This window comes from Astatotilapia calliptera, chromosome 19 (genome assembly GCF_900246225.1).
Source record: "Astatotilapia calliptera chromosome 19, fAstCal1.2, whole genome shotgun sequence".
Lineage (NCBI taxonomy): Eukaryota > Metazoa > Chordata > Actinopteri > Cichliformes > Cichlidae > Astatotilapia > Astatotilapia calliptera.
The window spans coordinates 6,872,239-6,943,877 of NC_039320.1; the positions used below are offsets into that span (position 1 = coordinate 6,872,239).

The 71,639-nt window shown below is 40.3% G+C and overlaps 4 protein-coding genes, 1 long non-coding RNA gene and 2 pseudogenes across 7 annotated transcripts; 3 read left to right on the forward strand and 4 right to left on the reverse strand.

Moving 5' to 3' along the window:
* Positions 1-1,442: 1,442 nt before the first annotated feature.
* LOC113012338 (uncharacterized) lies at positions 1,443-3,268 on the reverse strand. Its single transcript, XR_003270682.1, has 3 exons — positions 2,302-3,268; positions 1,966-2,120; positions 1,443-1,719 (listed from the first exon to the last, which is right to left on the reverse strand). It is a non-coding gene; the product is annotated as an uncharacterized LOC113012338 (long non-coding RNA).
* Positions 3,269-8,775: 5,507 nt separating this feature from the next.
* Positions 8,776-9,740, forward strand: LOC113012366 (histone H1-like). Its single transcript, XM_026152509.1, has 2 exons — positions 8,776-9,410; positions 9,525-9,740. The coding sequence occupies exons 1-2, from the start codon at positions 8,967-8,969 to the stop codon at positions 9,585-9,587; spliced, it is 507 nt and encodes a 168-aa protein (XP_026008294.1). The 5' UTR covers positions 8,776-8,966; the 3' UTR covers positions 9,588-9,740.
* Positions 9,741-20,120: 10,380 nt separating this feature from the next.
* On the reverse strand, positions 20,121-23,516 carry LOC113012210 (interferon-inducible GTPase 5-like). Of its 2 annotated transcripts, XM_026152269.1 has the most exons (4): positions 23,350-23,516; positions 21,393-21,945; positions 20,497-20,853; positions 20,121-20,403 (listed from the first exon to the last, which is right to left on the reverse strand). In XM_026152269.1, the coding sequence occupies exons 1-4, from the start codon at positions 23,428-23,430 to the stop codon at positions 20,216-20,218; spliced, it is 1,179 nt and encodes a 392-aa protein (XP_026008054.1). In that variant the 5' UTR covers positions 23,431-23,516; the 3' UTR covers positions 20,121-20,215. The 2 variants fall into 2 exon arrangements, with proteins under 2 accessions (XP_026008054.1, XP_026008053.1); XM_026152268.1 differs by having other exon boundaries at positions 20,121-20,853.
* A 7,258-nt stretch (positions 23,517-30,774) lies between these two features.
* LOC113012636 (interferon-inducible GTPase 5-like) lies at positions 30,775-32,294 on the forward strand (annotated as a pseudogene).
* Positions 32,295-34,617: 2,323 nt separating this feature from the next.
* On the reverse strand, positions 34,618-48,195 carry LOC113012659 (uncharacterized). The gene is made up of 6 exons (XM_026152959.1): positions 48,168-48,195; positions 37,054-37,188; positions 36,820-36,897; positions 36,484-36,638; positions 36,190-36,237; positions 34,618-34,848 (listed from the first exon to the last, which is right to left on the reverse strand). The coding sequence occupies exons 1-6, from the start codon at positions 48,193-48,195 to the stop codon at positions 34,633-34,635; spliced, it is 660 nt and encodes a 219-aa protein (XP_026008744.1). The 3' UTR covers positions 34,618-34,632.
* Positions 48,196-48,656: 461 nt separating this feature from the next.
* LOC113012635 (interferon-inducible GTPase 5-like) lies at positions 48,657-52,806 on the reverse strand. 2 transcript variants are annotated; one of them, XM_026152930.1, is made up of 4 exons: positions 52,573-52,806; positions 50,539-50,672; positions 49,836-50,363; positions 48,657-49,731 (listed from the first exon to the last, which is right to left on the reverse strand). In XM_026152930.1, the coding sequence occupies exons 3-4, from the start codon at positions 50,311-50,313 to the stop codon at positions 49,103-49,105; spliced, it is 1,107 nt and encodes a 368-aa protein (XP_026008715.1). In that variant the 5' UTR covers positions 50,314-50,363; positions 50,539-50,672; positions 52,573-52,806; the 3' UTR covers positions 48,657-49,102. The 2 variants fall into 2 exon arrangements, with proteins under 2 accessions (XP_026008715.1, XP_026008716.1); XM_026152931.1 differs by lacking the exon at positions 50,539-50,672 and having other exon boundaries at positions 52,573-52,586.
* An 11,308-nt stretch (positions 52,807-64,114) lies between these two features.
* LOC113012660 (interferon-inducible GTPase 5-like) lies at positions 64,115-65,671 on the forward strand (annotated as a pseudogene).
* Positions 65,672-71,639: the final 5,968 nt, after the last annotated feature.

Here is a 71,639-nt window from a genome sequence, read left to right on the forward strand (position 1 = left end):
CAGGACGTGCAAGGCTACCTTTCGTATTACTATGACATACATCGGGCCATGACAAATTGTCGGTATGTGTCACGGGCACAGGAGGGACTCAGACGCAGATTAGAATCACAGAAATCAGTTTATTTTCTTCACACCGAGTGCCACTATGTACAGGTGAAGGAAGGGGATTTGGGGCCTCCAGGGGTCACGAGGGCAGTGAGGGGAAAACACATGCAGGTGATTCACACACAGGACTCCTCCTCCCGGGGATTCCTCTTCGTGCTCACACTGCACCAACACACCACACTCACAACAGATCAGCAGCAGGTCCTCGGGCGGGGCATGCAGAGTCTGGCATGAAAAGAGGAGATTGGTATTAGAATAGCGCTTCAAAGAGAAACTTGAAGAAAGCTGATGACTACAGAAAACACTGACGAGGGTTACACAATAATCCAGAAACGAGGCATTCCCAGCAGCTGCCTTAAGTAATGAGCCTGTGAGAGTGTTGATCAGATGATTGTTTGCAGGGGCGGGAGTCACAATGAACTCCACCCTGGTAGAGCACAGGGAGCAAGAAGGGACAAAATAAATAAAAACACTTGTAGTCAGCCGAACAGGCACAGGGACTGGTTCCTGTGCCTGTTGAGAACCTGATGAGAACACTCATGCGTAACTCCAATTAGTGTGGGCACATGTTGTCCCGGAATGAATCACAGAGCAGTTTTTGTGGCTCAGAAATGTCAAAGGAATTAAAATATGATATCAATGGAAAGGAGTCAGTCATTATAAAAGTTATCTTTATTGACATGTTGATAAAGAAAAGGCTGAGTCCAGGGAAACTGTCATATATCTAATCAAGGCCATAATCATAAAATTTGGTTTTGCTTTGTTTGCCTAAATGAACAGAGTTCTTCAGCTGTACATTTAGAGCTACATTAGACCTGCTTACTGATGATAAGGGAACCATTAAGATATAAAGTCATTAAGATTTCAAGAAGGACTAATAATAAGATCCAGATGTAAACCACACAGTAAATTCTGGTCTTTGGAATAAACTCTCTGGGAGTTCAGATTAATTACATTTGAGTGTACATGCGTGACCATCAAATGAACTCTAGTGCAGAGTTAGAGTAACTCTTTTCTGGGAGTTGATTTTTCAACTCTTTATAGGAGTTAAAACTAAACTCTCATTGAGTAAAATTTCTACTACCATATAGAGTAAAATTTAACTCATAACTAGAGTAAAGTTTGATATTAACTCTTTTATAGTGTTACTCATCAAATGAAAAAAGTTTTAGGTTTTAGGTGCAAATTACTACAAAAACAAAATACTGATTATTATGAATGTATGAATTTTATTTATCAAAAATAACATATTCAAATATGAATGCTGCATGGATTAACATGCATTCTGTGTAACAGTACTGTAATAGCATAACATCCACCATTATTGGCAGCTAAAGAGTTGAGGTCAGATAGGCCTAACATTGGGCGAAAAGGAAAAAAAACAGAATTAAAGGGAAAAAATGACTACAGAATAAGCACTTCTTGTAATGCAGTGTTAACGTGAGGAAGACTCTGTAAAGTCTCCATCAAGCCAACAAATTAAGTAATGCAACTCTCTCACAGAACATAAAATTGTGAATCACACCCATATGACATTTGGGCATCAAAACATTTGAAATGTCTTACTTTCTCCCTTTCTAGGACCAGTATCTTCTTAGAAATGGTTTCATTTACCTGAAAAGCAGGACACTGATCATGGAAACACATTTCATGGTTAACATACATAACAAAAACAGCTATATATTTGTAGAGAGAGAGAGAGAGAGAGCAAGTCTTATTACACACTACAGTTGCAGAGCAAACTACATGAAATACTATATTAAATTATTTTTCTCTAATCTGTTTTATCTTCGTGTTTAAGCTTTTTCAAGTAATGGCAACTAAAGAGTCAAGTATAAGTCAATTAAGTACTGTATCTACATTTCTTTCATGTATGCTGTCCAATAGAGGCTGAACCATTTGAAGTCCGGCATCACTTGTGTCACTGCTCTGACTGCTGGTGGTTGAGACAGACAATGTATCTGTTAGACTTGGAGAGGAGGGCTCTTCCACATGTTGCTTCAGGACAGTCAAATCTGAGGGTGACAAATAAAAATATTAGAATATAAGGTATCTACAATCAAAAACACAACACAACAAAGATACCATTTATGCACACAGGGCCAGTAAATTGCACACTTTGATTAAATTATACTTTCTCCCAGGAGAACAGATGGTTATTTTGTATTTTATTATGGTAATATACAATTTACATACCACAAGGTGTGAGTGTCACATAGTGTGTTAGGTCTGAGCAGTCACGCAGCTTCTTGGATGATTGTGTTTCCAGGATGTCTGAAATGCATGTGATAAATCCAACTTACTGTTGAGCCATGAAAGCAGCATTTTGTGATTGTTACCACAGGATATTAGACAAATTAAAAATGTTTATTTAAGAGTAACTGTACAAATCAAATCCTTCAAAATCTATCAGAGCATATATTTACTTACCTTCAGCTGTATAGATGACAGAACACACCTCTTTGACTGCTGCAAGTTCAGGAAAGACATCCTCATCCACCTCTATACCCTGCTCATCTGTGACTTTCAGTGCTGCATTTTCTGGTATGAGAAACTTCTGCTGCACTGAAGTAAAATCATCACTCAGTTACTAACAACATTATCATTTCCTCTTTAATGACTTAGTACAAACCATAACTTATCTGCTCTCACAAAATCTGTGAAGCTGACTTCTTCCAATTTTGCATATTTCTTTGTCTCTCTGTGTTTTACTTTTATCAACATCTTGGCCACCTATGGAAAAAAATACCTTTACTACTATGAAACACAACTCAAGAAGAAGAGGTTGTTTATGGTAATTTCATGTAAACTGTGTATAACTTAGTCAATGAACACTTTCTTACATTGAGTTAGCCTGTCCACACTAAATATTGCTTAAAATCTATTTAGCTAGGCTAGGTTTAGCAGACAATGTGACCGCATGTTTGCTGTGTCCTTGTCTTTACAGTTCTGGAGACAGGGTTGTGTGCACATTTCAGTGTGCAGCAGGACTAACTAACTGATGTCAATGGTACCTCAACATCTCATCAGTGCAGGCTGCACCTCTCTTTGGTTAAATACGGCCATTACCATGAGTCTAAAAAGAATATTACTGTAGTTAGCTAACGTTAAATTAAACGTTAGTGTTAAAATTAAGAAATAGAAATAAACGTTTTCATTGACAACATGAAATTCAATTCAATTCAATTCAATTTTATTTATATAGCGCCAAATCACAACATAAGTCGCCTCAAGGCGCTTCATAGATACAGAGAAAAACCCAACAATCATATGACCCCCTATGAGCAAGCACTTTGGCAACAGTGGGAAGGAAAAACTCCCTTTTAACAGGAAGAAACCTCCGGCAGAACCAGGCTCAGGGAGGGGCGGCCATCTGCTGCGACCGGTTGGGGTGAGAGAAGGAAGACAGGATAAAGACATGCTGTGGAAGAGAGACAGAGGTTAATAACAGATATGATTCAATGCAGAGAGGTCTGTTAATACATAGTGAGTGAGAAAGGTGACTGGAAAGGAAAAACTCGATGCATCATGGGAATCCCCCGGCAGCCTATGTCTATTGCAGCATAACTAAGGGAGGATTCAGGGTCACCTGGTCCAGCCCTAACTATATGCTTTAGCAAAAAGGAAAGTTTTAAGCCTAATCTTAAAAGTAGAGATAGTGTCTGTCTCCCAAATCCAAACTGGAAGCTGGTTCCACAGAAGAGGGGCCTGAAAACTGAAGGCTCTCCCTCCCATTCTACTTTTAAATACTCTAGGAACAACAAGTAGGCCTGCAGAGCGAGAGCGAAGTGCTCTAATAGGGTGATATGGTACTACAAGGTCATTAAGATAAGATGGGGCCTGATTATTTAAGACCTTGTATGTGAGGAGCAGGATCTTGAATTCAATTCTGGATTTAACAGGAAGCCAATGAAGGGAAGCCAAAACAGGAGAAATATGCTCTCTCTTTCTAGTCCCTGTCAGTACTCTTGCTGCAGCATTTTGGATCAGCTGAAGGCTTTTCAGTGAGTTTTTTGGACATCCTGATAATAATGAATTACAGTAGTCCAGCCTGGAAGTAATAAATGCATGAACTAGTTTTTCAGCGTCACTCTGAGACAGGATATTTCTAATTTTAGAGATGTTGCGCAAATGGAAGAACGCAGTCTTACATATTTGTTTAATATGTGCATTGAAGGACATATCCTGGTCAAAAATGACTCCAAGGTTCCTCACAGCGTTACTGGAGGCCAAGGTAATGCCATCTAGAGTAAGAATCTGGTTAGATACCATATTTCTAGGCTTTTCAGGGCCGAGTACAATAACCTCAGTTTTATCTGAATTAAGAAGCAGAAAGTTAGCGGCCATCCAGGTCTTTATGTCTTTAAGACATTCCTGCAGTTTAACTAATTGGTGTGTGTTATCTGGCTTCATGGACAGATAGAGCTGGGTGTCATCTGCATAGCAGTAAAAATGTATGCTCTGTCTTCTAATGATGCTGCCTAAGGGAAGCATGTATAAGCATCTACACTTGAAGTTTGCTGACGACACAGTGGTGTTGGGTGCCATCTCCAACAACGATGAGGCGGCCTACATGGATGAAGTGAAGAATCTGGCATCGTGGTGCCAGGACAACCACCTCCAGCTGAACGTCAGCAAGACCAAGGAGCTGGTGGTGGACTTCAGAAGGGGTCAGCACAGAGACTACAAGCCCATTATCATCAATGGAGCTCCAGTGGAGAGGGTGCAGTCCTTCAAGTATCTTGGTGTCCACATCTCCTCAGACCTGACATGGGCTGCCCACATTCAGGTCCAGACCAAAAAGGCTAGGCAGCGCCTGTATCACCTTCGACAACTGAGGAAGTTCAGGGTCTCTCCAAAGATCCTCAGGATTTTCTATACAGGCGCTGTGGAGAGCATCCTCACACAGAACATGACATCGTGGTTCGGGAACAGCTGTGTGAAGGACCAAAAAGCTCTCCAGAGAGTGATCCGTACAGCAGAACGCTGCTGCAGGATTGCTCTCCCCCCGCTTCAGGACACCTACACCAGGAGATGCCGGACTAGAGCAGCGCAGATACTGAAGGACCCGTCCCATCCTGGCAACAAACTGTTCCAACTTCTGCAATCTGGTAGAAGGTTCCGCATCTTCCGGGCAAGGACAGAGAGACTCAAGAGGAGCTTCTATCCCCAAGCCATCCGTGCCCTAAACACACACACCCGCCCTCTCACATCATCTATAATTGACTGAGACAGGACTCTCTTCCAGACACTAAACCAAGGCACAATGTACATTCCAAATTCCTTTAATTTTAAATATGTTTATATTGTCTATCCTGTAAAACAGTCAGATGTCTATTCATATTAATGTACAGAATTCACCTGCTTGCTGCTACTACTGCACATTCACCCAGTGTATATACTATATATATAAATTTATAATGTTCTTCCTCTACACCCCCCCCCAAATTTTTGCACATGTCGAGGAGCGCGTCAGGCCACATTTCACTGTGTGTTATACTTATATAACTATGCATGTGACAAATAAAGAACCTTGAACCTTGAACCTTGTATAATGTAAACAGAATTGGTCCTAGCACTGAACCCTGTGGAACTCCATAATTAACCTCAGTGTGTGAAGAGGACTCTCCATTTACATGCACAAACTGGAGTCTATTAGATAGATATGATACAAACCACTGCAGTGCAGTACCTGTAATACCTACAGCATGTTCTAATCGCTCTAATAGGATATTATGGTCGACAGTATCGAACGCTGCACTGAGGTCTAGCAGGACAAGCACAGAGATGAGTCCACTGTCAGAGGCAGAGGCGGAGCCAGACATTTGAAACACCCGGGGCTTAGCCCAAAAGGGTAGTATGCATGTGGGTTTTGTTAGAGTTTGTATTGTTGATTGTCATTTATGCTTAGAAATATTTAACCATAGATGCTTAGAGGTGTATAATCAATTGTGTAGTGATAAGTTGTGTGATCTTTAACAGGCTACAGAGGCTTGGTGTGCATTCCACACTAGAATGCACACCTACATCCTGGGAGCACGGGAAGAGGTCGCATCTTGTTTTAATTGTTTTATGGTAGGATTAACGTAGCTACGTCTGTTCTAGTCTAAGTGCTCTTTGTTTAGATGAACTGCAGGACTTCCTCACCGTGTTATCTAGGATGAACCATCTAGGGTGAGGGGGAGGTTACCCTCTTCCTGACCAAGGATGTTTAACCCTTTGATCAGCAACACACACACACACACACACACACACACACACACACACACACACACACACACACACACACACACAGGCAAGGTACTCTTTGTTTGTATGTAGACGTCGTATGTTAATGAACCTATGCATATTCATGTAACCTCAATAAAAGGACAGTGTATGGGAGAACGGACGAGACCAACTGGAGTCAAGCGGTTGTCCGGTTCTCTCCCGTGCACGAGTAACATGAAGAAGTTTGCCTACTTGCGTCTTGCTTGCAGTGTAATTATATTGTCTTAACGTTCCAGCGAATAGGTTTATGCTACAAACCTAACATTAATTGGTCCTTCGATGCCGGATCCCTGGAATCGCATTCACCGAGGGGAGGAGAGGCACGCTGAAAGCCTGACGTCAGCCAGGAAGTTCCTGTGGATTCGCGGTCTGTCTTTTCTCCTCGATGAATGACGGTCGGCGGGATTCGGGCTGATATTACACTCTAAGCAACGCCAAGTAAGTTTAAAGAGGCCGACTCTATAACCGTGTCGTTGTGCAGTCTCCGCCACTGTGTGAGGCGTTGAGAAGAGGCCGACTCTATAACCGTGTCGTTGTGCAGTCTCCGCCACTGTGTGAGGCGTTGAGAAGAGGCCGACTCTATAACCGTGTCGTTGTGCAGTCTCCGCCACTGTGTGAGGCGTTGAGAAGTTCGCTACTTTGTGTAGCGATACCCGGGTTCCTTGCTACTTTGTGGAGCAAGAGGTTCCTCGCTACTTTGTGTGGCTAGAGGTGAGTTCTCCGCCGCTTTGTGGGGCGTTGAGAAGTTCCGCGGGGTCCAGATTGTGCTGGACGATAGGCCTATTTTGTGTTGTTTTTGTTGTCGTCGTCGTCGTTGTTGTTGTTGTTGTGTGGGTGTGTGCGGAGCAGAACATGTGGTCTGTGACACCGACTGTTGTTGTTATCATGGGTTTCTAAGTAACCAAGAGTGAGTCGGAGGGAGACAGACGTTTGTGCTGGACTTTGCTCCTGGCAGCACAAAGTATTTATGTAAAAAAGAGAGGGAGCGACGGCTCCACAGCTGCGCGGGTTCACGCGAGCGCGGTCACGCGGGTTTCGCGCGGACCTGAGCCGTGCGGTTAATCGCAGGCTTAAAAATGGAAGAGATTAAAATGTTAGAAGTTTTCAGAAAACACACCAGCCTTGAAGAGCGTGTGGAGAAGGCCAGCCCACATCAGCAGCTATGCTCTGGTGGGTGGCTGTCCCCCCACCCCTTGCTGAGACAAAACGTTAACTCTTCAGCCTGTGTGCCAGACCATAGACGTAATTGAGGTGGATAGTTGTTAAAAGTCATCTACATTACGCTTGTGGTTGCTTAAATTCAGTACGATGACATGTGAGGTGAAGTGATATAGATAAATATTTAAACTAATGAAGTGCATAGAGGCACTTGACCTGTGTGGAAGACTGTCGTCTTATTATGAACCATTGTTGAGATGTAGAGCACACCTGTGAAAACAACTAATATGCTCAACCCTGTATGAAACATCTAAAAGTACATGATGGAGAAGCTGAGTTGAATATGAAAGTGTAAGACTTTGCCACTGTGGGCAGAGCAACTACTGTGTGATGTTGCGTTGCAGTTTTTTTTTTTTTCTTCTGAGCTGATGAGCAGGCTACACATTATCAGATCGAGAGCTGTCTGAGAACTACTCTAAGAGAGGGAAACAGCGCTATGATAACTGTGATAACTGGAGTGTGCAACGTTTCCATGAGCAGTTTTCCTGCATCTTGACTTGTGTGTAGAGTGTTCATAACATCAGCATCATGTTTTTGATTATTTGTTTGTTGGGTTGAAAAATAGTTAAATAAACTGGTGATCATATTTACGGATCACCATGGCACATATCATCAGCCATGTGATTTATTTTTGCAGATGACAAAGTGAGTGTGAATGTGTCTGACATCACAGTGTTTTTGTGCGCTGTGCAAGAGTAATTGCCTTTGATTGTGAGTGACAGCGGTGATTTTGCAGGTCACCAGCTATTGTAAATAAAAAAAATTTAAAAAAAAGAGTGAATAAGAGGGAGAATTTATATTGTAGGAAAAAATAATCATAGGAAAAAGGTTTTGTGTTGATCAACCAAAAAAAACAACTACAATTTCATTTTCTGCTTTTAAGAAAGGACTGTTCACAAAAACACAGAGCGAGAGAGAGAGAGAGATATGTGTTGATTAAGCAGTGATGATAATAATGAAATGTCTTAGTTTGTCACTTTCAGGTGAAAAGCAGACCTGAATCAATTTTCCACATGCAGCGGTCGGAAGAAAGTTATAGTTTAACATCATTGGAAACATGCAGGCCAAGTTTCTGGCTGACTTATTTACAGTGCCATGTGTTTCTCAACCTCACAAGCGAGCTCACTCCTCCCTGAAGATAAGGAATGCAGCTCCATGATAAAGAGACAGCAGCAAGTCCTGAGCACAAAAAGTCCCAGCAGCAGCAGCAGAAGAAAGCAAACCCATCTTCCTGTCTGATTGGATGAATTCCACGGAGGGGCGAGCAAGATGGCGGTGGCAGCATGTTGAAATGCTCAAAAAGGACTGAGTGACTCGGGCAAGCCACATGCAGCTAGCATGCTGGCTAGCGACATGAAAGAAATGGACCCTTCATGATGCGTTCAACGTGCCAGCGCTGTGGTGGGAAAGGCTCCATCATAAACACGCCCTGCGCCGAGGTTCAGGCCAAGAAGAAGAAGACGATGACTTCCAAGCCCAAGAAGGTCGGCCTCAGCGTGGGCGAGCTGATTGTGAAAGCCGTGGCCGCTCTCAAGAAGGCTCTGGCTGCCGGAGGCTACGATGTGGACAAGAACAAGGCCCGTGTCAAGACCGCCATCAAGAGTCTGGTGGCGAAGGGCACTCTGGTGCAGACCAAGGGCACCGGGGCCTCCGGATCCTTCAAGATGAACAGGGTTACTGAGACCAAAGCTAAGACGCCCGCTGCGGCCAAAGCCAAGAAACCGGCAGCAGCTGCTAAGAAGTCGCCCAGGAAGGCAGCAGCAGCAGCACTTCAGCCACTAGCACGAAGTCAACCGCATCAGAGGACAATAGTGAGAGTGGCTGTGACTTCACTGTGCATGTGAAGAAAACGTTTGAGGAGAACTGAACAGTTGGAGTTTGACATTTGCCACCTGTGGAGTAAAATGGCAAGAAGAGACAGTGGGACACAGGACAAAGCTGAAGGAGAACTGCCGGCTGTTGGACTGTTGAAGTGGGAGAGGACAACAGAGTGAGAAGACTAGGTGAGAACGCATAGGAATTATTTAATGTGGGAAATCAAAATTTGGGTTAGCAAACCTGGGGAAAAGAAAACTGACTGCTTAAGTTGGAAAATTGAGACGGAGTCTGAAACATTGCGAAAATAGAAACATATACAAAATCACACACACACACACAAGCAGAACATGCATTAACCCTACTAACAATTCCAAACACAAAATGACTCATGAAGACTCATAGCACATTAGTTAAGAAATGATTAAATAATAGCAGAGAAGTGTGTAGGAAAGGCAGCTTTAAGAACATGCTCTGCTGGAGATGCAGCTCCACAGACATGCATTAGACCTGCCTAATAACACAAACACATGTAATGAAAATTAGCTTGTTATCTTTCATCAGTGTTACAATAGTGTCAATTTAGCAGACACTTGTTATCAAATGCTGAATTTATCCTAAAGAAAAAAAATTGACTCTCCAAGTTGCAGGACAACAATTTAACTTTTGTGGGAAAAAAAAAAAAAAAAAAAAAAAATCCTGGTTTGATAAACCAGTGATCAGACAATAAATTTAGTTGTTAAAATGGTAAATTGGGAGAAGCTTCCTGCTTGATTGAGGCAGCATAAGTAATTTACTGTATGAGGGAAATTGTCTTTTGTGATACTATTTTGAACATGCTTTTCTGTCGTCCTGTCAACTTAGTGGGTTAATAGCTGATATGCAAATTAGTTGATTGGTTTTAGATTAATGAAAGGTGATTGAATTCTAGCACGAGTGAATGAGATGTGTTGGAGTTTGTTGTGTGTTGAGTAGAGACTCTAAAACACTGAGTTTCCTGCTTTGATGTGCGAGTGAATCCTGTATTTAGATACACAACTCTGAATACGTCAGAACAGACTGTTTTGTGAAGTGCATGACAGCATGTCACATGTTTTATGATGAAGGGAAAAGGAAAATTGAATAAAATAGATCTGTGGCCTAAATGAGTGAAGAGCACAGACCTGGTAATTAAACTCATAGCTAATATGACATTAGGGTTATGTTGTGTGTTGTGCAGTTGATGGTTGGTTTGGAGTGAATCTAGCTGATGATTCTTCTCCTGTTGTGAAGTTGATGAGGAGTTTGTGTCATGACTTAACAAGGCCTTTTTATTTTGATACTTTCACAGTGCACTGAAAGTTTTGTTTGATAATCTCTGTTCTTTAAGCAGATCTGCACGTCGGGAATTAAAAGCGCTACACGTCGTCGAGAAAATTGTGCCAAGTGAGTTCTCCACATTTAAATGGACTCTGGAGAAAGCCACTTATTTGGGACAATTATTAAATGACAGTCCCAGTCCAAAAGGATTCAGCGATGTAATCCAAACTAAAGTTCTTCTTTTTCTTTTTGAAATGACGTCATTTTGCTGAGAGTGGAAACTAAATGCGACGATAGGTTCCACTATCAGCAAAGAAAGAAAGAATGAATGCATGAATGAGTGAGTGAAAGGAAAACAAACTGACTGACTGGTAAAAGCTGACAAAAGCTGACAAGACTTTACTGATGTAACACGACTGTGTGAAGTTGACCCCCGCCTGGCAGGGGTGCAGATGAGTCTGTGTGTGCTTCCCTTTACAGGAGCAGAAAGATGACAGCAACACTCGAGGTTGTGTGATGATTTAACATTTTAAATGCCATTTTCTGTGTCTGTGAATTTACTATGTGTGCGTCATTCACTAGCTTGTGTGCTCACAGAGATATCTGTGACAAAGTATGCATACGCCTGCGCAAGCGCTAACATTTGCATTTTCGTTTTTACAGCATTACGGTTCTTCATGTGTTTGATCATGTGATTTATAGGAATACTGGCTAATGTTTCTCTACTACAAGATTTCTGGGTTTATGTGTGAAGAAAACTGTAGTTACAGGCATATGTTGATGGAGAAATTAATATAGTTTGAGACATACTGTGATGAGACCAGTGTTACTTTTTCCACAGCGAGTGTTAACTTTATGGTGTTTTATGGCACCTCTAGAATCCGTTGACCTGTGTCTGACCTCCGTCTGACCACAGTCAATGTGTATTGCTAATGTTTGTTTCTTTGAGAATGCTGTAGTAGATTCAGCTGAAGCGGACAAGTGACATGGGTAAAATAAATAAGAGATTACGGTAATTATGGAATAGTTTATTATGGGCTCATTTGCTGGCCACTTTTGAACCCATAATAATAATATATGAGTGGAGTGACTTTGCTTAAGAGAAGTCACTGATTACATTAATGTTAACAGAGTACATGGGATAATCCATGTCTGAGGTGAATTAGGGTAATAGTTGTAGTTACTGATTTGAGAAAACCTGCACATGACACTTGTCTTGCTGATGTTGAATGCTTATTACTCTTATGATACAATTGTTTACAGGTATGAAGTTTGGTTTCACTTCCAGATTTTGCTTTCCAGGCCGTGATGGTGTGTATGCAGGCTCCTGGGAGAGCCAGGTGTTAAGCAAACTTAATATGCAACACACGCTAACATCTTTTATTGCAGGGTTACGGAGCTACTCCAGAGGAGATGCCCTGATGTTGCCTGGGACATGATCTAGCTAATCTTTTTCTTTAAGACAGGGATCCAGGTTTGGTGAGTTGACGCATGGGAATGTCCATGTGTCAAGAGGAGGGGTCCAAGGATTAACATTAAACAATGTTTACTATTATTGTTGCAGTGATTTGTGTGATTAGCCGTTTTATTTACAAATATTAAACCTATGCAAGTGGTGCATCCATGTTCAGATGAGGCTTTGATGGCCTATAAGTGAAGTTCACTGAACTAAAGAATGTGGTTTGATGATTGTTGATATGCTCTCCAAATAGAAGTTTTTCTTCTTAGCAAGGAAATACAGGTGCAGCAGTAATCTCCTGAGAAATCTTCAGAGGCCCAGTGAGAAGCGTGAACCATTCCAGGCATAGCTGACAGCCAGGCAGTGGTTGAGGTCAAAGGTCAAGCTGGTTGGGGCCCATCATGAGATCAGACCTTGGAGCCACAGCAAGGACCATGAAACTGCCTGCAAAATAGAGGAGAGGATCGTCCACAAGATGGGAGCTGAGGCCAGGAGAGAGGCTTCAGGAGGATCAGAGATCATCTTCAGCACAGCAGACATCACACAGAGAGCTGTGCTACTGAGCTTCCAGGAGATTTTAAATAAAATGAAAGATTCAATATTGACGCTGAGGAAGACAACTAAGGTGTACGACGTGCTCTGCCTTAAACCTTCAGCAGCGTTGGAACATGAAAACTCGTGGGATGAGGGGAGCGTGCCAAGCTCCATCGACAGCGCAGAAGGAGTTCGAGGATGACATCATGATTCTGTGAAAGCACAGGAACCAGAAGCTATGGTGGTGATGACAGCAGTTTCCTATGAACATCACCTAATGCTGTGCCACTATACTGTGCATACGATGACACTCTGAAGGCTGCTGGGATCATAACAGCAGTAAGATGACGGAACCCAGCACCCTTTCCACAGAGAGCTTTTTCTGCAGAGCGTGGACAATTAAGGAGTCATAAATATCCCCCTCACAAGACGAAGGTCTGAAGTCAGGTGATGGGGGCTGGTAAGAGGCCATAAAACTAGAGTGCTGAGAGGTCTGCAGCTTTGGAAATAGCTGAGACCCATGTTGACAAACAACAAAACTAACTGGTATGTTTGAATGTTTATTCTACATACATTTGGACTCTGGTCCTATGGACAACGAAACAACTAGAAGAGACATTCATGACGCCCTGCAGAACTCAAACCACTCTGCAGAGAGACATGTGATTTGCACACCCGGAGGAAGCACCACCAAGCTGAGATGTTTTTGAAAATGTTACTTTCTTAGTTTCACTATTAAATTAACAATTTCTTTGGTTGCTCGTAAGATGCAGTTTGCCATGAGATGAGCTCAATGAATGGGGTAACTGCTAATACATTTATTAAACTGTGTAACTTTTACAGTAATTTAGGGTAATTTGACATATGCTGAGTAAAAAAAATGTTTACATTGAAACTGTCAGACATGAGGTATGCATAACTGGGAACTTTCTAGCATAAAGGTCAAAAACGGGGGAATGTTAGAGTTTGTATTGTTGATTGTCATTTATGCTTAGAAATATTTAACCATAGATGCTTAGAGGTGTATAATCAATTGTGTAGTGATAAGTTGTGTGATCTTTAACAGGCTACAGAGGCTTGGTGTGCATTCCACACTAGAATGCACACCTACATCCTGGGAGCACGGGAAGAGGTCGCATCTTGTTTTAATTGTTTTATGGTAGGATTAACGTAGCTACGTCTGTTCTAGTCTAAGTGCTCTTTGTTTAGATGAACTGCAGGACTTCCTCACCGTGTTATCTAGGATGAACCATCTAGGGTGAGGGGGAGGTTACCCTCTTCCTGACCAAGGATGTTTAACCCTTTGATCAGCAACACACACACACACACACACACACACACACACACACACACACACAGGCAAGGTACTCTTTGTTTGTATGTAGACGTCGTATGTTAATGAACCTATGCATATTCATGTAACCTCAATAAAAGGACAGTGTATGGGAGAACGGACGAGACCAACTGGAGTCAAGCGGTTGTCCGGTTCTCTCCCGTGCACGAGTAACATGAAGAAGTTTGCCTACTTGCGTCTTGCTTGCAGTGTAATTATATTGTCTTAACGTTCCAGCGAATAGGTTTATGCTACAAACCTAACAGGTTTTTTTTTTTTTTTTTTTTTTTTTGGGGGGGTAGAAATGACTGAAAGATTAATTGGCTCTGTTTTGAGTTTTGTTCAAAAAAGAATGACTTCATATAGGGAAAAATATATATCACATGTGCAGGACACCTTAAACTAGTTTTTTAATTAAGCAGCAAGGCAGAACAAAATCAGGGCTGTATCAAGACACGAGGACTAAACCCCAATTCAACCGGACCCAGAACTGATCCAGAATTAAAACAGGACTACAACAGTTCAAAATCAGGACTACTTGGGACTTAACCAAGACAGAACCAGAATCAGAACTAGATGATAGTAGCACTAAAAATCATCATAGACCTGCACTACACTTATTTTTTAATTCTACCAAAGTACAATATTTAGATTGAGAAAAGTTTATATAATTATTTAGCCTTGTTGTGCAAACAAGCCTGCATAACTTAATAAATATAGAATTTGAAAAATAACAAACCTAAAAAGAAACACTAGGTACGAGATACATGAGGACCTATGATACGGTGATACTTTTGATAAACAACCATTTGACTAACATGTCTGTCTCACCTGCTCTTGTTCATCTCTGTTCTGTCCTCATTCTCCTCTCTCTCCCTCTTTGTGCTGACAATCATCAAATATACAGATATTTACAAACTTCAGATAAAAACACAAATACTTTTTTAATTGTAACATCAAATCAGACTAAATGTTTATTTTTTTTTAGATTGATAAATATAAAAAACATATTTGTTAACTTTAAGAGTAAAGAGAGAAACTATCTGTATTTCTTAATTGCAAATGGCACCAAATTGTATTCAAAATTGAGCCACACTTATGGAGCTCCACAGTTCTTTTCCTGGTGTTTTGGTTGACATCTCTTGATTTTCCCATGTCAAAGAAACAGGCTCTGTGTTTTGCCTTATATGCATCCACAGGTGTGCCACCAATTTACTCACATGGACTCTACAAACCTATCAGAAGCTGCTTCAGCTCAGAATGGAATCGTCTGGAGTTTCTTATTAATTAACAATAAACTTAGTGTACATGTACTCCTAAATTTGATGAAAGTGATAAAAAACAGAAAGCTCTGTCTCTCTTTATTCTGACATTTAACTAATTCAAAATATATTTCAATATTTATCTAAAACAAAAGTTTACTCTAAATTGATGTTGTACAGTAAAAATGTTTTATGTTTTCTCCGGTTACAAATGTGAATATCCTGCTGTGTACTGAAATCCCTCTTGGGCTACGTCCACACGTACACGGGTATTTTTGAAAATGGAGATTTTCCGTTTTCGTTTTAAAAAATAATCCCGTCCACACGTAAAGGCAGAAATGAAGGAAAACGCTGCTAGGAACATGCCAAAGCAGCAGGTGGCGCTATATTCCTAACCGTGTAGAAATGTTGGCCAATCAGAAGTCTAGAAGCCTCGGTGGGAAAAAGTAAACAAAGCTGGGGCATAGAAGCAGAACCGAGTCGTATGTGTGGAGGGACAGTAACTGTGTGTGTATATGTAAGCATTTAAACACTGCAGAGAGTACAATTAACAGTAACAGTATTGTAGAAATTCATTTCACCGAAACAATAACGTGGCGCACAGTGTGACGTCAAAAAAGGCGCAAATCTTTGACGCTGCGTTTTCTGCGTTTTCTCTGTTTTTCTCGTCCACACATAAATGCAAAAACGGAGTTTTAGAAAATATCCACCCTGCCCGGAGTTTTTAAAAATCTCCGTTTTCAGTGACCAAAAACGCCGTTTACGTGTGGACGAAAGGTGCAAACGCATAGAAAAATCTGCGTTTTCAAAAATACCCGGGTACGTGTGGACATAGCCTTGTTTTGCATAGAAATATAGATTAGATTAGATAAAACTTTATTAATCCCTCGGGTGGGTTCCTCTGGGAAATTTGGTTTCCAAAAGCACAGCACCGACAGAAGTTACAGAGTTACAGAATATTATATATATATATATATATATATATATATATATATATATATATATATATATATATATATATACACACACACACACACACACACACACACACACATATAAATACAGAGACAAATATAAATAAAATATACGAAGGGGATAAATAGAATAAATAGGAATAAAAATAAAAATACAAGTGAATTGCACATTTCAAGTATTGAGTCTATTGCACCGTTGACTATTAACAAAAGTATTGCACAAAAGGTATTGCACAGTGAAGTGAAGAGGCACTACAGCTTAGTTGTTCCCCCCTCCTTTGTCCTCCTGTTTCCCCTCCCTCTCCCCTCCAGAGAGGAGTTAAACAGTCTGATGGCGTGTGGGACAAAGGAGTTTTTAAGTCTGTTAGTTCTTGTCTTGGGGAGAAGCAACCTGTCACTGAACAGACTCTTCTGGTTTTTAATGGCCGTGTGCAGAGGATGCCCAGCATTGTTCATAATGTCCATCAGTTTCTTTAATGTCCTTTTCTCTGCCACTGTCACCAGAGTGTCCAGCTTCATGCCGACCACAGAGCTAGCCTTCCTGATCAGTTTCTCCAGCCTGGATGAGTCCCTCTTTGCTGTGCTGCTCCCCCAGCACACCACAGCATAGAAAAGTACTCCAGCAACCACCGACTGGTAAAACATCCTCAGGAGCTTCCTGCAGATGTTAAAAGACCTCAGCCTCCTGAGGAAGTACAGTCGGCTTTGGGCTTTTTTATACAGGTGCTCTGTGTTGCATGACCAGTCCAGTTTATTGTCCACCCACAGCCCGAGGTACTTGTACTTGTTGACCACCTCCACCTCCTCCCCCTCTATATACTGAACAACATACAAAGCATAATATATAAAATAACATTTACCTGAGTTTTTTCTTTGAAAGAAGCCTCTAATGTCCATTCTTATATTTCAGTACATAACTGATTTAGTCGGGGAGGGTAAGAACTGAAAATATGAAATAAACACACATGTAAGCTAAGACTCTAAAAAAAAATAGCATTTGTTCGGCTTTTCATTTCGCCATTTGTTGATTCACTTGAAGAGCAAGTAACGTAATATGGGTCAAGTGATCAGTTTGATATCAATCTTTCGTGATGCACCGTCATATTTACATTATTTGTACAGTACGAATGATTTGCTTTGGTACCTGCTCAAACTTAAGCTCTCCTTAGTATGGCTGGCTCCGTTTCTCCAACAGTGCACTCACAGGCAGCAGCTGCCCCGCCCCCTCGCTCAGTCGCTTAGTGCCTGAGCTTGGATCATACCAATATCAGGGGGGATTCACGCACAGTCATAAATTCCCACAGTGTGCACTATGTGCTTCGAATATTGTGTGTACTTTTTGTTTTATACTGTTGTCAGCCAGGCATCTAACTATGAAAAAATTACACTCCAAAAGACCCCGGGCTTCTGACAAAACAACCCGGGCTTAAGCCCCGTAAGCCACCCCCACGCTCCGCCCCTGCTGAGGACTCACGCTTTAGCCTGAAACCGCTTCTTGGAGTGTCCGCTGAATCTGCAGCTCCCGATTGGTTGTCACAAAATGCAAAGCAACGTGTCCACTTAAGCCTGTAGCTCGCTGCAGGATGAGAAGCAACCGAGACCTGTAGCTTGCTGCAGGATGAGAAGCAACCGAGACCTGTAGCTTGCTGCAGGATGAGAAGAGCTTTGCACACCGAAGCCTGTAGCTTGCTGCAGGAGGAGAAGCGCGTTGCAAACCGAGACCTGTAGCTTGCTGCAGGATGAGAAGAGCTTTGCACACCGAAGCCTCCAGATGGATTGGGACACGTTTTCACTGTTTCTACTCTGGTCGAAAGAATCCACGCTTCGTACTGATGTCCACAATTCTTTTATTCCTCTCACAATCATGGAGCACCGTGAAAACTAGAAACAACTAAAATAATATCAATAGCACATATGATATTCATCTCAGCCACTTATTTCCTTTCACAAAGTGCACAAGTGTTAAACAAATAACAGCATAATGATTTTTACCGTGTACGCCTTGTAAAACCAGCAGTAGAAAAGTTGTACATTCCGAAAAGTCCGCCGTGTTACCGTTCTGTCTTGTCTCTCCCGCGCACAACTTCCGGTTCCCGCAACTCACAGGAAGTGACTACTTCACAATAATATTTTAACAGAAACATTTCTTATAAGAAGGATATATCACTGGATTCATAGATTATCTTCTTACTGCAAATGTACACAAGCATGAGAAGCAAATAAAGAAAACAAATAGAAAACAATAACGATCTCAGATTCACTTTGGTGTTGTCATTGCAACCCACACAAACATTTCAGCGTCAGCTACATAGATTGTTTGTCATTTTATTTATTTATTTATTTTTTTATTTATTTTGCATGTGTTCTGTTGCTGCCTGTGTTTAATTGTATAATTTTTGTAACCGTGCTGCTGCCTATCTTGACCAGATATCCCTTGAAAAAGAGGTTTCCAATATCAATGGGATCTTCCTGGTTAAATGAAAAAATAAAAAAACACTGAAGACTGGCTCTAAGAGTTTCACTGTTGACAGTTTCAGATCTATAGTGTGCCTTTTCTCTCCAACGATGTGAATAAAATCAGCATTAGCTCAGAGTAGGTTAGTTAAGTATAATTCAAGTTATTATAATCATTTTGCCTTATTATTATTTTTTATTCTGGTTTGCTAAATTGCTTTAATAAAATATCCTGCTATTAAGGTCTAAATTGTGAACATTCAGTCTTTGACTTAATAGTATTAGTTGTAGTGTAAATAGCTCTTAGACGTTACTCCAGCATTTTAAAATATAAGTCTCTTGGGGCCGACTGTCCAGGCCACTAAAATGAACCCTGTAATTAACTGCTAAACCGGTAAATTATCTAGAAGGGAACAGGTGTGGCAGACATAAACTGCACCTGCTCTCAGGACCACCATTTCCATATCAGAGGCAGGAAAGACACCTGGCTGGCCTTGCAGCAGTTTGAGCTGGGCGAGTCCTCTCACACACATTGGTTCCTGTATATGGGTGCTGGCTCTGCAGGTTGACAAATTTCTAACAGTGAAAAATGACTTAAATCATTTTCTGAACAAGCTCTTAAAGTCATTCAGTTTAGTTTTCAGTTGTTATAGATTTGTATTATCCACATGCATTCTGACAAATTGAGAAATTGGTGTGGGGACTTTTGTGTTTTACTTTTAACCCAATCATGATGAAGCTCAGTGTTTAGGTGCTCACCAGTGTTTCTAATATTTTGTCTACTACACATATACAGAGACTAGAATAACTCACCCGGTGTTATAATGTGTTGTTTAGTACATTGGAATCTGTTTTTTAAGGGTCATAAATAATGCTAATGCTGCACTTTATTAATAATAAGAGAATGATGGTGATAAACAGAGTTCATAACTGTATTATTATTGTTGTAGCTCCTCACTGCGACCACTGGAGGGCAGTGAACACAATATACAGTCAACACAAACACCACAGAGCAGTTTCTGTTCCACACACCTCTGCTTATCACATGACATCATACATTCTGCATAACTCAGTATTTATTATGGTGGAAGATACGGCATGGTGATATAATATAGCAAAACCAGTTTCATTATTTGATCTGATGTGCACAAAATGTTGACATTAAAAATTAACCAAATAATTAAAAAGCATAACAGCATCAATCCAGTAGCTCTTCTCCACGGTACACAGTTTATGAAAAATAAGATCACACTTGTTTCTGTATTAATGTGATGAGGGGAAAACAGTTACTATGTTGTTTCTGCTCTCAGAGGAAATGAGTCTTGCTGAGGCATCTGATACACAGATCAGCTGTACAAAGATGCTTACTGTTCACTGAAGTCAGTCAAATTGAAATCAGTGAATGATTCTGTAATTGTTTAAAAAAAATATCAAAGCTTGTTTGCACACTGCAGCTTAAAATGTAACTAGTAGCTACTTTATTTTATAGTAATCACACTGATATGTTCACACCCAGAGCTCTGTTAAACACCCTCTGAGCATCATCAGCAAGCTGGTTGAGGAAATAACTCAGAGTCAAGTAGGTTGTTGTAAAAGAGAGGCCCATTGATGCTGCAGTTACAATTATGGAAATCCTTCTGGATACTTTCTCTGCTGCCATTAATGCAGCTGTACCTGCAACTGAGATAAACATTTTCATGAAGAACTCTTTGGTTATTTTTTCTTTAGCCAGTTCTGACTTAATGACAGCACACAAATCATTGTATGACACACCTGAGCTGGCAGCAAGTTTCTCCAGAGACTGCTTATCAAGACCAAACCCAGTTACATAATCTGTGACAACTGAAGCCATCATGCTGAGATCAACATTGACAGAAAGCCCAGGAACTGGAACAGCTGCTACAGCTGCAGACAGAGTAGAGTAGTATTTTATTCTGGACTGAAAAGCTTCTTTCTTCTTGTTGATGATCTCCTGGTTGATGTTGGACATGACACGCAGCAGAGCATCTCTCTTATGTGCAGGAAGTTCTCTCTCTAAGGTCTGTTGTAATTTAGAGAATTCATACAGGTGAGAATCAAAGCTGGACACCAGGAAGACCTGTGGAGACTCAAAACCTTCTTTCTGAAGACCTGTGTTATAAAAGATAAAAAACAAAAAAGGCTCAGAGTTTAACTTTGCTAACTTAATAAACAAAGAATGATGTTCACACTTGTTTGCACTGAGGTATAAAGAAGAGAGAATGAAAAAAAAATTATTTAAACAAATACAAGGTAAGACAGAGTTCTGTGAAGGTTCTCAGTCATCCAGGTCATGGTACTCTAAGGAGCTTGGTAAGAAAAGGGTATGGACTTCTTTAGGTTTCTTGAAGATGTTTCATCTGAGAAGCTTTTTCAGGGCAAATTGATGGAGAGTCCCAGATTTTTATGCTTTATTGGAAATGTCCCTCAGAGGGTCGCTGACCCACTAATTTAGAGAATTCATAATAGTGAGGCTCAAAGCTGCACACCAGGAAAACATGTGAAGACTTGGTGTCTACATCTGAGTCCTGTTTTACAGAAAATACATGTTAACATGAGGAAAAAAAATCAAACTAAGTTGTGAATATTTTTAAATAGTAAATTCACAAAGTGATATTACTTTGGTAAAAATGATTAGATAAGAAACTCACCTTGAACAGAGTCGTCTCTGATTTTTCTAAGAGTCCCCTCTTTACTGAAGTCTTTCTTTCTTTCCTCATCACGTATGTTGTTGTCGATCTTTGAGCGAACAAAGTAGAATTTTTTCTTCATCTTCTGAATCTCCTTTGCAAGTTTCACGTCATTTTCTCTGAAGCGATCAGCTGAGATGATGATGAAGAAGTCAAACTTCTCAAATCCAACAAGCTCCAGGTACTTATCAGCCGGAAACTTGGTGGTGCCGATTCCAGGAAGATCCCATAAAGTAACATTGGGATAGTTTGGATGGAGGTACTCTGTGACCTCTGAGGTGGTTTCCACAACACCAGTGGGTGCAGCGCCCTCATCTTCATCTCCAATGCTCTTTATGCCTCTTAAGGCACTAACAAAGGTGGATTTACCAGATTTAGATTCTCCTGTGATGGCGATTTTTAGTGGAATATTATTTGGTTCTTTTGAATATCTTTGAATCTTTTCTACTGCTGCAGCAGTGTCATTGTTCATCAGATCATTTTTAACTGAAGCAAGTACAGCCTCCATGTGGACCTTTAAATAAAAGAAAAAGCAGTTAGAATCACTGCACTCTCATCTCTGAATACAGATGATATCATAAATCCTTCATCACCATATAATCTTGAAAGTTTCTTCATCTTTGTTTCCAGCTGCTCTGTCACATTTTCAGACTCGCAGGCAAAGAAAGTATCAAACAAATCAAACATGACACTGAATTTAAACAGCTGATCTTTGATTTCTTCCAGAAACTGATCAGTGGAGCAGAAACTCAGTCCTAACTCAGACTTTATATTTAAATGGAGACCAGAGAGCATGGGACCATGAATCTGTGCGTTTGACCTGATACATGTGGTTACCCCAGTGTGTATGGATTGCAAGGAGTGACAAAATTAATTAAATACGCCTTTATGTTTCATTAACATATTAAATTTGGAATTAATTCATTATTTAAATTTATTTAATGAATTAAATGCTCATTCATGTCATTTAAAACATTTAAATTATTTATTTCCAATGTTATTTAATGAATTTAATTATATACATTTAATTTTATAATGATTAATTATTGAAACATTTAATTATTTATTTTTTCACATTTTAATTAATTACTGACACATTTAATTAACTATTTAATTTAATACACCACTCCTGGCCCTCCATACAGGTGAGCCTCCTGATGTGATGGAAAGGTACTTTATGCGTACTGTGACCCCCCCCCCCCCCCCCCCCCCCAGGGAGCTGACCAGAAATCTGAAGATTTTCACTTGATTAATAAATAGTTTCAAGTTATTTCAAAATAAACAATGTTTGATATGACACTAGGGTTTCCAACTGTCCCGTCGTTTTAACCGGGACATCCTGTAAAATGAGCAAAACTGGTTCGTCATATATGTGACCAATTGTCACATATTGACCGTTACCTGCAATGTCACAGTGCATATTTACACTATGCTGAGCTGGTTGTGCATTGTGCTTCTGGTATGCCAGTGTGTCCCTTATTTAATAATTTAACAGTTGGAAATCCTATGTGTGCAGGGTCAGTCCAAGGACAATCAGTTAGTGCTTATTACTTGTGTTTCTCTACACATTTATAAACATTACTACAAACGCGCAAGATTTTGCTACAGTAATAAGAGCCCCATGGTTAGCGTCACTCTCATTGTTGTGTGAAAAGCTTCATATTCATCCTTCAGGTGCATCTAGATCCGTAACAGGTGTGCAGGTGTTTTCTTTGACCGATCGCGGAAGTCGTCCATGTAGAGTCGACTGCAGAGATTCACAGCTCACAAACTCAAAAACCAAAACAAAGAAACCCAACAAAAACTGTAGCACCGATGTGTTCAGATTAAGGAAAGGTGAAAAAAAAACACCACAGTCTGAAATTTGAGTGAATTTAATTTTGCAGACAGAAAGTTTGATACAGTGGTGGAGGTTTACCTGCGTGTGACGATGGTGGAGCGATGATGAGTGCAGAATGCAGCAGTAGTGCAGCCTTGTATTCGTGGTGGGCGGAGTCATCCAAACGTCGATCGTACCAGTGCCAACGCTCGTATTGGTATCGGATCGATAGTAACACGATAGGACTGTTTATCTCCTGGAAACTCACTTCTTTGCTCCCGGAAGCATGCCTGTGGAAACGCCTCCTCTCAAGCAGGACCGCAGTCAAGCCAGCCGCCTCTTTTCAGCCGCATTAAGTTTTTTGCGCTTCCACACCGCCCTTTACGGCAGCGCCTTTTCTCCTTATTTCCCGATCAAAAGCATAGACCCGCGCACAAGTACACGCGCGCGCGCACTCACACATGCACGCCCTCGCGTACAACGCTTTGGGACAGCCCAATACAGCCATCGGGAAAGTCTGGTTGCATATTCAAAAATTCATTAAAAATCAGTCTTGGTAGTTGATGTCCAACTTTCAACACAATCCTCCTCCTGGACACCTACTGTACCTCTGTGCCAAGTTTCATCTCAATCCGCTGCATCAATAATTGTTTAATATTAATGGATCAAAAATGCTGCTGAGAGAGTCATGACAGGGACTATAAAGAGACAGCATATTTCAACCATATTTTCTTGTCTTCACCAGGGGCGATTTTAGCCCATTTTGGGGGTGCTTTGAATCATTTTGGGGGTGCTGAAGCAAAAATCCTGTGTTTTCCTGGTTAAGAGTTTGTTCTTAGGTTTAGTTCAGTGTCTAGTCTGTGGTGGTTATACTTCCTGTTTTACTTTGAAGGTCCGTGTCTCATATTATTGTGTCCAGTGTTACTCTCCCCTGTGTTGTCATTATGTTTCATTTGAGTCAGCTGTGTCCTCATGTGTCGCCACTTCTCCTGATCACCTCGTGCGTATTTAAGTCCTCAGTCTTCCTGTGTTCAGCGTTGTGTCATCTGTGTTTCCTCCTTTCATGCATTCATAGTTATCATAGTTCCTCTGTATTGTCTCTGTTGGCTCACTTTTCTCAGTTTTTCCCAGTGTAGGTTTTCAGTTAGCTCTCTCCCATGTTTGCCTTCGTTTGAGTTGTATTTATGTTTCAGCCACAATAAAGGCTCGCTTTTGGTTTGCGACTCAAGTTCCGTCTCCTCGCCTCTGTCTGCTCCTGCGTCCACCTCCACTCGGTCTGCCCCACAGACCGTGACAGGGACAAGATAACATGCAACATGTTTTTAAAACTTTAAGCACTGTTAAGATTCATTATTGAGGAAGGGTACAAGAGGTGATCGAAGAATAACCACACCGATCCGGCCGGGTGAAGTCAAACGATGATTTTAATGAATACACGCGTGGGAAGACACTCTGTACGCAGACAGCCAGTAGTCTTCAACTTAATCAAAGCATGAACAGATATTTTATAGCATCAGGGTTTATTTACTGACGCCCCTTCATGCGTCACCGGGACATTTTATACATAGATCAGATCTACATCATCGTGACTTTTCACCCAGAAAATCATCTTCTATTTTCATGGCTTGGTACTTTCCGTTCTTATCTTAAAATGAATTGTTCCTCTTTCTTGTCGAGACAACAAGAAACGGTTCCTCTTTTACCGAGACACTTTTGCAGTTACAGCCAAACATAACTAACCTCTCCTCTAAATAAATCTAATTTAACGTGTGTGTGTGTGTGTATGTGTTGACCTCACATGCTCTTTGTGTCACCTCTTCACCTACTGTCTGTGTCTCGTCCTCAAATGCTCTTTCTCAATTCACCTGTTGCACTTCTGACCTTTTACCAGACCAGAAGCTCACTGAGACTATGTGTATGTCTTCTACTAAATAAATGTTTTAACCAAGAACCTCTACTAAAACCTTAATATAAAATGATCTGATATATAAGTGTTTTGTAAGCATGTATTGCAATTCCTTCTATGGCTCCAAGTCACTTGCACAATAGATTGTCCGAACATCGCGCCGAACAAAGCTTCCGACCCCCAATTAATTGACCGAGCTCCAACTCTTTAATAAGCACAGATATGCATTGTGTATAAAATAGTCATAGCTGCTTAAGGCCTTCTTAAAGCTATCTGTTACATTGTTAAAGCCTCGTCTTAGCCTGCGGCTCAAAATAACTTCCTGCTTCTTTCTGCATACAACTTCCTGTCAGCCTGCAACTCAGTCTTTCTGAAAGAGACACTGTTTAAACCTTGGAATGCAATATCCATGCTGCAGATTATATTATTAATGCAATGACAATTATTTAACAATAGCAGTAAAATAATTTCCCTCCTCGACAGCACTTATCTCCAAAAGTTGATTCTGGACGTAGCGTTTTGTGGGAGAAACGTTTCATCATCATCCAGGTGACGTCTTCAGTCTCAGCTGACTGCAGGTTTCAATCTTATAAACAGTACATTTGCATAATGACTGAAACCAGCCCACTGAAGGAACAATAGGCTGTGAGGTCAGTTCCTTAATCTTAATCCAATTTGATAGTTAAGATCATCCACTCAGCAAACAGATAATTTAAAATTCAGCCAATCTGCACAAATTTGCTTTTTGAACAGGTTTGTGCCTACCTTTAAATCTCTTTAGACCGGTCTTCTGTTCGCCTCATATCAGATCCAACCTTCGGCCACATTTGTTCTTTCTGTCACACGAAGAACCGGGCGGAAACACCAAATATTAACCCCGATTCTTTTGTCCCCATGATAGAACAGAGAAAACCGACTCATAGTGTGTTAAAACATTTATATTTCTTTTTATTCTATCATCTTCCGGAAGAGAGAGACCCCTGCACAGCTCAAATGCCAGTTGTAGATCTCTAGCATTAGAAGCCAAAATGTGTATCATATAGGTGTTATTTTGGTCCTTTACACAACTCCTCCTGACCTGACTTGGTGTGTGTGTGTGTGTGTGTGTGTGTGTGTGTGTCGTAGTTCTGCTTTTTCTGTCTGGTTTCCTGTTCTTAATATATTGCCTCTGCAGCTCTGCACTTCCTGTATATTAGTCTGGCTGAGCACTTGGTTTATGAGTCAAAGCTGGCCTTTCTTTATACAGGCCTTTATTATTAAAGTACATAAAACAATATAATCAGAAAATAAGCACTAAGAATATATATTTATTCTTTAACAGCTCCCCCTTTTTAACTCATAAAATTTTAAAATTTTATGAGTTAACCTAATTAACTGACTCCCTCATTAACCTTAACTTAGATCTACTGCTCCTAAAATGCCTCAGTCCACTGCAGACAGATGGTGATAAGGAACTGCAGGAGGAACTATCATGGAAGACCAGGCTCCAAAATGGATGGAAAATAGAAGAAGTGGCTAACGTCAAGTAAAAAGACAGCACAGATTTTCTGATCCACAGAGGCAGGAGTCTACCAAGGCACCAGGACCAAAGATGCAAAGGTGCCATGGAGACTATCCAGGACAAATAAACAGGATGTAAAATGCAAGCTAGGACAGCATACACTGAAAGGCACCACCAAGTGGCTGGGATAGTGTAGAAGAACATCTGTGTCACATATGGACTGGAAGCACCCAAGTCCTGATGGGAGACTCAACAAAGATGGATGAGGACAACAGGGCTGAGCACCTCTAGGGCTTCTAGTTCCATACAGACAAGCAGGTGCTGCAGAACCAACCAGACAAAAGGCAAATGCTAACAAACGGCAGTGGCTGTGAGTCCTAGAAACACAAGCAGGGAAATCAAAGCAGGGATGAAGCTCAAAAAGGCTGAAACTCATTATATCCTAATAGTAAATACAAACAGAACTGTAGAGGCCTGCAAAGTCCTTAAAATGAGGATGCTGTAATTATTTTCACCTGCTGAAACAGATTTTCTAATTGTGTTTTCTTTGGGTATCTGTTAGTGTCCAATAATACTGTAATATAGTGTCTGAGAAGATGTGCCTGCAGCAAACACTCACATATTCATTCATTATATCAGTGAGATAAGCCATGGAAATGTGAGCCTGAAGCTCTCTCAACACCCAGACTTAGAACTCTAATGTTAAAGGTTATTTAACTGCTGTTTCAGTCGAATCATTTCATTTTTCATATCATCTAATGACTACGATCATTTCAAATCCAGCTGATAAAAGTAATAAATCTGTGAGAAGAATTAAAGAATCAATGGACAGAAGCCATATGGAAGAAGACGTTCATGGTTATAGAATAATTAGGCTAAAACCTGGAAAAGTCGCTAGTACTCCTACTGGGACTGGAAGGCTTTAGTTTCAATTTGAGTAGACGTGCACTTCAGCAGATCGCCACTGCTGTGCGCACACAGTTATGAAATGCTTTTGACCTGTTTGTCACATCGTTGTTTATGAAGACAGATTCTGAGCAGATGCTGTGGATGATCTGTTAAGTCCGGAGTTATTTAAACGAGCAGCCGAAGGATTGTCTATGAAGCAGGAAAAAACACATTCAATCACTCTTCAGCATTTGCGGCATGTTTCTAGGACAGAAACTACGGTGCTGTGGGAAAGTAAGAACGGTTTGTCGTGACAACTTTTTAATTGACAGGAAAATGAAATCACAAGCTTGGCGCTGTGAACAGAGTTTTTCTTGTAAAAGTATATGGGAGGCCCGTTACCTTAGAGGAATCCCCGCGATCAGCCTGGAACTACCTTCATGCAAGAGCCTATTGTTGAGTTCCCTCATCAGCTCAAGAGCGATTACTATCTAACTATGCAGGATCTGAGCGATGCCAGAAAGGGAAGCGAGACGCTGGACACTACCACTGCACTCTTTCCAGTCTAATCAAGACTGTAAGCTCACCAGAGCAGACGAAACCAAAGACATCTGCCGAGACCCGGCTGTGGACCCTCAGTCACATCACTGCTGAACTAGCCAATGCCAGAACTAGCGTTGGGTAACGGTGAACACATGCAGAGGGGTGTGTTTTCATACGTAGGTGAAGTAAACATGACAGTGGATCCAGACCATGAGTGATGAATGGAAGAGACTGCCATCTGCAGCTCCGTGCCGCCTGTTTATAATGCGACCAGAGCTCAAGGCTCAATCTGTAATGCTCTGGCTGTCACTGAAAGCACTACTTTAGCACTACCACACGATAAGCAACAGGTTTCTCATGTCTGTTTATTATTGCAGTTTTCATCCAGCGAATAACCATAAAGTGTCCAAAGGTGGGCAGACATTAATTTCAGTATTCGTAGCTTAATTACAACCACAAACCCACAGATGTCATGAAAGCGGTGTGTACGTGCTTTCTCTCTGACAGCAGACTGAAATCTGCGGCATTAATGACACATAAACACAAGAACGACCCTCTAAACCAATCAAGAGCAGGGACACATACCTGTACGTGTCCTGTAGCTGTGAGTGGTTAAGAAATGGTCACTGCTCCAAAGACGAGTGCACAGGGCACTACGAGCAGGATTCTGCAGAGACTTGAAACTCAAAGTGACTTGTGAGGTTTGAATTTTGTAGGGTCCTGGAGTCTGTGAACTGCCAGGCTGGGAAATACTCCTCTGTGTTTGTGCATAATGCCCTTGAACCCACTGACATCAGTTATGTAATTTCTGGTTTTACAGCTAGCTGCATGAGTACAATGTAGAGTCTTATCATAGTTTCGATGACAGGGCGGTAACCATTCAGTCTGGGTTACAGTGATATCTTCACTGACAAACTGCACCATGTACAGCAGATGAACCCAGACTCACTGCACTCTGTGACATAATGACATTTACATATACTCCAATTTTATTTATACAGCACCAACTCACGAAAAGCTCAGTGAGATTTATATTAAAAGGTAAAGGACTCTACAATGCTACAGAGAACACCTCAACAATCTGATGATGAGGAGCACTTTGGTACAATGGGGAGGAAGAACTCCCTTTTAACAGGAAGAGACCTCCAGCAGAACTAGAAGCAGGGAGGATGAACTCTCTCCTGTGATTGGATGGATAGATATACACTGTTTCTTTCTTTTATTTAACGTTAAGGCACAAACAATGTTTCCATTGTGTCTAGCTAACCTTCACACCACGTGCCCCTCTGGACCTACTACTCTTTCCTTGCCAGACCGCCATTACAATGTGGAACTTTTAAATGTTCTACACAAAATTAATGTAACCAAATTATTATCAAAAAATTATTTCTCAAAGATTTTGGTTCATCATCAGTTACCTATATGATTAGTTTTAATATGTTGAACTGCAACATTTATTCCCCTTACTGTAAAAATGAGGCTGCTGATTTACTGGGCAGTCTACACCTCTACCCCCACCTATCTGAACTTTTGATCTTTTTTTTTTTTAAAAAGATCTATTTCTTCATTTAAAAGCTCTGAATATGCTACCTGACATTTAGATCTGCACTCCCTTCTGGTTTGTGGAGCTTACTGCGGCCTCCAGCCTTTGCCCCACACACCTGCAAGCAATCACTCACTTGTGGCTCGTTATCCTGCTTCTCATGGCCACTATTTAAGACAGTGGCTCAGAGCTTCTTGTTGCTGGCTCGTTGTATGACTAACGTTCCCTGGGCCCCTGTGCGTGCGTGCGCATTGTGTGGCGAGAGCGGAGCGTGTGTACGGTTCAAGCTGATCGTTGTGTGTGGATCGACAATCGAGTGTGGTGTCCCTCTCCTGTCAGTGCGCCCCAGGGCAGCTGTGGCTACAATGTAGCTTGCCATTGCCAGTGTGTGAATGGGTGGATGACTGAATGTAGTGTAAAGCACTTTGGGGTCCTTGGGGACTGAGTAAAGCGTTATACAAATGCAGGCCATTTACCATTTTATCTCCTTCCCGTGGAAGAAATCACTTATGAGCACGTGATTTCTTGTAAATCAGCAGTTTTACGGATATTGCCATGGTCCATAAAATGTATCTTTCATATTCTGTTAACAAGCAACATGTTTTTCTTTTTCAACATTAAAGTAATTCAAACATAACAGCATGACTGAATTGTTTTTATTGCCCCTAATCAGCCCTGATCTCACTCACACACTCAGCGTTTTGCAGTTTCACTTTTAATTCTTTGAGGGGATGGGACTAAAGGACAAATATTAGTTGGGTCACAGAGTCGGAAACAGCAGCAGAAGCTACAAGACTCTACTGTGTGCGGACCAACCTCCAACCTGTCATCACTCCATCACAGCACGCAGATAAACTCCATCATTTGGTGAGTCTTTTCAGTTTCTGTCTCTGTGCAAAAATTACATTTCCTCCAATTCAATTTGATTCATTTAATTATATATATATTTTTCCAAAATGTGGACGCAAGAAAACGATCACTAATGAAGAAACTAATGAAGAAACGTGTGTGTGTGTGTGTGTGTGTGTGTGTGTGTGTGTGTATATATGTGTATATATACACACACACTCAAGGATCATATACACACTGTAGTTGCAGAGAATGCAGTGATTTTTATACTCTTTCTTTTTGTATTTAAAGATGAGCATGGAGGATCGAAATGATTCATTTCCAGAGGAAGTTGCTGCAGTTAAAGATGACCTGAAGACCAACGACACTGCTGCAGCAGCTGCAAAGATTCAAGAATATTTAGACAAGCAAAATAATGTTCCACTAAATATCGCCATCACAGGGGCGTCTGGAGCTGGTAAATCCACCTTTATTAATGCCCTCAGAGGGCTGTCCGATGACGATGAGAGAGCTGCTCCTACTGGTGTTACAGAAATCACCGTGGAGGTTAAAGAATACTCCCATCCAAACTATCCCAATGTTAGATTCTGGGATCTCCCTGGAGTTGGTACCCCAAATTTTCCATCTGACACGCGCAAGGATTGACAACGATAAAAATGCAGAGAAAAGAAAGAAAGACTGCAGTGAAGAAAAGACTCTTGAAAAAATCAGACAAGACTGTATTGGAGCTTAGTGTCCTATAAAATCCTTTATCACTAAGTGAGAGGAATTTGTTTGTCCATCATCCAACTCAGGTAACAATCATGTGAGTTTCCCTTGTTAATCATTTCTGTGGTAAAAAAAGAAAGTGTAGCTATTTCTCACAAGCAAAAGCTCTTTTTAAAGTTTGTTTTCAGTATTAACACTGAACAACACCCAACAGATTACAATATTAAACTAAAAATCAAATTAACCAACTGAATTCAGTCTTGTTTGCAGCCTTTCTAAATTCTGAACTTTGTAATTGGGTTCTTGTTTCACTGAAGCCACAGTGAGGTGTGCAGGATCATTTGTTTAATGTTTAATTTTGCAAACTGAATATTAAAATTACATTGTACATGTTCTTGCTCTTTTTTTTCCCTCCACATGGTTTATGTAAATACCATTTTACTGATCTTACTGATACTCAATCATAAACTCTGAATCTTGTTGTATCTCTTTAATAACTCAGGTCTTCAGAGACAAGGCATCAAGTCTCCACAGGTCTTCCTGGTGTCCAGCTTCGAGCTCCACCTGTACGATTTCTCTCTCTTACATGAGACCTTAGAGAGAGACCTTCCTGCACACAAGAGAGATGCTCTGCTGTTTGCCATGCCCAACATCAACCTGGAGATCATCAACAAGAAGAAAGAAGCTTTTCAGTCTAAAATAAAATACTGGGCTGGTCTGTCTGCGGCTGTATGGACTTAACCATGATGGTTGATTTAGTCATAGATTATGTAGCTGGATTTGGGCTTGATAAGCCATCACTGCAGAGATTCTCTGCCAGCTCGGGTGTGCCCTACACTGAGCTGCTTAATGTCCTCAAGTCACCACTGGCTGCAGTAAAAATAACCAAAGATCTCCTCCTGAAGGTGTTGTCCCAACTGACCAGCACAGGTGCACTCATGGCACTAGAGGAAGGATCCAGGTGGATTCCATTAATAGGAATCCCTCTGGCTATGAGCCTCTCCTTCACCACAACCTACAGAGCTCTGAATTATTTCCTCACTGAGCTCGCTGATGATGCTCAGAGGGTGTTTAAAAAGGCTCTGGGTCTGAACACCTCAGTGTGATATTATAAATGGCAACTTCTGTAATGATTCTAGGAAAAGCAAAAAAAAAAAAAGAGGTTTTGATCTTTTTCAAAGTAGACTGAATTAAATTCTCCTGAAATCAATTGCTTAAATTATAACAGAGGCTTGTAGTATAGAGTAGTTCCTCTGATCAGAGCAGAAACAACAGACTAACTTCTCCCAGCTTCTCACACTCAAACTTTCCATCACATCAGCACAGGAACTAATGTGATCTTATTATTCAGATATGAATTGTGTATAGAGCTTCTCGGATGAGAGGTGAAACGTCTTCAAGAAATTTAAGTCCAGACGCTTTTCTTTATGAGCTCCTTTGACTACGATGACCTGGATGACTGAGAACCTTCACAGACATCTTATTCCATACAGTTCTCATTATTCCATACACACACTTTTGCACAGTACATCGGGATGGGGAGATGTGCATGAAGAGGGTCACAGCTAAACATCCACATTCTTTCTTTCTCAGTGAGCCTAAGTTATGACCTTGGCTTCCTGTGCAGTATGTTCTGTTCTTTTCTAATCAGACAAATAAGGCCACGATTCTCTGAAAACAATATTTCTTATAACACAGCAGTCTCATGTATCATAAAACAATATCATTCATTCACAATAAATCAGCAGTCTAATAAATGTAATAGTTATCACCTTCTTCTAAGTACAGGAGAATAATGCAAACTAAAACTACATAATACTTTCACCATCTTTAATTAGGGGTATAACGTGGCATAAGATAATATAATAATCTCTCAAACAGAAACTGCTCTGTGGTGTTTGTGTTTGAGTGTTGAGTGTTGAGTTTCTACTGCCCTCCAGCGGTCACAGTGAGGAACTACAGCGGAAAAATAATACAGCATGTTCATCAACGTTATTCCTGCTTGCTTATAATAAAATGTTATTGATAAAGATATTAACATTAATTGTTATTAGAAGTAGTAGTATTTGATTTTGATGAAACAATAGATTCCACTGCACCACACAATACATTGTAATGAGTTCTTATCTTGGGTGGACAGAATATTAGAAACACTGGTTTGACACTGACCGTTCTTACCTACAAAAGACTTGAGCTTTTTCTGTCCTAATGTAGCTAAATAAAACATGTTTGAAAGTCTGCTGCTGCAATTAATTATTTTCTTTCAAAGCTAATTGGTTTTTAGATATTTGGTCTATAGACAAATTAAGAAGCAGTGGAAGAATCTCTGGTTTTCTCTCATTAAATTGCAGAAGAATTTGTCCATAGGGTCATCAATAAATGCACTCATACTTTCACCCAACACGTTCTCATCACAACACTTAACAAACCGACACTATGTGAAAAATCGTTGGTATGTTACACGTCCAGAGGCATGAGAGCAGGTTGGAATGAATCTATAAATGTAAGGTCAGGGGCAGATGTAGAAGGGTGGCATGTTACTCCCTAAAATGATCTCTTGCCTCCTTTAGTTCCACCCTAGTTTGGCATATAACTGTGTTGTTTATTAAAATAAGGTAGCATTTACACTTTGAGTGCAGCTACAGTTAACACTGAATATAAATTCTAAAACTGAATATATTGCATACTGTTTTTGTTCATGACAGCTTAGATTTCTGGCATTTAGTGTAAATTTAAGCAACAATTAGATTTTTTTCTAACAAAAAAGTGTCAAACTTAAGTTAGACTTTGCTTGTAGCTAAACCTGTCACGATCTTGGGTCTTATGACCCACCGTTTTGAGTTTTAGTTTATTTTGATGTTTATAGTGTATGTTTAAGCTCATTAAGTTATGAGTTCATTTGTTTATTTTATTCCACTTGTGTTTTAAACCCCTGCTAAGTCTCCCTTGCCCTTCATGTGTTTCATGTCTGTGTGTCTTATGTTGTCAAGTTCATGTTGTCATCTGTGTCTCATTATGTTTCCTGTTTTATTTTGAAAGAGGTCGCGGTTCATTGTGTTTAGTTTTATGTTTCCCCTGTGATGTGGTTAGGTTCATGTGTGTCAGCTGTTTGATTTTGCCACCCCACATGATTTCCATGCCACCCTAAGAACATTTCAGCCCCTTACCTAACCCTAATGCCGAACACTTACCTTAACTGGACCATAACATAGGGTTCAGGTTGTGGTTAAGGTTCAGCATAGTTAAGGTTAGGGCTGCAATAGAAAGCCACGAAGCGAATAAAACGTGAAGCACATAGAAAGCTTCAATTAAGAATCCGGAGCGTCTCATCAGGACGTGCAAGGCTACCTTTCGTATTACTATGACATACATCGGGCCATGACAAATTGTCGGTATGTGTCACGGGCACAGGAGGGACTCAGACGCAGATTAGAATCACAGAAATCAGTTTATTTTCTTCACACCGAGTGCCACTATGTACAGGTGAAGGAAGGGGATTTGGGGCCTCCAGGGGTCACGAGGGCAGTGAGGGGAAAACACATGCAGGTGATTCACACACAGGACTCCTCCTCCCGGGGATTCCTCTTCGTGCTCACACTGCACCAACACACCACACTCACAACAGATCAGCAGCAGGTCCTCGGGCGGGGCATGCAGAGTCTGGCATGAAAAGAGGAGATTGGTATTAGAATAGCGCTTCAAAGAGAAACTTGAAGAAAGCTGATGACTACAGAAAACACTGACGAGGGTTACACAATAATCCAGAAACGAGGCATTCCCAGCAGCTGCCTTAAGTAATGAGCCTGTGAGAGTGTTGATCAGATGATTGTTTGCAGGGGCGGGAGTCACAATGAACTCCACCCTGGTAGAGCACAGGGAGCAAGAAGGGACAAAATAAATAAAAACACTTGTAGTCAGCCGAACAGGCACAGGAACCAGTCCCTGTGCCTGTTGAGAACCTGATGAGAACACTCATGCGTAACTCCAATTAGTGTGGGCACATGTTGTCCCGGAATGAATCACAGAGCAGTTTTTGTGGCTCAGAAATGTCAAAGGAATTAAAATATGATATCAATGGAAAGGAGTCAGTCATTATAAAAGTTATCTTTATTGACATGTTGATAAAGAAAAGGCTGAGTCCAGGGAAACTGTCATATATCTAATCAAGGCCATAATCATAAAATTTGGTTTTGCTTTGTTTGCCTAAATGAACAGAGTTCTTCAGCTGTACATTTAGAGCTACATTAGACCTGCTTACTGATGATAAGGGAACCATTAAGATATAAAGTCATTAAGATTTCAAGAAGGACTAATAATAAGATCCTGATGTAAACCACACAGTAAATTCTGGTCTTTGGAATAAACTCTCTGGGAGTTCAGATTAATTACATTTGAGTGTACATGCGTGACCATCAAATGAACTCTAGTGCAGAGTTAGAGTAACTCTTTTCTGGGAGTTGATTTTTCAACTCTTTATAGGAGTTAAAACTAAACTCTCATTGAGTAAAATTTCTACTACCATATAGAGTAAAATTTAACTCATAACTAGAGTAAAGTTTGATATTAACTCTTTTATAGTGTTACTCATCAAATGAAAAAAGTTTTAGGTTTTAGGTGCAAATTACTACAAAAACAAAATACTGATTATTATGAATGTATGAATTTTATTTATCAAAAATAACATATTCAAATATGAATGCTGCATGGATTAACATGCATTCTGTGTAACAGTACTGTAATAGCATAACATCCACCATTATTGGCAGCTAAAGAGTTGAGGTCAGATAGGCCTAACATTGGGCGAAAAGAAAAAAAAACAGAATTAAAGGGAAAAAATGACTACAGAATAAGCACTTCTTGTAATGCAGTGTTAACGTGAGGAAGACTCTGTAAAGTCTCCATCAAGCCAACAAATTAAGTAATGCAACTCTCTCACAGAACATAAAATTGTGAATCACACCCATATGACATTTGGGCATCAAAACATTTGAAATGTCTTACTTTCTCCCTTTCTAGGACCAGTATCTTCTTAGAAATGGTTTCATTTACCTGAAAAGCAGGACACTGATCATGGAAACACATTTCATGGTTAACATACATAACAAAAACAGCTATATATTTGTAGAGAGAGAGAGAGAGAGAGCAAGTCTTATTACACACTACAGTTGCAGAGCAAACTACATGAAATACTATATTAAATTATTTTTCTCTAATCTGTTTTATCTTCGTGTTTAAGCTTTTTCAAGTAATGGCAACTAAAGAGTCAAGTATAAGTCAATTAAGTACTGTATCTACATTTCTTTCATGTATGCTGTCCAATAGAGGCTGAACCATTTGAAGTCCGGCATCACTTGTGTCACTGCTCTGACTGCTGGTGGTTGAGACAGACAATGTATCTGTTAGACTTGGAGAGGAGGGCTCTTCCACATGTTGCTTCAGGACAGTCAAATCTGAGGGTGACAAATAAAAATATTAGAATATAAGGTATCTACAATCAAAAACACAACACAACAAAGATACCATTTATGCACACAGGGCCAGTAAATTGCACACTTTGATTAAATTATACTTTCTCCCAGGAGAACAGATGGTTATTTTGTATTTTATTATGGTAATATACAATTTACATACCACAAGGTGTGAGTGTCACATAGTGTGTTAGGTCTGAGCAGTCACGCAGCTTCTTGGATGATTGTGTTTCCAGGATGTCTGAAATGCATGTGATAAATCCAACTTACTGTTGAGCCATGAAAGCAGCATTTTGTGATTGTTACCACAGGATATTAGACAAATTAAAAATGTTTATTTAAGAGTAACTGTACAAATCAAATCCTTCAAAATCTATCAGAGCATATATTTACTTACCTTCAGCTGTATAGATGACAGAACACACCTCTTTGACTGCTGCAAGTTCAGGAAAGACATCCTCATCCACCTCTGTACCCTGCTCATCTGTGACTTTCAGTGCTCCATTTTCTGGTATGAGAAACTTCTGCTGCACTGAAGTAAAATCATCACTCAGTTACTAACAACATTATCATTTCCTCTTTAATGACTTAGTACAAACCATAACTTATCTGCTCTCACAAAATCTGTGAAGCTGACTTCTTCCAATTTTGCATATTTCTTTGTCTCTCTGTGTTTTACTTTTATCAACATCTTGGCCACCTATGGAAAAAAATACCTTTACTACTATGAAACACAACTCAAGAAGAAGAGGTTGTTTATGGTAATTTCATGTAAACTGTGTATAACTTAGTCAATGAACACTTTCTTACATTGAGTTAGCCTGTCCACACTAAATATTGCTTAAAATCTATTTAGCTAGGCTAGGTTTAGCAGACAATGTGACCGCATGTTTGCTGTGTCCTTGTCTTTACAGTTCTGGAGACAGGGTTGTGTGCACATCTCAGTGTGCAGCAGGACTAACTAACTGATGTCAATGGTACCTCAACATCTCATCAGTGCAGGCTGCACCTCTCTTTGGTTAAATACGGCCATTACCATGAGTCTAAAAAGAATATTACTGTAGTTAGCTAACGTTAAATTAAACGTTAGTGTTAAAATTAAGAAATAGAAATAAACGTTTTCATTGACAACATGAAATTCAATTCAATTCAATTCAATTTTATTTATATAGCGCCAAATCACAACATAAGTCGCCTCAAGGCGCTTCATAGATACAGAGAAAAACCCAACAATCATATGACCCCCTATGAGCAAGCACTTTGGCAACAGTGGGAAGGAAAAACTCCCTTTTAACAGGAAGAAACCTCCGGCAGAACCAGGCTCAGGGAGGGGCGGGGCCATCTGCTGCGACCGGTTGGGGTGAGAGAAGGAAGACAGGATAAAGACATGCTGTGGAAGAGAGACAGAGGTTAATAACAGATATGATTCAATGCAGAGAGGTCTGTTAATACATAGTGAGTGAGAAAGGTGACTGGAAAGGAAAAACTCGATGCATCATGGGAATCCCCCGGCAGCCTATGTCTATTGCAGCATAACTAAGGGAGGATTCAGGGTCACCTGGTCCAGCCCTAACTATATGCTTTAGCAAAAAGGAAAGTTTTAAGCCTAATCTTAAAAGTAGAGATAGTGTCTGTCTCCCGAATCCAAACTGGAAGCTGGTTCCACAGAAGAGGGGCCTGAAAACTGAAGGCTCTCCCTCCCATTCTACTTTTAAATACTCTAGGAACAACAAGTAGGCCTGCAGAGCGAGAGCGAAGTGCTCTAATAGGGTGATATGGTACTACAAGGTCATTAAGATAAGATGGGGCCTGATTATTTAAGACCTTGTATGTGAGGAGCAGGATCTTGAATTCAATTCTGGATTTAACAGGAAGCCAATGAAGGGAAGCCAAAACAGGAGAAATATGCTCTCTCTTTCTAGTCCCTGTCAGCACTCTTGCTGCAGCATTTTGGATTAGCTGAAGGCTTTTCAGTGAGTTTTTTGGACATCCTGATAATAATGAATTACAGTAGTCCAGCCTGGAAGTAATAAATGCATGAACTAGTTTTTCAGCGTCACTCTGAGACAGGATAATTCTAATTTTAGAGATGTTGCGCAAATGGAAGAACGCAGTCTTACATATTTGTTTAATATGTGCATTGAAGGACATGTCCTGGTCAAAAATGACTCCAAGGTTCCTCACAGCGTTACTGGAGGCCAAGGTAATGCCATCCAGGGTAAGAATCTGGTTAGATACCATATTTCTAGGCTTTTCAGGGCCGAGTACAATAACCTCAGTTTTATCTGAATTAAGAAGCAGAAAGTTAGCGGCCATCCAGGTCTTTATGTCTTTAAGACATTCCTGCAGTTTAACTAATTGGTGTGTGTTATCTGGCTTCATGGACAGATAGAGCTGGGTGTCATCTGCATAGCAGTGAAAACGTATGCTATGTCTTCTAATGATGCTGCCTAAGGGAAGCATGTATAAGCATCTACACTTGAAGTTTGCTGACGACACAGTGGTGTTGGGTGCCATCTCCAACAACGATGAGGCGGCCTACATGGATGAAGTGAAGAATCTGGCATCGTGGTGCCAGGACAACCACCTCCAGCTGAACGTCAGCAAGACCAAGGAGCTGGTGGTGGACTTCAGAAGGGGTCAGCACAGAGACTACAAGCCCATTATCATCAATGGAGCTCCAGTGGAGAGGGTGCAGTCCTTCAAGTATCTTGGTGTCCACATCTCCTCAGACCTGACATGGGCTGCCCACATTCAGGTCCAGACCAAAAAGGCTAGGCAGCGCCTGTATCACCTTCGACAACTGAGGAAGTTCAGGGTCTCTCCAAAGATCCTCAGGATTTTCTATACAGGCGCTGTGGAGAGCATCCTCACACAGAACATGACATTGTGGTTTGGGAACAGCTGTGTGAAGGACCAAAAAGCTCTCCAGAGAGTGATCCGTACAGCAGAACGCTGCTGCAGGATTGCTCTCCCCCCGCTTCAGGACACCTACACCAGGAGATGCCGGACTAGAGCAGCGCAGATACTGAAGGACCCGTCCCATCCTGGCAACAAACTGTTCCAACTTCTGCAATCTGGTAGAAGGTTCCGCATCTTCCGGGCAAGGACAGAGAGACTCAAGAGGAGCTTCTATCCCCAAGCCATCCGTGCCCTAAACACACACACCCGCCCTCTCACATCATCTATAATTGACTGAGACAGGACTCTCTTCCAGACACTAAACCAAGGCACAATGTACATTCCAAATTCCTTTAATTTTAAATATGTTTATATTGTCTATCCTGTAAAATAGTCAGATGTCTATTCATATTAATGTACAGAATTCACCTGCTTGCTGCTACTACTGCACATTCACCCAGTGTATATACTATATATATATATATTTATAATGTTCTTCCTCTACACCCCCCCAAATTTTTGCACATGTCGAGGAGCGCGTCAGGCCACATTTCACTGTGTGTTATACTTGTATAACTATGCATGTGACAAATAAAGAACCTTGAACCTTGAACCTTGTATAATGTAAACAGAATTGGTCCTAGCACTGAACCCTGTGGAACTCCATAATTAACCTCAGTGTGTGAAGAGGACTCTCCATTTACATGCACAAACTGGAGTCTATTAGATAGATATGATACAAACCACTGCAGTGCAGTACCTGTAATACCTACAGCATGTTCTAATCGCTCTAATAGGATATTATGGTCGACAGTATCGAACGCTGCACTGAGGTCTAGCAGGACAAGCACAGAGATGAGTCCACTGTCAGAGGCCATAAGAAGATCATTTGTAACCTTCACTAAAGCTGTTTCTGTGCTGTGATGAGCTCTGAAACCTGACTGAAACTCTTCAAATAAACCATTCCTCTGCAGATGATCTGTTAGCTGTTTGACAACTACTCTTTCAAGGATTTTTGATATGAAAGGAAGGTTGGAGATTGGCCTATAATTAGCTAAGACTGCTGGGTCTAGAGATGGCTTTTTGAGTAAAGGTTTCACTACAGCCAGCTTGAAGGCCTGTGGTACATAGCTGATTATTAGAGAGGTTGATCATATTTAAGATCGAAGAATTAATTAATGGCAGGACTTCTTTGAGCAGTTTTGTAGGAATGGGGTCTAAAAGACACGTTGATGGTTTGGAGGAAGTAATTATTGAAGTTAACTCAGAAAGATCAATTAGAGAAAAAGAGTCTAAAATATCAGCAGTTATCAAATTTGGGATTTTTTTTCAGTAATGGTTACATTTTATTTGTAAAGAAGTTCATGAAATCATTACTAGTCAAAGCAGGGGTGGGGAACTCCAGGTACCAGGTACCAAGGCCCGACGTGCTGCAGGTTTTAGATCTCACCCTGGGTCAACACACCTGAATCAAATGATGAGTTCATTAGCAGGCCTCTGGAGAACTTTAAGACATGTTGAGGAGGTAATATTATCCATTTAAATCAGCTGTGTTGGATCTAAAACCTTCGGGACCTGAGGCCTGGAGTTCCCCCACCTCTGTGTTAAAGGGACGGTTGTCTGACTGTTTGTCAGCCTGGCTACAGTGCTGAAGAGAAACCTGGGGTTGTTCTTGTTTTCTTCAATCAGTGATGAATAGTAAGATGTTCTGGCTTTGCGGAGGGCTTTCTTATAAAGCAACAAACTATTTCTCCAGGCTAAATGATGATCCTCTAAATTTGTGACACGTCATTTCCTCTCCAGCTTACGAGTCGTCTGCTTTAGGCTACGTGTTTGAGAATTATACCACGGAGTCAGGTACTTCTGATTAGAGACCTTAGTTTTCACTGGAGCTACAGTATCCAGAGTCGTACGTAGTGAGGAGGTAAAATTATTAACAAGATAATCGACCTCTGTTGGAGCAGCGTTCAGATAGCTGCTCTGCTCTATGTTGGTACAGGGCATTGAAGATGATAACAGTGGGTGGATTATATTCTTAAACTTAGTTACAGCGCTTTCAGAAAGACATCTACTGTGATAGTCTACTCTCCACCACTGTGTAATCAATTATTGTAAATGTAATGTGTATGTGTTAATCCCCATAGGGAAATAGTTCCTCTGCATTTAACCCATTCACCCAGTGAAGCAGTGGGCAGCCACCAATGCAGCGCCCGGGGAGCAGTGTGTAGGGACGGTACCTTCCTCAGGGGTACCTCAGCGTAGCTCTTCAGTGGAGTCGAACCCCCGACCTTCCGATCATGGGGCCACCACTCTACCTACTGAGCTATCCCTGCCCTAATGTAAATGTTATCAGGAAATGATCAGACAGGAGAGGGTTTTCAGGAAACACTGTTAAATGTTCAGTTTCTATGCCATATGTTAAAACAAGATCTAGAGTGTGATTAAAGTGGTGGGTGGGTTCTTTTACATTTTGAGAGAACATGAATTCAACCTGGCTCAAGCTCCACCTGGGAGCCTCTCTGACAGCCAATGTTGCCTCTAAGCTGCGCGCGTGCGCAATTACGCACTGCTGGCACGGTCTCTGCACACAGTAAATGTGTGTTGTGCACAAAAAAAAAAATCTAACTTGAATTGAAATTAAAATAAATACCTTAACAATTCTGTTTTGCAGAGCTACAGACTCTCTCCCAGACCAGAGACTCATACTCATAATACAAGTCAGAGCTTTATTTTTAAAAACAAGAAAGTTGTGTTTTCAAAATTGGAGTTCAAGTTATTTTTCCTTCCAATAGTGGTAACATACTGCAGGTCATGAACAAGATTTTTTTTAAATTTTCATTGTAAGTGGGCTAAAGCAGTTAATTAAAAGTAGTCTAACATAAATGCTGTAGTTTGATTATTTTTATGAACCATGTAAGTTGGATGGATTGGATGCTGGCGTGACCACAGTGCACACGTCTGCTGTTGCTCACAGTGGTCCAAGGGACGCTCAGGGAGTTTGTGTGTTCGCTCAGACACATGAAACATTAGAGGGAACATTGCTGCCAGCCTACACTGCCAAACGTAGTGCACTGGCCTATATAGCAGGCGGACTGGGCACACCTGAGGACGCTCCTGGGCTACCTTAATTGCCCAAAGGCAGGGAAAACCCTTCCTTAGTGGATATAGTACTCCTGGCTCCAAAGCCGGGAAAGTTGTCAGGAGGATTGATTGTTATTACCCTGCAGTTGGCTTGATATCTGCGATTTTGCGGGCTTTTGGACTCACTTTGGCCAAAAACTGTCAAAGGGAGTCCATTAAAAATGATGGACGACAGCGTGTGAGAACAGCGCCCAGAAAGTCCTGGAGTAGTGCCAGAATGTTATGTAACCTGAGCGACGGAGATTAAAAAAGGTACAAAGCAGAGGTGTGGACTCGAGTCACATGACTTGGACTCGAGTCAGACTCGAGTCATTAATTTTATGACTTTAGACTTGACTTGAAAAAATGTTCTAAGACTTGTGACTTGACTTGGACTTTTACACCAATGACTTGGGACTTGAATTGGACTTGAACCGGTTTACTTGAAAAGACTTGATATTTTACCCCAAATATAAAATTTAACATGCATATTATATAGAGATTGAAAATGTGACGTCATTCACGGGTAGAACCGCAAAGGATTCTGGGAACTCATGGCAAGCGGTACTAGCGCACGCAGGCTTTCAATTAAAATCAGTTATACAGCGATAAAAAGAAACACAAAAATGTCAAGAAGCTGTTGTATTATTAACTGCAATAGCCGGTCGCATGACAGCCACGGGAAGCCGACGGGTAAAGAGATCGGTTGTTATCGGATTACTTCATTGAAGAGAAATTGTTCAAGCCATGTTTCTGAAGTAACAAAGACGCGACGGATGGCCTGGATTGCAGCCATTCAAAGATCAAATATAACGTCCCAGAACCCTCCAGCTCACAGGTTAGTCTGCTCCAAGCATTTACACGAAGGTCAGTCTGCTGTTGTAGTTAATGCGTCATTTTCATAACATAATTGGTGATATAGGTTACAAGCAAGTCTGGCGCTGAACAGAAATTGTCGCGCTATGCTCCTTTGTTTATTGTGCATAAATAGTGAATTGTCCTGACACAATATTGTGTTTCGCTTCTGTTATTATGGTACATTGACAAAAACATATACTTTTATTCACAGGATAAAACAGGTTTTTTGTATCACTAATTGCCCAGTACGATTACAGCATACAGTATTATTGTCACTGCTACATTTCTGTGATGGGTACCAGAAATTATTTCCACTACTAATTAATTACCGTTGAGCTCAAAGGTTATATTAATAAACGGTTAACGAATGTGTATTTATGACGACAATTTGTGAGACTGGTAAACTTATGATACGTACGATGGTCTTTCGTTCTACACGGTGCATTTCAAGGTCCTGCACCCATCCGTCGGTAAACTGTACCTGGGCTTGTTGCAGTGACCGGAAGTTACTAAACTTCATGAGTGTATGCACTCACTCCAAGAACCATATGATTATAAATATGCATATAAATATGCTAAGATGAGATAGCTGACTTCATCTAACTAGCAAATGTTGTCCAGGCTACGTTGGTGATGCCGTTTTTTTTAATGTGTATGATATTTTTGTCATGCGATTTTAAAGCTGGTCCTACAACCGCATCCAAGAATAACATGCAGCTTATCTCAGAACTGTCGGTGAAAATTATTCTTGGAGCTAGGTTTAATTGAGCTGCATTTTAAAGAGGTGCAATTTCACAATTTGTGTATATTTTCTAAGTTCACTATTTTGTCATGTGTTGAGAAAAACACAGATTTTAAAATTACATGGTCTAATATTTACATTTAGCATAACTGCAACATTATTTTTTCGTTTTTTTTTTTTTTAAAGACTCGAAAGGACTTGAAATTCAAAGTTTCAGACTTGTGACTTGACTCGGACTTTTACACCAGTGACTTGAGACTCGACTCTGACTTGCCTGACATTACTTGAGACTTGACTTGAGACTTGAGGATAAAGACTTGAGACTTACTTGAGACTTGCAAAACAATGACTTGGTCCCACCTCTGGTACAAAGTGCAAGTAGGATAACTGATTAGGACAAAGTACTGACAAACGTTTTACATTGATAAAGGGAGTGATATTGAGATTTGTAAAGTTAAGGGAAAACTTGAAAGTTTGAATTTAAGACGGACAGGGAATGGAAAACTATCAAGCAGGAGGAGGAGGAGGAGGAGGAGGGGTCACTGACCCGATAAAAAGATGGGTCAGATGCGCCCTGGGTAGCTTTTTGGTTGCTGTTCGTCTGTTTGTTTTTGATCTAAATGTTCTTACGGCGAACACCCCGGGGGAGCTTTTTGCTTCTTCTGATCTTTTGCTGAATTTGATCTTTCAATAAACACAGAACTCTGCTCTTCGCTGTGATCATTTTGTTTTTGATTTTTAATTGGAATGTGGACACAGAAATCAACTCCTTCTAACCTGAGCGGTGCTTGGTCTCTAAAATTTGTGACTCGACAATTAGGTTGATTCTGCCAGTTAGGTTTGGATTGTTTTCTCCTTCTGAGAGAGGGACAGTGTTTTTCATACTTGGGACATGTCTGGAACTGGGCCTAATATTTTTGTAACAGTGCACTTAGAGAAAAGCTGTCAGGGGTCATCCCTCCGGTGATGGTATTTTCTGTGTTGATGATTTAATAATTAGCTCTCTTTTAAGCAGGCCTCCATACAGACATGAGTGAAAATAAAGTAGGATGTGCAGTGATCGCAGGAAACCTTAGTGTTGAGCTCAGAGTGAAAACAAGTGAGTGACTTACTTAAAGAACAATCACCGTTTACAGTAGTTGTGAAAAAACACATGGGATGATCTATGATTTGGGAAATTATGGCAACTGTAGAGTTCTAATGATCTGGGGAAATAAACTGCACATCGCACACTTGTGTCTTTAGTGCTGGATGCCTTATTAATCTTGTGACCTTCAGTTGTTTTCAAATGTGAAGTTTATATTAACTCAGATTTTGTTTCCATGCAGCTGTGGTGTGGATGCAGGCTCCAAGTGGAGGCTGGAGTTAAACAGATTCAACATGAAAACCATACTGATTTCATTTCCACACAGGTTTACAGACCTGGAGCGAAGCTACTACAGAGGAGAACTCAGTTATCTGGGAGACAATGTCGCTAACCTTGTCATTTTTTTATTCTCCTAGTTTTGGTGAGTTGATGCAAGGAAGAGACCATGTGTCAAAAAGAGGGATCAGTGAGGGAATACAGATAACACCTGATTAAAGTCAGGCAGGTTTTCCTGAAAATGTTCACTGTTTTAAGTTAAGGTGGTCGTTGGTGTGACGTTTCTAATCATTTTACAAATGATACACGCGCAAGACTCTCCAAACATCACAAACTCTTTTTAGAGTCCTGGGCCTGATTAAAAGTGACTGTAGTAATTATAGTATGCAAGGTTTACAACTACAGTTACTTGTATACATTTTGTAGGTAGCTAGACTGCTTTTCTAGCATCTCAGTTCCTGATGTAAGTGCATTAGATCCTCATTGTCTGAGTAAACATAGTAACAACAGCTGTGAGTTCCTTTGACATGTGTACTGGACTCTGAAACCTTGTTTGAAACCCTGAATAGGATTTTTGGTTCATCACATTTCATTGATTTTGCTAGGCCACAATTGTGCTGGAAGTACCTAGAGAATGAGGTTGTTTTTTTTCCCCCCCCCCAGAGCTAAAATGTGTGGAATGTTCTTTGCTTGAGAGTGTCTGTGCCTGTATATAAGATGTGAAGACATGGTCAGAGACTGCTTGGGTGTTTGACCAGTCTCTCCATATTGCAATATGTTATTACACTCACTTCAAATCATGCTCATCGAGGCTTTTGCAGGTTGTTGTTAAAATTTCCATAACAGTCGTTTGGGCGCTTAGATCATTGAAAAAAGACTGACTGAAACTCAACACTAAGTTCTACACTCCTTGAGAGTTAACAGGAGGCATCAACATGGCTTTAAATAAGGAACAATGTCAAAGATGGCAGGAGTTCCCTTTGTCATCCTAACTCAAACCCAGAAAACTCAAAGATCAGGAAAGGAGTAAAGGAATAAAGGTCAGACACAAATACTTTTAATCACCTTTCTTCACTGTGAGTACTGAAAACTGTTCCAGTCATTCTGTGAGATGTACTTTAATACTATACTGTAAGTACTTGTTCTTTTGTGTTTAACAAGCCATCGGTTGACAACTGATATTTTAAAGAGGATGTTAGTTCATGCAACATGATCTGTTCTGCTTTTTCAGGCAGCAACGCCCACTGTTCTATGAAAACACCTGTGCTTCAGTACATCTTCTTTGCAAACAATGTAGGAACTGTGTGCTCTCCCACACAACACAGAGACCAAAGACCAGGAAACACAACACGCAAATAAGATGAGTGAGAAAAAACTGGTTCCACATCTCTGAGGCTGTTTGTTTAGCTGGGTTTGGTTTTCTATCTGTCTGGGTTCAGATTCAGACCTGCATGGTCAGAGGACTGGAATGGACAGATTTTAACTGGGAAATATGAAAAGAGTTGTGGGTATTTGTGTGCCTGGGTAGCCTTAGGTTGACAGTCACATAGCTGATTATTGTTTCGATTTCAAATGGACCAGTAGAGTTCGGAGACGTGTTGACGCATGCTCAATCTTAATGCTTAGCAATTGGCAGAAAGCAGATGCTGTTCATCTGCACATTGAGTGTTTCTTCCTCAGTCACTATGTGTCATAGACCTCTCTGAACTAAATATTTGTTATAAATCTCTGGCTCTCATCCACAGCATGTCTTTTATCCCCTCTTCTTTCCCTCATCAACCGGTCGCAGCACATTCAATTCAATTCAATCCAAATTTATTTATACAGCGCCAAATCACAACATACAGAGAAAAACCCAACAATCATATGACCCCCTATGAGCAAGCACTTTGGCGACAGTGGGAAGGAAAAACTCCCTTTTAACAGGAAGAAACCTCCAGCAGAACCAGGCTCAGGGAGGGGTGGGGCCATCAGGATGTACAAACCGGAGCCATCCGATCTGTTTTGATTTCTTTGAGGCCAGCCACATCAGCTGTGATGAAGACAGGAAGGATCATTTTCATGTGTTATTCTTTCTCAAATATTTGGTTTACATCACATCAAAAATCAGCAGCACAATCTTTTATATTTTTCATCCATTTAACATTTTTCCCTAATAATTTCAAGCTGCAGACCTGACACTGTGTCACCAAAGTGTCTCTCTTTGCATCTGGCTAAATCACCATAGTAATAATGTTACATACCTGGTTGGGAGCCAGCTAACACAAAGGACGTGTGGCTGTGTTGAACTTCTTAGTCGCACCCTTCAGGACTCCTTGTGTCCAACAATCTCAGACCAAACTGAAAACATGATATTTAATGCAAACCTGCTCTGTGAGCGAGTTCAATAAAGCCAGGATCTCTTTAAATAATCTGGATTCACTCAACATCGACTATCAGGATAAGCTGTCACCAAAACGGCTCATCAACTGGCCAAGGTCAGATGTCATACCTGTTGAGCTCTAATCTGGAACCTAATCTGCTCCACCTTGCCCTCCAGGTGTGCTGCTCTCCATGTTGGAACCATTCCAGAGAGTGCCACACCTGGCCTGTAACTACTGATCATGTGACAGTGAAACGAGGAAGTTGGTCATGTCTGTTGTCTAGATATTGGCAGTTAATCATGTCACATCCTGCTAACAAGCCTTTTAATTCAGCCATTGTGCATGTGCAGAACTAATATTAAGCCATAAGAAATGATGGGGAACATTTTTTCACAGAATACTTATTTGTACTTTTGACACTTTATGTCCAGTTTTCCAGTAATACAGTTTTGTGTGTATGGAGGTGTTTTCATGGTTTTACTGCTTCTGTTCCTGAATGGTTTGTAAATTCACTCCACCACCATTGGTTGTTTAATTATTCTCACACATTTATTACCTTTATCAGTTTACTGGATTTGAAATGATCATAGTCAGTAGATGACATTAAAAATTAAATGATTAAACAGAAACAGCAGTTAAATAACCTTTTACATTAGAGTTTTATTAGAGTCTAAATTACAGTATTTTGGACACTAACAGAAACCACAAGAAAACTTCTCACACAAGTAGCTTCACTCACTGTAGCAGGTTTTCTAATTACAGCATCGTCATTTTAAGGAGAAAGAAAGAGAAAGTAAAGGAAGGATCCACAGGGTGGAACGTGTCTACAATTCCTTTAGTTTGGATTTCCATTTTGATTTCTTTACAATTCTGATATAGTGGGCTGGAACTAGAGGTCTTATATATAACCCTGTTGTCCTCAACCACCCATCTGTGTCTCCCTTCGGGTACTTGGGGGTTTTCATTCCCTCTGTGGCACAGATGAGGAGGAATGTTTGAGAGCATGAAGCTGTGAAGAATTACTCTGTTCTTGTTGCTTTGACCAGAGAAAATGAGATCTGCTGTAGACTGAACACAGGATCACATTATCATTTACTTACTAGTTCAGACCCAGAGCCTTTTCAAAAACCCTCTGAGCATCATCAGCAAGTGTGTCGAGGAAAGAATTCAGAGCTTTGTAGATTACAAGAAAAGACAGACCAGCTGATGCTACAAGTCCGACTACTGGAATCCATCTAAAACTTTCTTCTGCTGTCATAAATGCAGCTACGCATGCTAGTTGGGTCAACACCCTCGTGAGGAGCTCTGGAGTTATTTCTACTCCAGCCAGTGGTGACCTGACAACAGCGCAAAGATCAGCATGCTGCACATTTGTTCTCTCAGCAAGTTTTTCCAGTGATGACTTATCAATACTGAAATCAGTTACATAACTTTTAACAACACTAACCATCAACCCAATATCAACAGCAACAGAAAGGCCAGGAACTGGAACAGCTGCTACAGTTCCAGACAAACCAGCCCAGTATTTTATTCTGGACTGAAAAGCTTTTTTCTTCTTGATGATGATCTCTGGGTTGATGTTGGGCATGATGAACAGCAGAGTGTCCCTCTTGTTTTTAGGAAGGTCTCTGTCTAAGGTCTGCTGTAAGAGAGAGAAGTCGTAAAGGTTTGGCTCAAAGCTGGACACCAGGAAGACCTGTGGAGACACGATGCCTTGGTCTCGAAGACCTGTGTGATAAAGAAATATAAAGAAACCATATCTTTCACAGTTAAAGTAAATAAGTCCCAACTTTGGGATAATAAAGTGTTTACTTAACAAAACAGAAACTCACCTTGAACACAGTTTTTCCTCATTTCTCTAAGACTCCTCTCTGCACTGAAGTCTTCATTTCTTCTCTCATCACGCATAAAGTTGTCAATCTTTGAGCGAACAAAGTAGCACTTTTTTTTCATCTTCTGAATCTCCTGAGCGAGTTTCACATCATTTTCTCTGCAACCAGTGTCTGAGACGATGATGAAGAAGTCAAACCTGTCAAATTTAACAAGTTCCAAGTATTTATGAGCCGGATACTTCATGGTGCCAACACCAGGAAGATCCCATAAAGTGACATTGGGATAGTCTGGATGGAAGTATGGTATAGGTTCCTTTGAGCGTTCTACAGCACCAGTAGGAGCGGCCCCTTCATCTCCATTACGTAGTCCTCTGACAGCGTTAACAAATGTCGATTTACCAGAACCAGATTCTCCTGTGATGGCAATATGTAGTGAAATATCACATGTTTCTTCTCGCTGCTGCTGCAGAAGTACCATTGTTCATCAGATCCTTTCTAACTGAAGCAGATAAAGGCTCTATGTGGACTCTTAAATAAAAGGAAAAGTTGTTATATTCACTGCACTCTCATCTCTGAATACAGACTATAAAAATCCAGCATCATCACATAATCTTGAAAGTTTCACTTACTTGGTTCTGTCGAGATTAAGAACAAATAAGAAGAAACAGGTCATAGATCATTTCACCAAACGATGGAAGTTTACCTGCGTGTTGGTCCTGGAAAGATGATGAATACTTTATTCAGCAGTAATTCTGATGACGCGGTCTGCACGGACTGGATCCTTGTGCTGGCTCAAACTTTCTTTCTTTACCTGTTTGTTGTCTTTAGCCCCTCCCCCTGAACACAGCAAGTGAAACTGTTTAAACTGGTGACATAAAACTAACAGACTGGCGTTCTGCCTAGGGGTGGGTTTTTATAATTGATTTATCGATTAAAATCGATTCTGGCTTGGATAACGTAAAATCGATTCATTAAAATCCTGAATCGATTTTTTTAATATAAATTTATTTTGCCCGAAATGCCAGAATCTCAGGTGAAAGATCACAAAATTTCAACAACCACCAAACAGCTAAGACAGTAAATGAGAGGAGGAACACGGCTTCTGCACAAAGGCGTAAACACACAGCGCAGACCCACGGATCAGGATCAGTGAGATGTCGCCTTTCTCAGCTGACGCTCGGGGCTGGAAGCCGACAGCTGCAAAAGAAGATCAACTAACTACTCAAACTACGCTTCACATAAACATCGTCATGAATTCCCTCTGACTTTTGCTGTTTTGCTTCCACCACGATAAAATCACACTTCATGCACAGCTCTCTCTCTCTCTCTCTCTCCCTGTCTGTTTTCTGCATTATTCACTTGCTTGTTACGCACAAGTCTACCGTTGTTTACAGCGCTGTCGGCCGACGTTTTTTTTTTTTTCGTTTTACATACTTCTGGAAAAAGAACCTAATTTCTGCCGTTCAATATTGAACAAATTTAAACTTTTTAAAATTATGCAAAATGCAAAACGCTTAGCCGTGTCTCTAATAAAACCGCTGTAACTTCAGAGGTAACATTCATGTGTTGATTAATGGTTGTCTTTCGTTTTTGATGTACTGCAGAATTTTTTTTATGACTCAAACTTTATTAGATTTTAATATACAAACCCCCCCCCCCCCAAAAAAAACCCAGACCCCCCCCCCCCCCAAAAAAAATAAAGTCTTGTGTGTGTCAGCTTCCTTTTTATAGATACAAAAATATGTCAATGTACTGATCTGAATTATAATATTATTGACTGTCAAAATTTCCCAGATTCAAATCGAATTGAATCGAATCGATTCGGTACCTTGTGAATCGGAATTTAATGTATTCTAGAAATCAGTGACGATACCCAGCCCTAGTTCTGCCTCCATCAGTTTAACAGGACTTTTCCCTCAACAGTGGAACTATATGAGTAATTATTTTGTGAGTTTGAGGTGCAGCAGGAGCTCCGTGAAATCCTGACATCCTTTTTCTACAGCCTGATGTATGAAGACAGTTTAGATGCTTTTCATATTTTAGATTATGAATCTATGAAGCGCCTTGAGGCGACTTTTGTTGTGATTTGGCGATATATAAATAAAATTGAATTGAACTGAATAGATTATATAACAGAAAGACATGATCCAAATGAAAACCAGTCAGCGTCTTTGTGTGGGCAGCAGTGTGTATAAAGCAGCTGATTTACAAGAAGTGCAGAGTATTACAGGAAAAGCCATAAAGCCTTTGAATGAAAAGAAACGCCGTTGTCAGAGTGATGTACACTGTCTTGTTGGAGATGTATCAATCTAATAAACTTAAACCTACCACATCCTCCCTATTCTGGTATTCTAAACAGTACTTAGTAGATCTATTAAACAACCTAACTAATAGGGTTGCCAACTCCCAGCAAAAGGCAAGATAGGTAGATCTCTGAAAGTGCAGTAACTGAATGTAAGGAAGTGATTCTATTACCTTCAGTGGCGGGCGGTTACATTTTGCAGTGCAAGACAATAATCGTTTCTCTCTCTCTTATTTCGATGTTGTTTTTCCTCTTTTCCATCACGTGAATCCCCCCCCCCCCCATGCTTCCCCCTTCCCGTTTCCTTTTACTGCGGCTGTAGCTGCTTTAGTGACATGCACAGACAAATCGACCCACTTACTTGGTTCTGTCGAGATTAAGAACAAATAAGAAGAAACAGGTCATAGATCATTTCACCAAACGATGGAAGTTTACCTGCGTGTTGGTCCTGGAAAGATGATGAATACTTTATTCAGCAGTAATTCTGATGACGCGGTCTGCACGGACTGGATCCTTGTGCTGGCTCAAACTTTCTTTCTTTACCTGTTTGTTGTCTTTAGCCCCTCCCCCTGAACACAGCAAGTGAAACTGTTTAAACTGGTGACATAAAACTAACAGACTGGCGTTCTGCCTAGGGGTGGGTTTTTATAATTGATTTATCGATTAAAATCGATTCTGGCTTGGATAACGTAAAATCGATTCATTAAAATCCTGAATCGATTTTTTTAATATAAATTTATTTTGTGAGTTTGAGGTGTAGCAGGAGCTCCGTGAAATCCTGACATCCTGTTTCTACAGCCTGATGTATGAAGACAGTTTAGATGCTTTTCATATTTTAGATTATGAATCTATGAAGCGCCTTGAGGCGACTTTTGTTGTGATTTGGCGATATATAAATAAAATTGAATTGAATTGAATAGATTATATAACAGAAAGACATGATCCAAATGAAAATCAGTCAGCGTCTTTGTGTGTGCAGCAGTGTGTGTAAAGCAGCTGATTTACAAGAAGTGCAGAGTGAAGAGCAGAGCTAAATCTCTTAACACACTGCGCCCTCTGCTGGAGAAAACTGTAGTGTTCACTTAGTGTTTATTTAACCTGACAGCTAACTTTCACTGTTTACTTCAAATAACAACTCCAATAGCAGTTTTTCACATCATCTTTACCTTTCAGCCAGACTGATGTTTGGATTAATTCATTACAGCAGCTGTTGGCTGTGAGCTCATCACTCCCTGCTGATATCAAACACAGAAAGTGGAGAGTGATAGTAAACATACCTGATGCAGTCATGGATGGAGGTGTCAGGACAACAATGTGGACAGTAACATGTCAGAGGAACAGATGAGAAATGTGGCACTTGTATTGACCACCATGTGGGGAAAAGTCATTATTCACACTCTGATGAAATTTAAAAAAAAAAAAAAAATCTATTAATTAGTTATGAGGGGTTCTTTACATGCGATCCACAGAGTCAGATTAGATTCATTACGTTCTTGTTTGTTGAAGCACAAACATGTCTTCATTTTACCGTCCTTGTTTTTCATAAAACAGGATCACAACACCAACAAAAAAAAACACAATCTGCCCTCCCTGAATAACATTTCCAACATTCATAACAAACTGACATTCTTCCTAAAAGCATACACTGTGACAGTAGTAGTAATAATAGTAATAATAATAGTAGTAATAATAATCATAATAATAATCATAATAATCTAAATGAAAAAGTGCACTATCAGTGATTTAATATTCATTGTAAAAACTTCAAAAGCTGAAATCCTCAAAATCATTCAAACAAAATGTACATATGCTATAATGCCTTCCGGTCTGTTTTTACTTAAAACTATTGTGTCTCTCAAATATTAAAGTAAAAACCATAATTTGTTATTGTGACCCCATTAAGGACCTGAGACACTCAGTGTGCTTGTAATGAGGTTTTATTTACAAAATGTTCTTTTTTTTTAGTTTCTCGGTTTCTTGGCCTGACAGTTTCCTGCTGTGTACACATGTCCTCCTTTCTTCCAGGTCCCAGCATCACTGCATAATTACAGGTATGGCCCAGTAAAATGGACCATATAGTAACGTGGTTACTTCAAACTTCAGAGGACAATAACAGGGAGTACGAGAGAAGAATCAGCAGAAACATCCCTGTGTGCTCTGAGGGCCTGTAACCTTTTATCAGTATGGAGGTCTCAGCTCATCTGCCTGCTATGCAACATTATTTATTTAATGTACAGATAAATAACAATTTTAATAATACTGCATTCTGACGGGGTCAGGTTAAAGGCACATTAATCTCAAATGAAACGTTCATATTCTTTAGGAAAAAATGGAAATGGTCAGGTGAAAATCTAAATATTCCTGTCCTCACTAAGCTCTTTGAGGATGCTGATCATCCTTGCAGGGAGTCTCTGTAGACTGCCAATCTTTCCATCACAGCAGGAGGCTTGCACTTGGCTAACCACAGGTCTGGTGTGTGTGGTTGGTTTTTCCATGTCTTCTTCCTGCAGTCCAGAGACTGAGTCTTTCTGTGGTAGCTCTGTGGTAGACTAGCCTGCCTGGGGTGCACCCCACCTTTCACCCTACGACAGGAATAGGCTCCAACACCCCCTCGACACACCAGCCAGCCTGAGACCCTGAACTGGATAAGTGGAAGAAAGCAAACAGATCATTATTTATATTGTGACAAGTGTCATTTCCTTATTGCACTTTCACCCCTAGAAACAACACAAGTCCCACTGCTCGATTGGTTTCAGAGTGATCTACATGCAAACTACAGATTCTGGGTAACGTCTGATCTTTGAGCTGCAGCGATGTGTGCGGGATCATTTGTAGTTGTCTTTATGTTTCATTACACACATGCAACAAACTTTATATTAACATTTTTTAACTGCTGCTTCTTGATGATAAAGTTAAACTCTGAATCATGTTGTGTCTCTTTTATAACAACAGCACTCAGAGATTTCCATCCAACGACTTCTCTCTCCTACATGAGAACCTAGAGAGAAAAGTTCCTGAGGTCCAGAGAGATGCTCTGCTGTTTGCCACATCCAGCATCAACAAGCACAAAGAAAGTCTGACGTCCAACATAAAGAAAGTGTTTGAAAGGCTTTGGATGTGAAGCAGTAAGTAACCGACAGTGTGACTCAGTGATGCATTTAAAGCTGCTGTATACAAAAGAGCTTTGTAGTATTGTTCATTTCCTCTGATCAGAGCAGAAACAACAGCAACCTCTCCCAGCTTCACACACTCAATCTTTCCTCTTCATCGCGTCAATACAGCAACAAATGTGATCTTAGTGTCAGTAAATAAATACATTTATTTAATAAATAAATAAATTAAATAAATAAATAAATTTCAAGACAGCGAGTGTAGTGGTACAGGCCAGGTACACAGAGAGACAGAAGTCAGATTTAAATAATTTAAAGTGTGTCAGGAAAACATGAAGAAACAAGTAAAAACGTAAAATGAGCATCTGTCTGTGCTTCAGTGAAAAGCTGAGTGCATTTAAAAAAAAATTGTATAATATTAGGAGGATAAAGTGATCCCAGTTTTAATTTCAGCCATTTCCCACTGTGGAAGACAAAATGTGGCAAACTTCACTGGTAGCAGTAAATCCATAAAAACAAGACTTTTATGAAAAAACTGAATAAAAATTGTTTTCTTGAAAAAGACCAAATGTACAGTTCAGTGAATATTAGATAAACTATATGTAAGTGTTTTTGAAAGGCAGAGATACAGAAATGTGTGCATGTAACCAAGAGTCACGGTCAGTGACTGAATGAGTCTCACTGGGCTGGATGTGAGCGTGAAGCTGTTTATAATAATTATAAATTATAATTATTATAATTCTCTGATCTGCTGCTCACCACAAACAAGCACACACAGATATTTTGGACTTAACTATATTTTCACAAGTTTTACAGCTTTTTCTACTGATAAAGAAAATAAAACAAAACCCTCCCTTATGGCCATTCGTACTCCATCCATCCATTCACTTCCGCTTATCCTTTTCAGGGTCGCAGGGGGCGCTGGAGCCCATCCCAGCTGTCATAGGGCGAGAGGCGGGGTACACCCCGGACAGGTCGCCAGTCTGTCGCAGGGCCAACACACAGGGACAGACAACCATTCGCACTCACATTCATTCGCACATTCACACCTAGTGACAATTTGGATTATCCAATTAGCCTATCCCCACAAGCTGCATGTCTTTGGACGGTGGGAGGAAGCCGGAGTACCCGGAGGGAACCCACGCAAACACGGGGAGAACATGCAAACTCCACACAGAAAGACCCCGGCCTGATGTTGGAATTGAACTCAGGACCTTCTTGCTGTGCGGCAACAGTGCTAACCACCATGCCACCCATTCATACTATGCACAGTAATTAAGCAATAAACAATTCAATTTTTTGCAGACTTCAAACAAGAAACATAAAAAGGATAGTGTGGGCAGTGAGCAGAGCTTTCTGTAGTTTTGTTTCTTACAGTTTCAGTCCAGAGAGTCGTGCTGACAGATTTCATTTTTCTTCATCTTGTAGAAAAACAGTTCAGTCTGTGACTTCTTCACACTGACAGAACGTTTCACTGGTCCGGCCCACTTACAGTTTTTTCTGATTGCTTAAGCACATTTTTTGTAACTATTGGCTAATTTTGCAAAACTCTACACACAAATAAGAGAACCTGTCACCCAATCATCAAAACATTGTAGTTCTCTTGCAAAAGCAAACACAGCTAGATTAACTCTTCACACCTTCGTAAAAATGGTGTTTCCGTATCAAACAGTACACACAAGCCATCATCTACTAAGCACACAATGCGCCAACTGCACACTGATGGTATGAATACAAAACACATCTGGCTTTTGCTTTCTCTGTGCACAATAGGCTATGTCAGTTTGAGCTCATACTTCTGTCATAGATCCATAAGCATAGAGGGATCCAAACTTCAAGTACTGCTGTTTATTCAAACACATCAAAACAAACACAAGTGTTTATTTCCAAGTATAGGATTATTTGCAATCGCCATAATGACTATATGGGTTTCTTGGTCTGCAGTGAACATGCTTCCTCTGCCCCAGCATCTGGTCATCTAGCAATTCTGTAAAGTAACAATTTCAGTATTTTTACATCAATGGTATTGGTGTGTTTCTCATTGGCATATGGCAGTGCTACAAATCTTTGTGCAAAGTGACTGTACTAACCGATTCTCATTTCAAGATGTCCTTATGGTACTTGCTACAGTGTAGCGGCTCGAGTTAGGCTGGACCCGTTGGCCAGCTCCCCTCAGGGTCACTCCACGGTTGATTACATGGTCCACTATTGTAGCTCTGATGTCATCAGCAATTCTATTTCTTACTCTTCTTACCCTTCCTATCCCCCCTCCTCATCCTTCTCTCCCCCCTCCTCGTCCTCCTCTTGGTCCTCCTTGTCCTTGTCGTCCTCTTCATCCTACTTCTTCACCTCCACGTCCTCTTCCTCGGCCTCCTCTACTTCTCACTCTTACTGCTCCTTCCATTGTACTCCACATAGACAGCTTACCTGTGGCCTGTTTATAGTGCTTAGGCTGATTGCAAAGTGGACTAATTATCTAAAAAAGTTTTCACATGTGAAAGTGTGCCAGACAGTTGGCAAAATAGTGTTAATGATAGCCATACATGTGTATACTTTTGCTAGGAGTGTGTTGGAAATTTGGTAATTGAGTGTTGTGCAGTGAATTGTGCCAACAGTTTTGCAAAGTGTGTGTTACAAAATTGCAAACTGAGTGCAAAGCAGTTTTTGTGCTTTTAGTTTTGCAAACTCAGTGAGTGGTTTTGCTATAAGTCTGAATAGTTTTAGAGATTGTGCTACAATAATCACAGTTAGGGTTTAAGCATTCAGAAAAAACTGTAAGGTCAAAGTGGACCGTATGTGGCCTGTGATGTAAAATTAGTTTGACACCCCTAATTTAGACAAAATATAATGTTGTCATGGTCCTGGGTCTTTTGACCCAGCGTTTTAAGTTTGAGTTTATTTTGTTCATTAGGTTATCTAAGTTCATTTGGCTATTAGACTCCTTGTGTTTTCTTCCCCTGTATTTAAGCTTCCCCTCACCCTTCGTGTTTCATGCTGCGTGTCTTATGTTATCAAGTTTGTATTATTATGCCTAAGTGTTTCTAGTTATTATTTTCCCCTCGTGTTTCCAACCATGTTAAATCTCCCCTGCTCTTCATGCGTTTCATGTCTGTGTCTTACGTTGTCAAGTTCGGGTTGTCATGTCTATGTCTCATTATGTTTCCTGTTTTATTGTGAAGAGGTCTGGTGTTCTGTGTTCATCATGTTCAGTTTTACTCTCCCACTGTGACGTCATTATGTTCATGTGTGCCAGCTGTTTCCTCATGTGTCTCCACTTCCCCTAATCACCTCCTGTGTATTTAAGTCCTCTGTTTTCAGTGTGTGATTGTCAGGTCGTCTGTTGTCCACGCCATGTTTCCTATGCCATGCTTCCAAGTTTCTTGTCTAGGTTTTTCTTATTGTTTGTTTAGATTTCCCAGTTTAGGTTTGTGTTAATTTTGCCTTGCCCTTTGTTTGTACCTTTTTTTCCAGCCATATTAAACGGCTCGCTTTTTGTTAACATTCAAGTTTTGTTCCCTGTTCCTTGGAGTCTGCATTTTGGGTCCTTTTTCAATTCATACAGTCTGCCCTCGCCAGACTGTGACAAATGTAGAACTACAGAATTGATGTGATGCTGTTTTCTAATTCTTTGTTAACTTCAGCACTTTGGGCTGAATCAGCTGGTGGAGTTTCTATGTTATCATTTGTAGCTTTCAGCATAATAACCTCTTTTGATGCAGACTGTATGGGGTAATGTAACATGTAGAAGTGTGTAGCACAGAGACTAGATTGTGAGAAGTGGTCACTGCCCTCCAGTGATCACAGTGAGGAACTGCAACACAAATGATATACCGGTATGTATGATTTATAATTTTTATCTACATCATTGTTGATAACATTTTATTGGTTCACATATTTTTTTATGAGTTTGTCTTAAAACATTCAGATGCTCCATGTCATTCATGGTGAATAATAAATATTCAGCAGAATGTGCAGGAGAGGACTTGATGCACAGACTGGATCAATCATGCAGCTGATGAAGCTGTCATCAGGACATCAGCAGCACCTTGCTGACTAAGAAGTATATTGATAGATGCATATGAACTAAATTAAAAAGTCAGATTGAGAAAAAACCCCCACTGCTCAAAATAACAAAGTCACATTATGTTGGCCTGAAGTCTGAAGTGAGTGGAGCAAAATATCTTGGTCAAAAATGACTCCAAGGTTCCTCACAGCGTTACTGGAGGCCAAGGTAATGCCATCCAGAGTAAGAATCTGCTTAGATACCATATTTCTAAGATTTTCAGGGCCGAGTACAATAACCTCAGTTTAATCTGAATTAAGAAGCAGGAAGTTAGCGGCCATCCAGGTCTTTATGTCTTTAAGACATTCCTGCAGTTTAACTAATTGGTGTGTGTTATCTGGCTTCATGGGTAGATAGAGCTGGGTGTCATCTGCATAGCAGTGTAAATGTATGCTATGTTTTCTAATGATACTGCCTAGGGGAAGCACGTATAATGTAAACAGAATTGGTCCTAGCACTGAACCCTGTGGAACTCCATAATTAACCTCAGTGTGTGAAGAGGACTCTCCATTTACATGCACAAACTGGAGTCTATTAGATAGATCTGATACAAACCACTGCAGTGCAGTACCTGTAATACCTACAGCATGTTCTAATCGCTCTAATAGGATATTATGGTCGACAGTATCGAATGCTGCACTAAGGTCTAGCAGGACAAGCACAGAGATGAGTCCACTGTCAGAGAAAGAGGCGGAGCCAGACATTTGAAACACCCGGGGCTTAGCCCAAAAGGGTAGTATGCATGTGGGTTTTTTTTTTTTTGGGGGGGGGGGGGGGGGGGGGTAGAAATGACTGAAAGATTAATTGGCTCTGTTTTGAGTTTTGTTCAAAAAAGAATGACTTAATATAGGGAAAAATATATATCACATGTGCAGGACACCTTAAACTAGTTTTTTAATTAAGCAGCAAGGCAGAACAAAATCAGGGCTGTATCAAGACACGAGGACTAAACCCCAATTCAACCGGACCCAGAACTGATCCAGAATTAAAACAGGACTACAACAGTTCAAAATCAGGACTACTGAGGACTTAACCAAGACAGAACCAGAATCAGAACTAGATGATAGTAGCACTAAAAATCATCATAGACCTGCACTACACTTATTTTTTAATTCTACCAAAGTACAATATTTAGATTGAGAAAAGTTTATATAATTATTCAGCCTTGTTGTGCAAACAAGCCTGCAGAACTTAATAAATATAGAATTTGAAAAATAACAAACCTAAAAAGAAACACTAGGTACGAGATACATGAGGACTTATGATACGGTGATACTTTTGATAAACAACCATTTGACTAACATGTCTGTCTCACCTGCTCTTGTTCATCTCTGTTCTGTCCTCATTCTCCTCTCTCTCCCTCTTTGTGCTGACAATCATCAAATATACAGATATTTACAAACTTCAGATAAAAACACAAATACTTTTTTAATTGTAACATCAAATCAGACTAAATGTTTATTTTTTTTTAGATTGATAAATATAAAAAACATATTTGTTAACTTTAAGAGTAAAGAGAGAAACTATCTGTATTTCTTAATTGCAAATGGCACCAAATTGTATTCAAAATTGAGCCACACTTATGGAGCTCCACAATTCTTTTCCTGGTGTTTTGGTTGACATCTCTTGATTTTCCCATGTCAAAGAAACAGGCTCTGTGTTTTGCCTTATATGCATCCACAGGTGTGCCACCAATTTACTCACATGGACTCTACAAACCTATCAGAAGCTGCTTCAGCTCAGAATGGAATCGTCTGGAGTTTCTTATTAATTAACAATAAACTTAGTGTACATGTACTCCTAAATTTGATGAAAGTGATAAAAAACAGAAAGCTCTGTCTCTCTTTATTCTGACATTTAACTAATTCAAAATATATTTCAATATTTATCTAAAACAAAAGTTTACTCTAAATTGATGTTGTACAGTAAAAATGTTTTATGTTTTCTCCCTAAAGTGTATGTAAATATCTGGTTACAAATGTGAATATCCTGCTGTGTACTGAAATCCCTCTTGGGCTACGTCCACACGTACACGGGTATTTTTGAAAATGGAGATTTTCCGTTTTCGTTTTAAAAAATAATCCCGTCCACACGTAAAGGCAGAAATGAAGGAAAACGCTGCTAGGAACATGCCAAAGCAGCAGGTGGCGCTATATTCCTAACCGTGTAGAAATGTTGGCCAATCAGAAGTCTAGAAGCCTCGGTGGGAAAAAGTAAACAAAGCTGAGGCATAGAAGCAGAACCGAGTCGTATGTGTGAAGGGACAGTAACTGTGTGTGTGTATATGTAAGCATTTAAACACTGCAGAGAGTACAATTAACAGTAACAGTATTGTAAAAATTCATTTCACCGAAACAATAACGTGGCGCACAGTGTGACGTCAAAAAAGGCGCAAATCTTTGACGCTGTGTTTTCTGCGTTTTCTCTGTTTTTCTCGTCCACACATAAATGCAAAAACGGAGTTTTAGAAAATATCCACCCTGCCCGGAGTTTTTAAAAATCTCCGTTTTCAGTGACCAAAAACGCCGTTTACGTGTGGACGAAAGGTGCAAACGCATAGAAAAATCTGCGTTTTCAAAAATACCCGGGTACGTGTGGACATAGCCTTGTTTTGCATAGAAATATAGATTAGATTAGATTAGATTAGATAAAACTTTATTAATCCCTCGGGTGGGTTCCTCTGGGAAATTTGGTTTCCAAAAGCACAGCACCGACAGAAGTTACAGAGTTACAGAATATTATATATATATATATATATATATATATACACACACACACACACACACACACACACACACACATATATATATATATATATATATATATATATATATATATATATATATATATATGTGTGTGTGTGTGTGTGTGTGTGTGTGTGTGTGTGTATATATATATACACACACACACACACACACACACACATATAAATACAGAGACAAATATAAATAAAATATACGAAGGGGATAAATAGAATAAATAGGAATAAAAATAAAAATACAAGTGAATTGCACATTTCAAGTATTGAGTCTATTGCACCGTTGACTATTAACAAAAGTATTGCACAAAAGGTATTGCACAGTGAAGTGAAGAGGCACTACAGCTTAGTTGTTCCCCCCTCCTTTGTCCTCCTGTTTCCCCTCCCTCTCCCCTCCAGAGAGGAGTTAAACAGTCTGATGGCGTGTGGGACAAAGGAGTTTTTAAGTCTGTTAGTTCTTGTCTTGGGGAGAAGCAACCTGTCACTGAACAGACTCTTCTGGTTTTTAATGGCCGTGTGCAGAGGATGCCCAGCATTGTCCATAATGTCCAGCAGTTTTTTTAGTGTCCTTTTCTCTGCCACTGTCACCAGAGTGTCCAGCTTCATGCCGACCACAGAGCTAGCCTTCCTGATCAGTTTCTCCAGCCTGGATGAGTCCTTCTTTGCTGTGCTGCTCCCCCAGCACACCACAGCATAGAAAAGTACTCCAGCAACCACTGACTGGTAAAACATCCTCAGGAGCTTCCTGCAGATGTTAAAAGACCTCAGCCTCCTGAGGAAGTACAGTCGGCTTTGGGCTTTTTTATACAGGTGCTCTGTGTTGCATGACCAGTCCAGTTTATTGTCCACCCACAGCCCGAGGTACTTGTACTTGTTGACCACCTCCACCTCCTCCCCCTCTATATACTGAACAACATACAAAGCATAATATATAAAATAACATTTACCTGAGTTTTTTCTTTGAAAGAAGCCTCTAATGTCCATTCTTATATTTCAGTACATAACTGATTTAGTCGGGGAGGGTAAGAACTGAAAATATGAAATAAACACACATGTAGGCTAAGACTCTAAAAAAAATAGCATTTGTTCGGCTTTTCATTTTGCCATTTGTTGATTCACTTGAAGAGCAAGTAACGTAATATGGGTCAAGTGATCAGTTTGATATCAATCTTTCGTGATGCACCGTCATATTTACATTATTTGTACGGTACGAATGATTTGCTTTGGTACCTGCTCAAACTTAAGCTCTCCTTAGTATGGCTGGCTCCGTTTCTCCAACAGTGCACTCACAGGCAGCAGCTGCCCCGCCCCCTCGCTCAGTCGCTTAGTGCCTGAGCTTGGATCATACCAATATCAGGGGGGATTCACGCACAGTCATAAATTCCCACAGTGTGCACTATGTGCTTCGAATATTGTGTGTACTTTTTGTTTTATACTGTTGTCAGCCAGGCATCTAACTATGAAAAAATTACACTCCAAAAGACCCCGGGCTTCTGACAAAACAACCCGGGCTTAAGCCCAGTAAGCCACCCCCACGCTCCGCCCCTGTTATAGAATAATATTCTATTAAATACTGATGTCATCAGAGAGTGTAGCTCTCATAGATTTACACGTATTATTGTCCTGAGAGGCATTAATATATGTGAGCAGATATGAAAGAGTGACGGATCAGAGCACATATGCAGTAAAAGATCCGTCCAAATATTTTTTGCCTTAATGAAATATTATTGTCATGGGATACAAACATTATACGATACGTGCACTTATTTAAAAGTTCCTTTACAGTTCTCTCCTGCAGAAGGAGCAGTGTGTAAAGACTTTGTGCTCTGCTGTGAATACAAGTGTGAGCTATACTTAAATCAGCTGGTTTACAGTCAGTGCTGTGACCCACACAAAGACACATTGCCTGGTTTGATCACTGGTTCAGGTCATAATCTAGAATATGAAAAACATAAACATTTCTTTACTCAGCAGCGTGTAGAGAAACACAAACAAATGAGAAGGTCATTTGTTTGAGCAATGATCAGCTGATCCCTGCTCAAACAAATGACCACAGCTCTGTGGTCAAACCAGTTTCACCGCTGTTTTCAGAGGGCGTGGTTAGAGATATTTACCCTCCACCAGCTCATCTATCATCAGACTGACTGCTTCATGCAGAACTTTTCATCACTCCAACAGCTCAGCACGCAGGTAAACCTTTGATTAAATGAGTTCTGTCTATAAAGTTCAATTCACTCAAATTCCAACCAGTGAACCTCTTCAGTCACCTGTTCTTTACCTTTTGCATGCTGGTGTTACGTTGTTGGTGTTTCTTAGTTTTTCCCTTTCTGTCTTTCGAGCAGTAGCTCTCCAGTCATACTTCTCTCTGTAAAGACTTGTTTATGTTCTGTGAGTGAGCCAAGTGGAAATGTATGTGTGTTTTCAAGACTTTAATTTTTGCAAGCAGCAGGTGAATCAGAGCACAGAGCCAAAGACTCAAAAATTGTTTGTTCTTTTTAGATAATTTTCTAAGCACAGTCATTATTGAATCCTTATTCATAGCTAATTTAAACACTTACTGATTCTCCTTAGACTGACTCTAATGCCAAAGAAATCAAAGATTAGCTGCTTAAATTCTAAGTTTTATGTTTTATGTTTGATAATTTCTTTGTCTTGAGTCTGACAATGTGACCGAGCAGATGGAAAAAGAAAGGAAGAAACTTTCAAGATTATTTGATGATGCTGGATTTATATAGTCTGTATTCAGAGATGAGAGTGCAGTGATTATAACAACTTTTCCTTTTATTTAAGAGTCCACATAGAAATGATGTGAAACTCGCTCAGGAGATTCAGAAGATGAAAAAAAAGTGCTACTTTGTTCGCTCAAAGATTGGCAACTTTATGTGTGATGAGAGAAGAAATGAAGACTTCAGTGCAGAGAGGAGTCTTAGAGAAATGAGGGAAAACTGTGTTCAAGGTGAGTTTCTGTTTTGTTAAGAAAACACTTTATTATCCGAAAGTTGGGACTTATTTACTTTAACTGTGAAAGATATGGTTTCTTTATATTTCTTTACCACGCAGTTCTTTGAGAACAAGGCATCGAGTCTCTACAGGTCTTCCTGGTGTCCAGCTTTGAGCCAAACCTTTACGACTTCTCTCTCTTACAGCAGACCTTAGACAGAGACCTTCCTAAAAACAAGAGGGACACTCTGCTGTTCATCATGCCCAACATCAACCCAGAGATCATCATCAAGAAGAAAAAAGCTTTTCAGTCCAGAATAAAATACTGGGCTGGTTTGTCTGGAACTGTAGCAGCTGTTCCAGTTCCTGGCCTTTCTGTTGCTGTTGATATTGGGTTGATGGTTAGAGTTGTCAAAGATTATGTAACTGATTTCAGTCTTGATAAGTCATCACTGGAAAAACTTGCTGAGAGAACAGATGTGCAGCATGCTGATCTTTGTGCTGTTGTCAGGTCACCACTGGCTGGAGTAGAAACAACTCCAGAGCTCCTCACGAGGGTGTTGACCCAACTAGCATGCATAGCTGCATTTATGACAGCAGAAGAAAGTGTTAGATGGCTTTGTTAAACACAAAAGAACAAGTACCTACAGTATAGTATTACAGTACATCTCACAGAATGACTGGAACAGTTTTCAGTACTCACAGTGAAGAAAGGTGATTAAAAGTATTTGTGTCTGACCTTTATTCCTTTACTTTTTTCCTGATCTTTGAGTTTGCTGGGTTTGAGTTAGGATGACAAAGGGAACTCCTGCCATCTTTGACATTGTTCCTTATTTAAAGCCATGTTGATGCCTCCTGTTAACTCTCAAGGAGTGTAGAACTCAGTGTTGAGTTTCAGTCAGTCTTTTTTCAATGATCTAAGCGCCCAAACGACCTGTGCACAAGTAACGCATCACACTGTTATGGAAATTTATCAATAACCTGCAAAAGCCTCAATGAGCATGATTTGAAGTGAGTGTGATAACATATTGCAATATGGAGAGACTGGTCAAACACCCAAGCAGTCTCTGACCATGTCTTCACATCTTATATACAGGCACAGACACTCTCAAGCAAAGAACATTCCACACATTTTAGCTCTGGGGGGAAAAACAACCTCATTCTCTAGGTACTTCCAGCACAATTGTGGCCTAGCAAAATCACTCAATGAAATGTGATGAACCAAAAATCCTATTCAGGGTTTCAAACAAGGTTTCAGAGTCCAGTACACATGTCAAAGGAACTCACAGCTGTTGTTACTATGTTTACTCAGACAATGAGGATCTAATGCACTTACATCAGGAACTGAGATGCTAGAAAAGCAGTCTAGCTACCTACAAAATGTATACAAGTAACTGTAGCTGTAAACCTTGCATACTATAATTACTCCAGTCACTTTTAATCAGGCCCAGGACTCTAAAAAGAGTTTGTGATGTTTGGAGAGTCTTGCGCGTGTATCATTTATAAAATGATTAGAACACCAGGACCAAAGATGCAAAGGTGCCCTGGAGACTATCCAGGACAAATAAACAGGATGTAAAATGCAAGCTAGGACAGCGTACACTGAAAGGCACCACCAAGTGGCTGGGATAGTGTAGAAGAACATCTGTGTCACATATGGACTGGAAGCACCCAAGTCCTGATGGGAGACTCAACAAAGATGGATGAGGACAACAGGGCTGAGCACCTCTAGGGCTTCTAGTTCCATACAGACAAGCAGGTGCTGCAGAACCAACCAGACAAAAGGCAAATGCTAACAAACGGCAGTGGCTGTGAGTCCTAGAAACACAAGCAGGGAAATCAAAGCAGGGATGAAGCTCAAAAAGGCTGAAACTCATTATATCCTAATAGTAAATACAAACAGAACTGTAGAGGCCTGCAAAGTCCTTAAAATGAGGATGCTGTAATTATTTTCACCTGCTGAAACAGATTTTCTAATTGTGTTTTCTTTGGGTATCTGTTAGTGTCCAATAATACTGTAATATAGTGTCTGAGAAGATGTGCCTGCAGCAAACACTCACATATTCATTCATTATATCAGTGAGATAAGCCATGGAAATGTGAGCCTGAAGCTCTCTCAACACCCAGACTTAGAACTCTAATGTTAAAGGTTATTTAACTGCTGTTTCAGTCGAATCATTTCATTTTTCATATCATCTAATGACTACGATCATTTCAAATCCAGCTGATAAAAGTAATAAATCTGTGAGAAGAATTAAAGAATCAATGGACAGAAGCCATATGGAAGAAGACGTTCATGGTTATAGAATAATTAGGCTAAAACCTGGAAAAGTCGCTAGTACTCCTACTGGGACTGGAAGGCTTTAGTTTCAATTTGAGTAGACGTGCACTTCAGCAGATCGCCACTGCTGTGCGCACACAGTTATGAAATGCTTTTGACCTGTTTGTCACATCGTTGTTTATGAAGACAGATTCTGAGCAGATGCTGTGGATGATCTGTTAAGTCCGGAGTTATTTAAACAAGCAGCCGAAGGATTGTCTATGAAGCAGGAAAAAACACATTCAATCACTCTTCAGCATTTGCGGCATGTTTCTAGGACAGAAACTACGGTGCTGTGGGAAAGTAAGAACGGTTTGTCGTGACAACTTTTTAATTGACAGGAAAATGAAATCACAAGCTTGGCGCTGTGAACAGAGTTTTTCTTGTAAAAGTATATGGGAGGCCCGTTACCTTAGAGGAATCCCCGCGATCAGCCTGGAACTACCTTCATGCAAGAGCCTATTGTTGAGTTCCCTCATCAGCTCAAGAGCGATTACTATCTAACTATGCAGGATCTGAGCGATGCCAGAAAGGGAAGCGAGACGCTGGACACTACCACTGCACTCTTTCCAGTCTAATCAAGACTGTAAGCTCACCAGAGCAGACGAAACCAAAGACATCTGCCGAGACCTGGCTGTGGACCCTCAGTCACATCACTGCTGAACTAGCCAATGCCAGAACTAGCGTTGGGTAACGGTGAACACATGCAGAGGGGTGTGTTTTCATACGTAGGTGAAGTAAACATGACAGTGGATCCAGACCATGAGTGATGAATGGAAGAGACTGCCATCTGCAGCTCCGTGCCGCCTGTTTATAATGCGACCAGAGCTCAAGGCTCAATCTGTAATGCTCTGGCTGTCACTGAAAGCACAAACGCCAAAATCTGAGTCATGTTTGCCAAAGCAGAAACACCCTTGTTCAATGCAGCTGCGTTTTGACATTAGCAACATCCTTAAATCCTAATCACTAGTGTGAATGAGCTCCTTTAGCACTACCACACGATAAGCAACAGGTTTCTCATGTCTGTTTATTATTGCAGTTTTCATCCAGCGAATAACCATAAAGTGTCCAAAGGTGGGCAGACATTAATTTCAGTACTCGTAGCTTAATTACAACCACAAACCCACAGATGTCATGAAAGCGGTGTGTACGTGCTTTCTCTCTGACAGCAGACTGAAATCTGCGGCATTAATGACACATAAACACAAGAACGACCCTCTAAACCAATCAAGAGCAGGGACCAGAGGCGGAGCCAGACATTTGAAACACCCGGGGCTTAGCCCAAAAGGGTAGTATGCATGTGGGTTTTTTTTTTGGTTTTTTTTTTGGGGGGGGTAGAAATGATTGAAAGATTAATTGGCTCTGTTTTGAGTTTTGTTCAAAAAAGAATGACTTCATATAGGGAAAAATATATATCACATGTGCAGGACACCTTAAACTAGTTTTTTAATTAAGCAGCAAGGCAGAACAAAATCAGGGCTGTATCAAGACACGAGGACTAAACCCCAATTCAACCGGACCCAGAACTGATCCAGAATTAAAACAGGACTACAACAGTTCAAAATCAGGACTACTTGGGACTTAACCAAGACAGAACCAGAATCAGAACTAGATGATAGTAGCACTAAAAATCATCATAGACCTGCACTACACTTATTTTTTAATTCTACCAAAGTACAATATTTAGATTGAGAAAAGTTTATATAATTATTTAGCCTTGTTGTGCAAACAAGCCTGCATAACTTAATAAATATAGAATTTGAAAAATAACAAACCTAAAAAGAAACACTAGGTACGAGATACATGAGGACTTATGATACGGTGATACTTTTGATAAACAACCATTTGACTAACATGTCTGTCTCACCTGCTCTTGTTCATCTCTGTTCTGTCCTCATTCTCCTCTCTCTCCCTCTTTGTGCTGACAATCATCAAATATACAGATATTTACAAACTTCAGATAAAAACACAAATACTTTTTTAATTGTAACATCAAATCAGACTAAATGTTTATTTTTTTTTAGATTGATAAATATAAAAAACATATTTGTTAACTTTAAGAGTAAAGAGAGAAACTATCTGTATTTCTTAATTGCAAATGGCACCAAATTGTATTCAAAATTGAGCCACACTTATGGAGCTCCACAATTCTTTTCCTGGTGTTTTGGTTGACATCTCTTGATTTTCCCATGTCAAAGAAACAGGCTCTGTGTTTTGCCTTATATGCATCCACAGGTGTGCCACCAATTTACTCACATGGACTCTACAAACCTATCAGAAGCTGCTTCAGCTCAGAATGGAATCGTCTGGAGTTTCTTATTAATTAACAATAAACTTAGTGTACATGTACTCCTAAATTTGATGAAAGTGATAAAAAACAGAAAGCTCTGTCTCTCTTTATTCTGACATTTAACTAATTCAAAATATATTTCAATATTTATCTAAAACAAAAGTTTACTCTAAATTGATGTTGTACAGTAAAAATGTTTTATGTTTTCTCCCTAAAGTGTATGTAAATATCTGGTTACAAATGTGAATATCCTGCTGTGTACTGAAATCCCTCTTGGGCTACGTCCACACGTACACGGGTATTTTTGAAAATGGAGATTTTCCGTTTTCGTTTTAAAAAATAATCCCGTCCACACGTAAAGGCAGAAATGAAGGAAAACGCTGCTAGGAACATGCCAAAGCAGCAGGTGGCGCTATATTCCTAACCGTGTAGAAATGTTGGCCAATCAGAAGTCTAGAAGCCTCGGTGGGAAAAAGTAAACAAAGCTGGGGCATAGAAGCAGAACCGAGTCGTATGTGTGGAGGGACAGTAACTGTGTGTGTATATGTAAGCATTTAAACACTGCAGAGAGTACAATTAACAGTAACAGTATTGTAGAAATTCATTTCACCGAAACAATAACGTGGCGCACAGTGTGACGTCAAAAAAGGCGCAAATCTTTGACGCTGCGTTTTCTGCGTTTTCTCTGTTTTTCTCGTCCACACATAAATGCAAAAACGGAGTTTTAGAAAATATCCACCCTGCCCGGAGTTTTTAAAAATCTCCGTTTTCAGTGACCAAAAACGCCGTTTACGTGTGGACGAAAGGTGCAAACGCATAGAAAAATCTGCGTTTTCAAAAATACCCGGGTACGTGTGGACATAGCCTTGTTTTGCATAGAAATATAGATTAGATTAGATAAAACTTTATTAATCCCTCGGGTGGGTTCCTCTGGGAAATTTGGTTTCCAAAAGCACAGCACCGACAGAAGTTACAGAGTTACAGAATATTATATATATATATATATATATATATATATATATATATATATATACACACACACACACACACACACACACACACACACACATATAAATACAGAGACAAATATAAATAAAATATACGAAGGGGATAAATAGAATAAATAGGAATAAAAATAAAAATACAAGTGAATTGCACATTTCAAGTATTGAGTCTATTGCACCGTTGACTATTAACAAAAGTATTGCACAAAAGGTATTGCACAGTGAAGTGAAGAGGCACTACAGCTTAGTTGTTCCCCCCTCCTTTGTCCTCCTGTTTCCCCTCCCTCTCCCCTCCAGAGAGGAGTTAAACAGTCTGATGGCGTGTGGGACAAAGGAGTTTTTAAGTCTGTTAGTTCTTGTCTTGGGGAGAAGCAACCTGTCACTGAACAGACTCTTCTGGTTTTTAATGGCCGTGTGCAGAGGATGCCCAGCATTGTTCATAATGTCCATCAGTTTCTTTAATGTCCTTTTCTCTGCCACTGTCACCAGAGTGTCCAGCTTCATGCCGACCACAGAGCTAGCCTTCCTGATCAGTTTCTCCAGCCTGGATGAGTCCCTCTTTGCTGTGCTGCTCCCCCAGCACACCACAGCATAGAAAAGTACTCCAGCAACCACTGACTGGTAAAACATCCTCAGGAGCTTCCTGCAGATGTTAAAAGACCTCAGCCTCCTGAGGAAGTACAGTCGGCTTTGGGCTTTTTTATACAGGTGCTCTGTGTTGCATGACCAGTCCAGTTTATTGTCCACCCACAGCCCGAGGTACTTGTACTTGTTGACCACCTCCACCTCCTCCCCCTCTATATACTGAACAACATACAAAGCATAATATATAAAATAACATTTACCTGAGTTTTTTCTTTGAAAGAAGCCTCTAATGTCCATTCTTATATTTCAGTACATAACTGATTTAGTCGGGGAGCACTGAAAAAAAGGGACTGGCCATCTCTTGGATTTATGTAAGCATCTTGCATGTATTTAACACAATTGCCTCATGTTTTAAAGTTAAATGTAACTATA

Bases quoted from the DNA above. Each gene is read 5' to 3' on its own strand.
- LOC113012366 (XM_026152509.1), top strand. From the start codon at position 8,967: ATGATGCGTTCAACGTGCCAGCGCTGTGGTGGGAAAGGCTCCATCATA. The intron at 9,411-9,524 runs GTGGCTGTGACT...AGTGGGACACAG, and splicing joins ATCAGAGGACAATAGTGAGA to GACAAAGCTGAAGGAGAACT.
- LOC113012635 (XM_026152930.1), bottom strand. From the start codon at position 50,313: ATGGTACTTCTGCAGCAGCAGCGAGAAGAAACATGTGATATTTCACTA. The intron at 49,732-49,835 runs GTGAGTTTCTGT...TTTATCACACAG, and splicing joins GAGGAAAAACTGTGTTCAAG to GTCTTCGAGACCAAGGCATC.
- LOC113012210 (XM_026152268.1), bottom strand. From the start codon at position 23,430: ATGACTCCGCCCACCACGAATACAAGGCTGCACTACTGCTGCATTCTG. The intron at 21,946-23,349 runs GTAAACCTCCAC...TTTTATTTAAAG, and splicing joins TCCACCATCGTCACACGCAG to GTCCACATGGAGGCTGTACT. The intron at 20,854-21,392 runs GTGAGTTTCTTA...TTTATAACACAG, and splicing joins CAGAGACGACTCTGTTCAAG to GTCTTCAGAAAGAAGGTTTT.
- LOC113012659 (XM_026152959.1), bottom strand. From the start codon at position 48,195: ATGGAGAGCAGCACACCTGGAGGGCAAG. The intron at 36,898-37,053 runs GTAAGTAAATAT...CATGCATTTCAG, and splicing joins TGTCATCTATACAGCTGAAG to ACATCCTGGAAACACAATCA. The intron at 36,639-36,819 runs GTATGTAAATTG...TGTCACCCTCAG, and splicing joins TGTGACACTCACACCTTGTG to ATTTGACTGTCCTGAAGCAA.